This window comes from Mauremys mutica, chromosome 2 (assembly GCF_020497125.1).
Source record: "Mauremys mutica isolate MM-2020 ecotype Southern chromosome 2, ASM2049712v1, whole genome shotgun sequence".
NCBI classification, from domain to species: Eukaryota; Metazoa; Chordata; order Testudines; family Geoemydidae; genus Mauremys; species Mauremys mutica.
The window spans coordinates 235,503,283-235,575,371 of record NC_059073.1 but is presented as its reverse complement, the minus strand read 5'-3'; the positions used below and the strand labels follow the sequence as shown (position 1 = coordinate 235,575,371).

Below are 72,089 nucleotides of genomic sequence, written 5' to 3'. Positions count from 1 at the left end.
CTGGATGTGTTGTCCATGGCCACTGTCTTATGGATTTTAAGGCCAGAAAGGACCCTTAGATCACCTAGTCTGACCTCCTTTATATCACAGGCCATAGAATTTCACCCTGCATTGAGCCCAATAACTTGCATTTGACTAAAGCACATCTTCCAGAAAGGCATCCAGTCCTGATCTGAAGACATCATGAGATGGAGAATCCATCACTTCCCTTCATTGTTTATTTGAATAGTTAGTCACCCTCACTGTTAAAAAATGGTGCCTTATTTCTAATTTGAATTTGTCTGACTTTCTTGCTGTTGGCCTCTCCCTCCTAAGTTAAAGGGCCCTTTGCTACCTGGTATTTTCATTTTAAGGCTTGTTTTATTTTTCCCCCCAGCCCTCTAATCATTTTTATTGCTCTTCTCTGCACCCTCTCCAATTACTCAGAGTTCTTTAAAAAAGGTTATTGGCCAGCATTACCCAATTTGAGGGCTGTACTGGCCACTCCAGGGGGGATAGAGCTTGTAACTGTTTTCTGCTACCACATCCTCTCTCAGGTGACTGGAAGCTTTGACCAGGGTTTATATCAGTGGAAACTGTCCTAGCATCTAGGTTGAATATGGCTTTATGTCTTAAAATGTTCTTTAGGACTCCATTTGAGGGAGAAGGGAGAGAACATTTCCTTTGTTAAAATAACAAATTTTCTTTACTTCCCTTAAATTAAAGGGACATAGGTTAGGTCAAAGGACAAGGAGAGTTCCACTTGTTAGACTTTTCACATTCTAACATGAAAGTTCTACTGTGAATAACAAACAGATGCTGTAATAATAAATTATTCTTCTAAGCACCTTTAATTCCAAAATTCCTTTACAAGCATTTCTGAAGCCTCACAACACTTCTGTGAGGTAGGGTTAGTATGATATTCATTTCAAGAGCGATTACATGAAAGTACCTGGGATTAAGCCTCCAATCCCTCACTCATTGACTCAATGGGAGTTTAGATATTGAATTTAAAGGGAGCATAATTACCCAAGTGACTTTCCCAAGGTCATGCAATAAATTAGTGGGAGCATGGAGAAAAGGTACCATATATAATGTATACATTTCCTCTACAACCTTCAGCCCCCTAATGCATTTGATTTGCAATATAAAAATTAAGAAAGTCAGTTTTTGTCGGTGACAAGTGTAAATTATAGTCTAAACGGCCTGAAATTTTGCCTGAAACTTTCACAAAGCAAAGTCCCACACCATCCAGGGTTCTCATAAGCAGAAGATCTAAGCTTAAAATAAAATACTAAAACATTAGGTTCCCAAATACAAAGTATTTTAAAACAACTCATTTATTTCTGGTAAAGATTATAATAATTACAGACTATCAAGGTGGAAGGGTGAAATTGAAATGAATACTTGAATGGATAAAACACGTTGGGATATATTCAGCTATTGAAATGCCTGTGTAATTCCCTTTATAGTAGTTACACACATACAGTACAGCAAAATGAACCTCTTAGTATTATATATATCTTTTAATTAGTAGAGTTGGTGTCACATTTGAGTAAATAACTTAAACTAGTAGTACAAAGATATAGGGACAAATTCTGTCCTATTGGAGCGATGGCTCCAGAACAGGGGCATGTTAAGGGTCCAATCCAACTCCCACCAAAATCAATATGAGTCATTTTACTTTGTTAATACTATAGCTAAAGTAATACTCTTGTGCAACTGTATTCTGTTCAGCAAATAGCACCTCTCTATTCAACCCCCTTCCCATTTTTGCAGATGATTCTTGGGTTCATATATACCATTGCTAGAGGGCATACACACACCTGGAGACCTCATCCTAGAATGCACCTTTCTGATTTCTGATTTAGGCAGCTTGTGGCGTGGTTTCTCCATGGGTTTTTGGGAGAGCCAGAATTAGGACAGGAAACACACACCCTGCACTCTCAGCCCTGCCCAATCACAAGTCTTCTGATATATACATAGACATGGATACCAAAATTGGGCAAGTACTAGAAGTATAATAGAATAGATAACATATATAATGGACACAGACAACACTTAACAACATAAATTAAAGTGAACAAACAGAGAAATTAGTATACAAGTGGGAAAATGAAATGTAGATGAAAGAGTTTAACCTCTGGCAAAAAGCAAATGGCAGCTGAATAAATTAAGCCTGACAAAATATGAATACAGTATGCTACAATATAATACACATGCAAAAATGGACAATCAGGGGCTGATTCTCATTCACACGGAGGTGACCTTACACTACTCGGTCCGTGTAAAGGTGACTTAAATTGGCCATATATGTAATTTGAGGCCACTTAAAGGCTGCCTTACATTGCAAGGGTGCTGTAAAGGGGCCTTCTAATAAAAGAGAATGAGGCCCTTAGGCCTGGTCTACACTAGGAGTTTATGTCGAATTTAGCAGCGTTAATTCGATTTAACCGTGCACCCGTCCACACCAGCAAGCTAATTAGTTCGACCTAGAGGGCTCTTTAGTTCGAATTCGGTACTCCACCCCGACGAGGGGAGTAGCGCTAAATTCGACATGGCTATGTCGAGTTAGCCTATGTGTGGATGGAAATCGACCTTAGTAGCTCCGGGAGCTATACCACAGTGCACCACTGTGTTGACGCTCTGGACAGCAGTCCGAGCTCAGATGTTCTGATCAGCCATACAGGAAAAGCCCTGGGAAAATTTGAGTTCCTTTTCCTGTCTGGCCATTTTGAATCTCAGTTCCTGGTTGGACATCGGGGCGAGCTCAGCAGCACCGGCAGCGATGCAGAGCTCTCCAGCAGAGGGGTCCATGCAATCTCAGAGTAGAAAGAGGAAGTCTTAGATCTGATCGCTGTGTGGGGCAATGAGTCTGTGCATACGGAGCTGCGCTCCAAAAAACGGAATGCAAAGACCTACGAGAAGGTCTCCAAAGCCATGGCACTCAGAGGATACAGCCGGGATGCAACGCAGTGCCGCGTGAAAATCAAGGACCTGAGACAAGGCTACCAAAAAATCAAAGCGGCAAACCAGCCCCAGACATGCCCCAGACATGCCGCTTCTACGAGGCACTGCATGCCATTCTCGGTGGGTCTGCCACCACTGCCCCACCAGTGACCGTGGACTCTGAGGATGGGATAGTGTCGACGGGCAGTTTCTCGGCGATGTTCACGGATGGGGAAGATGAGGAAGGGTTTGTGGAGGACGAGGCAGGCGACAGCGCTTACAATACTGATTTCCCCGACAGCCAGGATCTCTTCATCACCCTCACAGAGATCCCCTACCAACCCTCCCCGGCCGTTAACCCGGACTCTGAATCAGGGGAAGGATCAGTCAGTAAGTGCTATAAACATGTAAACATTTATTTTTTTAAAAACAGGAATAAAAACTATATGAAAAGAAGGTCAATACATATAGCGATCAAACAGAAATCCTCTTGGGACACTTCCACGAAGCTCTCGTAGAGGTACTCGAAAAGCCTCCGCAGGAGGTTCCTGGGGAGAGGTGCCTTATTGGGTGCTCCGTGGAAGCACACTCTTCCGCGCCAGGCCATCCTGAGGTACAGTGGGAGCATTGCCTCCACCAGCATGGCAGCATAGGGCCCTGGTCTGTGCAGGGATTCACGCAGCATGCGCTCTCTGTCTGTCCTAGTGACCCGCCTCAGGGTGATCTCGCTCGGAGACTGCTGCATCTAATTAGGGGAATTACTGTAATGTTACTATTGTGAATGCTTGACTTTTCCTTTGCATAACAATGACCGTCGATTAACAGCCACTTGGTGGAGGCTGCAGAGGGAAAGCATTCAGGGATCTTTCCCGGGGACAGCCGCGAGGGGCTGGAACAGGGTCAGACTTTATGCTTTCCAGATTGCCTGCAGCAGGAGGGCACTGCTATCCATTAACTGTTAAGCAGCCTAAAGTTTACGGCTTACCAGGCCTGGCTGCTACACGGATTCTGCTGTCCTGCCCCGCTTGTCCGATCTCCAGTGCAAGACCCCAGGCAATGAAAGCGAATGCCAAAAATTCGAACTTGTCCTGAGAGCACATGAGATAGGTGCCCTGTATGGTCTTGTTCACAGAAACTGAGTAGACTGTGTTCAGTGTTCGCAAACATGTATCTTTGCAAGGAAATCACTTCCTTTTTCCCATCACACAGCTGCGGCTCTTTCCCGAACTGCCCCGGCATCCCCCTCAAAGAGGCTGGCGCAGATTAGGCAGGCGAAAGAAAAAGACTCGGGACAAGATGTTCGCTGAACTGATGGCCTGCTCCAGAGCCGAGGCGGCCCAGCAGAGCCAGTGGAGGGAGACCCTCTCTCAGCAGCAGCGCTCACACAGCGAACGGGAGGACAGGTGGCGGCAGGAAGACCAGCAGGCGACTCAAACGCTGCTTGGACTAATGAGGGAGCAAACGGACACGCTCCGGCGCCTTGTGGATGTTCTGCAGGCCAGGCAGCAGCAGAGAGCCCCCTGAACTGTATCTGCAACCGCCCTCCCCCGCCACAAAGTCCTGTCCCCCCCTCACCCAAAATCACAAGAAGGAGAGGCGCTAGGGGCCGTGAAAACTGTCACTCCACCCCAGCAGAGCGCTCATGTACCAAACAGCTCTCATTCCCTAAAGTATGAGAATTGCTTCCCTTCCTGGCTCACCCGATCCAAAATCCCAGTTTCATCCCCCAACTGTGTAGTTGAGTATTAAAAATAGTTTGCTGTTCATTACTGTTTCCGTCATGTTTCTTTGCAGAAGACTTTGTGTGAAGGGGAGATAGGGGTTTGTTAATTGCATAGGACAGCCACCATTACCAGGGTACAGACATGGGGGCAGGATCAACAGCAGGTCACACACAGAGTGCAGTCACTAGGCACCCGGGTCACTCTGCGAGGTGTCTGCTGCCACAGGTCAGTCTGGGAGGTGTATGCTGCCCCAGGGTCCGAGCGCCTGGCATCCACAAATGGCAAGGCAGGCTGCCCTTACCATGCCCTTCAACCCTAGCCATGAACCTCTCCAATGCCCTGAGCCCCAGCCACAGCCATCATCCCCCCACACCTACTCACCCTTCCCACACACCCCTCACCCCTTCCTGCAAACCCACCCCTTCCTGCACACCCTCCGGTAACCGTCCTCCCCCCAGAGACCGCTGTAGGAGCAGGAGCCTGTCAGTCCTCGAGTGTAGAAGCGGTCTGTACATCACTGCACACCGTACCCACCACAGTCTGCGTCCCTGTTTGAACTCTTTAACGCGAATTCGTTAGTAAAGAAAACTTTGCTAATTAAAAATGTTCCAATAACTTTATTTTTAAACGTCTGTTGGAAAGGGGGAAACATGGTGAACGGGGTATGTAACCGCTGAAAAAAGTCAATAGTAACTGAAACAGGGGCAGGTTCAGCTTCTCTGTAAAGAGACTGGACAGTCATAGGTTACCCTGCTCTCTGAGGAACCTAGCTTTCAAAGCCTCCCGGATGCACAGTGCTTCCCGCTGGGCTCTTCTAATCGCACGGGTGTCTGGCTGAGCGTAATCAGCAGCCAGGCGATTTGCCTCAACCTCCCATCCCGCCATAAAGGTCTCCCCCTTGCTCTCACAGAGATTGTGGAGCACACAGCAAGCTGCAATAACAATGGGGATATTGGTTTCGCTGAGATCCGAGCGAGTCAGTAAGCTCCTCCATCTCCCCTTGAGACGTCCGAAAGCACACTCCACCACCATTCTGCACTTGCTCAGCCGGTAGTTGAAGAGCTCCTTGTCACTGTCCAGGGCGCCTGTATAGGGCTTCATGAGCCAGGGCATTAGCGGGTAGGCTGGGTCCCCAAGGATCACTGTAGGCATCTCCACATCCCCAACAGTTATTTTTTGTTCCGGGAAGAAACTACCTTCCTGCAGGTGTCTAAACAGACCAGAGTTCCTGAAAACACGTGCGTCATGAACCTTGCCCGGCCACCCGACGTAGATGTTGGTAAAACGTCCCCATGGTCCACCAGTGCTTGCAGCACCATTGAAAAGTAGCCCTTTCGGTTAATATACTGGCTGGCCTGGTGGGCCGGTCCCAGGATAGGGATGTGAGTGCCATCTATAGCCCCACCGCAGTTTGGGAATCCCATCGCGGCGAAGCCATCTATGACGACCTGGACGTTTCCCAGGGTCACTACCTTTGAGAGCAGTAGGTCAACGATTGCGTGGGCTACTTGCATCGCAGCAACCCCCACGGTAGATTTGCCCACGCCAAAGTGGTTCGCTACTGACCGGTAGCTGTCTGGCGTTGCAAGTTTCCAGAGGGCTATGGCCACTCGCTTCTGCACACTCAGGGCTGCTCGCATCCGGGTGTCCTGGCGCTTCAGGGCAGGGGCCAGCAAGTCACACAGTTCAAGGAAAGTGCCCTTACGCATCCTGAAGTTTCGCAGCCACTGTGATTCATCCCAGACCTGCAGCACTATGCGGTCCCACCAGTCCGTGCTTGTTTCCCGGGCCCAGAATCGCCGTCCCATAGCATGAACGTGACCCATTGCCACCATGATCTCCGCGGCGCGGGATCCTGTGCTTTGTGAGAGGTCTGTGCCACTCTCACACTTCATGTCCTCACCGCGCTGCCGGAGCCTCCTCGCCCGATTTCTCAGCAGCTGACTGTGGAAGAGGTGGATGATAAGGTGCGAGGAGTTGACAACGGCCATAAGTGCAGCGATGATCGCAGCGGGCTCCATGCTCGCAGTGCTGTGGCGTCTGCGCTGTCACTGACCAGAAAAGTGCGCTAACAGATTTCCCGCCGGCGCTTTCAGGGAGGGAGGGCGGGAGTGACGGTTGAATGACGACAGTTACCCAAAACCACCTTCGACACATTTTTCCCCCAGCAGGCATTGGGGGCTCTACCCAGCATTCCAATGGGAAGCGGGGACTGTGGGAACTGTGGGATAGCTGCCCAGAATGCACCACTTCCAATGTCGACGCTTGCCCCGTTAGTGTGGACTCACAAAGTCGAATTAGTGTCCTTAGTGTGGATACACAAATTCGACTTCATAAGGTCGAATCCACAAATTCGACCTAAGTTAAATCGAACAACTCTTGTAGTGTAGACATACCCTTAGTTTATAATGAGGGTGAGTTGAGGAGGAGGTGTTTGGATCCAGTTCCAGAACAGACTTTAGGCTAGGATTTGAGGTTTAGGTTTGAGACTGAACAAAGTACATTTTGAGTCTGGCTAAGCAGGCCCAAAAGCTTGCAAGAAGTTGTGAGATTTCAGAAAATAATAATGAAAAAAACCTTATGAGATTTCTGTCATCTTAGGCCCATTCCTGAGCTGAGCTGGTGAAGTATAGCTCCATTCAGACTGGTACAGGAAAACAGTTCCTTCTGTCTTGGGATCTCTCCTGTAAATAAAACTGGAGAGTCAGGTTCAGATGCAGTTATCTGAATCTCAACACTCCATAAATTGGCAGCAGTGTGGAATAAAGATTCCTGCCTGGGTCCGTTTTTAGTTTATGTTGAGCATGGTAAAATCAAAGAACAAAATAAATGTAAGAAGTAACTGAACGTATACAGATGTGCAATTCACATGTATATAAAACCTCACCTACCTAAATAGATACTTGTATGGGTGAAATTCTGGCACCCTTGTAGTCACTGAGAGTTTCTTTACACACACACACACTCTCTCTCTCTCTCTCTCTGTGGTTTGAGCATTGGCCTGCTAAACCCAGGGTTATGAGTTCAGTTCTTGAGGGGGGCACTTAGGGATCTGGGCAAAATAAGTACTTGGTCCTGCTAGTGAAGGCAGGGGGCTGGACTCAATGATCCTTCAGGGTCCCTTCCAGTTCTATGAGATAGGTATATCTCCATATATTACGCAGCAGAACTGTCACTGATTATTTTTATATATATAAAAATTTAAGATATGCCAAAAACCTGAATTTCTACACACACAAAAAAATAAGAGCCCCAACCCAGATGGCTGTCTTCCATAACGATTCAGATATTCAGGCATTATACAATGTTATTTTAATAGTACAATCGGCATGTAAATTCCCAGTAATGGCATGTACTTTTTCTTCTTTATTTTGATGTTTTTTGTTGGGTATTCTTCTCATTTGGGTATGGCAGATCTTTTCTTGTGTGTAAACTTGCACTGTCTTACCTCTGTGTAATTAACTCATTTTTTAAAAAAAACCTCCCTTCTATCAGTTTAGAAAGTCCCAAATTTTCTATGAATTTAAATGGGAGCTGAATTTTTTAAGTTCTACTGTGTGCTATGATATTGGCAAGATAGCAGCTTTCTATTTGATTGCACCTTATTTATATCATACCTGAGACAGTTGTAATGATTGGCTGTTCAGTTATAATTAGATATGGTGATTAGCATTGGGTCTTTCCCTCAGTAAGGATATATTGCCTTTTAAAGGACAGAACCCACTTTTCGTACAACTTTTCTATGATGTCCCTGGAGACATACAGTAGATAACAGTCTGGCTGAGAATTCCCCTGGCATGAGGGAGTGATCCTCTCTGGCATAAAATGATGTAGCTGGCTCATATGAAAATTGACCCCCAAAGGACAGTGTAGTAGACAGGAAGGAATGTATTGGGGCAGGTCGGAGGGGGTATTCATAGGGATCTTAACCAGCTGGTATAAGTTAGAGCAGACTCTACTTTACCTTAACTAATGCTAGAGAGGTGCGGCTAGCAAAAATAAATCATGAGAAATCAGAGAGCTACTGCTTGCTTCCTGACACCCCCACCTCTGCACTTTGCAGAAGGGAATATGGGCCATTATTTTCATGTCACCTGACTCATGAGATGTCATGCCGTTTTGCAGCTTTATTGCAGGGTAAGTCAGGAACCTTACAGCTGCTGCTGCTATGGTTGAATAATGAATTTGAGTCTTACTTACTCACTTTAGACAACTGGCCAAAATATATTTTTTAAAAGTGTAAAAATCCCACTCCTTTCAGAGAATTAAGATTTTTGATTGTACTCTGTGTGTGTGTATAAATTCCAAAATATTAGCTGTGTGGAGGGTCTAAGGTGTGTGTGTGTGTGTGTATATATATATATATATATATATATATATATATATATATATAAAATAGAGAAAAGATTAATTTTTGGTTTAGGTGTGTGTGAGAGAGAGGATTAATTCAGGTTTGGATAGAGAATCATTCTTGAGAAACTTCCTCTTTGCTCTAAGTATGGTGCTTTAAGAGTTGCTGCTAAATCTCCAAGGAAACCATTGCTATTTGTGACTCTGTTTAGTGGTAGAAAACTAATTTTTACCTCCTTTTCCAAGACTGACAAGTCATGACAGCTCCCAGAAGAAGTCTGCAAATTGATTATTAATAAAGCCTTGTAGTATTTTTAGTTATCTTTCTCATATATTTATATTGAATTACTGAGCTGCTCTATAGTATAGAAGTGGAAAAAACAACTGATATCTAAAAAACTGGCCAAAAAATAAATGTAATTGCAAAACAGTAAAAAAAATATATATATATTGAAAAAATAAACACCCTATCTCAGAAACTATTATTTTTTCAGTAGCCATAAAAATATGAATTTGTTCATATATGTATATTTGTTACATATGTGTGTAATTATATAAAACTCAGAAAGTTGAGAGTGGATCCAGAGTCCACTAAATTGTCCCTGTCAGGCAGAACACTATCCTCTGTGCCAACCTTGGGTAAATGAAAATCTTTACCCATTCTTAAATCGGATGATAACAAAATCTCAACTTTCTGAGGATTTTTTTTAACCAGGCCTCACAATAGACCAGCGGTTCTCAATGGGGTCACCAGGGCTGGTGTTAGACTTGCTGGGGCCCAAGGCCGAAGCTTGAGCCCCACCACCCGGGGCCCAAGGCCGAAGCTTGAGCCCCACCACCCAGGGCCAAAGCTGAAGCTCAAGGGCTTCAGCCCTGGATGACGGGGCTCAAGTTATTGGCTTTGGCCCCCACCTAGGAGGTGGGGCATGGTCTCTGCCCCCCCTCCCCCATCCAGGCAGGGTGAAGCTCAGGTGGGCTCAGGCTTCAGTCCATTCTCCTGGGGTCATATAGTAGTAGTTGTTGTCAGAAGGGGGTCGCAGTGCAATGAACTTTGAGAACCCCTGCAATAGGCCAAAATACATGCTCTTGCAGTCTCACAGCACTTTCTCTTACCTTTTCCCTCTGTCTTCTGCTTCACTGCTCCACCTTGCAAGCAGCAAAGTGAAGCTGAGAAAATCTCTCAAGTGGGGTTTAAAGGCACGACATGTCATCGTTTGCACACGTGGAGTGTGATCGCTTGGGATGGGGGTTGAAAAAGGCGGGAGAGAAGAGCAGTGATGAAATTAGGAAGCAGGGCTCTGTAGGGTAAGTGGTATCAAGTAAACTGTGCAATCAGCCCTGGGCAGGGTGGTAAATACGGAGCAGGAGGAAGAAATATTACCTCTATTTTTTTTAACCACTTCAGCCTCTTTATGGTTGTAAGGAAATCGATATACCCTACCTTAGACTCATTACATAAGAGTGAACTTTGACCAAGTGACATCATTCCCCATGGAAAAAGTTTCTTGAAACCACAAAATAACCTACAGCTCTGGTTACTACTTTGAAGAAAAACTGCCTCAGCTGCAATCTTTTCAAATGAGTATTCCTTTCTTTTAGCCGATTTTTTCCTTTGATTCAGTTACAGACCCCTCTTTGGTTTACATAATGGAGAATACTAAAACTAAAGTACCTTAAGTCTTGTCCAACTATGCAGCAAATGTAATGTGATACTCACTCATGACTCACTTTGCATTTTCACTATTAAAGTGTGGAAGTCTGAAGCATGCTTCCAAGCTTGATCAGATGTGGGTAATTATATTCCATAAATTACTTTCAAATGTAATAATTCTTATTAAAGCTTCCCATTTATTTAACTAATTTAATTTACATATCTTTATCAATGACAGATTAATTTAAATAGTGAGCTCAAGTTTATTCATTCTGTAAATTCACCCAAAAGGCTTCATAATTTTAAATAGATCTCAATATATATGTGAACTTTTAAACATAGCAGGCCTGATATGCATGTCACAGTGGTGTAAATAAGGAATAGCTCTGTTGAAGTCAGTTGAGTTTTACAGTGGTGAAATATTGACATGAGAGCAGAGTAAGGCTCAGTGGATAAAGTTTTAAATATTTTAGGTTTCCAACAGTATTCCTATTTCTATTTCCAGTGGTGCTTCCTAGGCATCAAAGCATAATTGCAAGATTTCCATCTGCCCCATTTTTTGGCCGATCATTCTTCTCATTGCCTCAGACTGTACAGCCCACTCCTTGCACTGTACAACTGACATACATTTATCTTACTGCTTTCCAATGGGCACTTCAGAAAAAGCTGCAAGTTGTTTTGGAACCTAACGAGAGTGAGGTGGTGGTAGTGGGAGTTTGCCCAATCATTCACTTTATTTGGAAACGACCAAATGCTTTATGTCCATTGTGAGCCAAATTGAGATTTGACCCTGTGGTGAGGGTGCAGAGAGCTCCCTTCAGCCAAATGCCAGAGATGGGTCATGTAACTGCAGTCTTTGAAATCCCCTGAGAATCAAGACTTCTCCTGCTAGCCATGCCAGAGAGGTCAAGGAGGAGGAGGAAGGCGGTGGTCCTCTGCCCTTCTTCTGCACCAGAGTTGGCCAGGCTCCATGGTGAGTACATGATGCAACCTTCAAAAATTAGGCCAATGGCTGAGCTCCCTGGGAACCCCGGGAGGTGTTACATGCAGCAGAAGCCCAGTGCCTCTCAAGCTGGACCATTATGCCACTGCCTCAACCCAGGGGTAGGCCTTCAAGGCTCTGTTGAGCCATGGACACAGTGTATTTATGCTCGCAGCACAAAACTCCACTGGTGTCAGTGGGATCAGGAGAGTTCACTCAGAGTTTACTATATTATACAGTCATAATGTCACTAGTTAATTTGGCTATTGAAGGCTTGATCCAGTAGCCCTTACTCATGTGAGGAGCCCGATTCAACCAAATTCATCCCTCGGGTAATTCCATTTACTTCAGTGGAATTACACCTTGCTTGAATTTGCACCCTTGAATTCAATTCACATGAGTAGGGCTGCAGGAGTGGGCACTAATAAATACACCATTTATAAAGAGAGCTATTTTCACCACAAAAGGGATCAAAACCTGTTAGCTTCAGTAATTCAGTTCTCTCTCTCTCTTTTATGTGTATTTCTTTATATGCCCATCAGTGTAGAATTTAGGTGCAATTGGCTGTTGCTTGTAATGAAGAAGCAATGCATCCAGTCATGTATCTATTCTTTCTTCTTTGAATACTGACAAATACGAAAGATGTGCATATGTGTCTCAACATCATGACAATAAGGGAATTATGAGGTCACAGATTGCTGGTGTGTGTGGGGGAGTTGTATTTATTTTCATGGAAAACTATGATTTTTCCATCATTTTCTAGAAGCCAAGAAACCAAGAAAATAGTCTGGTCATTTCCTACGGAATCTGGAAAATTAGATCAGTGCAGTATGTCTGTGGGCGAACCACTTTTTCTGTCATTCCTGGCAGAACAGACTAGTTTATTGTAACCTGATACTTAAACTAATATTACAGTAGACATGGGTTTCTTGGGCTCATTAATTCATGCTGGTTTTCCTCATTTGGAACAAATATTTAGGCATGGTCTATAAAAAAATGTTTGTACTGGATTAACTATTTCAGTTAGGGGTGAGATCTTTCTACTGAAGTAGTTAAATTGGTGTGGTCCTCTTAGTGAAGTTATGCTGATTTAGTTATAGTAGCATAGTTTACACCCCTTCCCAAATGGGAATGGCTATATAAGCCCTGCTTGCTTGGAGTGGCACTATGTCCCCCTCTAGTGGTGGCTAGGCCAGCTAGAGATTGATGAGCCTACTACAGCCTTGGCTAGGAAACACATGTTTTTTGGCTTATGCAGTAGAAGCTCATGCATTTAGTTCAAGAGATCCAAGGTTTGATCCCTGCTGCCAATGCCTCTGTGTACATTGGCATTGCAATCAGTGGCCCATATGGTGAATTCAGGCAGTTCAGCTAGGAAGTCTCTGAAGCTTGGGCTGGGCTTCCCTGCCCAGGCGGAATATGTAATCCCCGCTTTCTCAGAGTGGCACTCTGTCCCCCTCTAGTGTTGGCTAGGCCACCTAGAGATTGATGAGACTACTACAACAGTGGTTAAGAGAGACATGTCTGTTTAGCTCAGGCAGTAGAGGCTCATGCATTAAGCTCAAGAGGTCCCAAGTTTGTCTCCTGCTGCCAACCCCTGTGTGGGTTAGTGTCCCGGGTATAAGGCATCTTTATACTGATAGAGCTGTGTCCATGCAAGGAGAGGTTTAACTACACTAGTATAGATACTAGTATAACTACACTAGTATAGATAAAGCAGTTCAGCTTGTGTCTGTAGACAAGCCCTTAGAGATATACAAACTTGTTTGTGACACTTTTAAATATTTGCACTGGTTTATTTTCAGGCATATCAGTGGTTGTTCTATGTTCATTAGCTAAGTTGGAAGCCTTTGATACCCATTCTTTGGTAGCTATGTCCATCCTTAAAAACAATCCACTTTATTAAAAAGAATCATGGATGACCATGAAGTATTCCTGGCTGTTCTTAATCCATATGCTCTAAAACTAATATATTCACATAGAGATTCACACTACTCTCCAGGGCCTTTATTGTGCATTGTCTTGCAGGTGGACCTGTTCTGGTGCAGTATCAGGGCTCTGGAGACAATGCCATATTAATTAACTTTTTTTCTTCTTCAGAATTTGAAATTGAGATACTGAAGATAAAAACTCAGGGTGAAACCCTGGCTCCATTGACTTCAACGTTTAACTTGAAGTGATTACCCTAAAAGATAAGGTACAAAAAGCTTCTATATTAAAGATAGAAATAGGGTAAATGTTCACTTTCTCTCTGCTTTTATTATGGCTTCTTAAACTCTACATGATTACTCAAAACCAGAACTACAGCACAATTCCAAATCAATAGCTAATACTAAACTGCTCCATTTCTGACCCACATTCTTCCAACCTGTCAGATTGCCCCTTTCTACACAGATTTCCTACCTTGCTTACTTGTCCCTGAGTTGAATCATTGGCTGGCACACAATCAGCAAAGTTATTCCAGAATGTAGAGTATCACCCCTAATTTGTAGCTTGTAAAAATGTCCTGCTTGTTGTGATTTAAACCATTGTTGTTTTGTAGATCAATTGCTAGTATTAGAAGAATATTATTCAGAGATATTGTAAGTGCAGCCACATCGATCTTGATACTTCTGCTCATGTGGGTACCCCTCAGAGAGGCTGCTTTTTGCTTTTTACTTACATACCCACTTATCTCTCTGTGCCTTGAGTTGCCTTGCTGACTCAGTGGATAGATATGGTTAACAGGTATTTCAGGGCTTGCACATCTCTCTCAGTGTGATCACTAGACTTTAGTGTACGGCATTTAAAATCTACTTGTTTTTGCATGTCTGACATACCAAAAGGAAAAAAAAATCAACCATCAACTGCATACGCATCCAACATATTTTTGCCACTATTTCCCCCATGTCTCATTCAGATCTAGCCATCAAGACCCACAAGTCAGCAAGCTTGTAAAGTGATTAAACTCATTTTCTTCATTTGTTGTGGCGCCAGCTTGCTAAGGTTCTTTATAAAAACTAGCTCAGTCATGCGGCAGGTTGAACTAGAGATTCCAGATGCAGATCATTACTCTCCCATAAATTATCTCAGCCTTACTCTAGTCAGAGTTCGAATCAGAAGATGACAGAAAAGATTTCTTTCCTTTATTTTCCCACTTGCATTTAACATTACTCCAGCTTGTAGAATGGAGAACAATGCATTCGATTTTATGATTTTATTAATATACGTGTTCAGTACAACCAGAGTTTTAAAAAAGTTCTCTCCACTTCTAAAGCAAACTTACCCCCACAAGGGGAGTTTATGCCCCTGGAATTTCTCAAGCAGAGAAAGGCCCAAAACACTGAAAGAGAGGCAGTGGTGGGGGTCACCATGTTGCAGAGCAACTTTCACTTCATTGAGACTTGAGCATGTGCTTAAGTGCTTTGCTGAATAGGGGCCAGATTACAAGGGAGTTGGACTCCACTATTTTCAGTTGTTTGTTTTCTTTTAATATGAACCTTTAAAACTGAATTTGGATTGTTTAAAAATTTGGAAAATTAAATTTGGGCTTTAAAGCATAAACTATAAAAAACAGTTATTTTAGAAGGCATTAGTTAATTGTTAAGACCTTACTGCTTATTAGAGCAGTTGAAACTAATCTCTTTGAACTAGGCTTTTCCGAAGGTAATAAAATGAGTGTCTTTGATGTCAGTGAGTCATAGTGAGTGTTTGAAGTGCATTAGTTACAGGTAAGATCAACCGGTTGTCTTTGTATGGTGACTGATAGTGATTAAGTGTATGGAAGGAGCCAGGTCCTTGTGTTTTGTACTGGGAAGGTATAAATGCAAAACTAGCTGGTGGGAGTAGGGCGACTAGATGTCCCGATTTTATAGGGATAGCCCTGATTTTTGGGTCTTTTTCTTATACAGGGTCCTATGACCTCCCTGCCTCCAAACCAGATTTTTCACATTTTCTGTCTGGCCACCCTAGGTGGGAGACTCATTCTTGAGTGCAAAGAAGCTCCAAAGTGAACACAGGTGAATTTGGCACTGAGTGGAGTAGGTTGTTTAGGAATTAGTTGTTAGTAAAGAAAATGTATTAAATAAAATACATTAATAAAATGGTTGGTCTTCTAACTTAAAGATAAAACGTATAGGTATGTTCACACTCCAACAAAAGACCCATGCTTGCATGTCTATTCTGCAATTTTTAGCCCCACAGCCAGAGCCCCTCAAGCTCAAGTCAATTGACCTGGGTGCAGAGATGGTGCCGCAGGTGTTTTATTGCAGTGTAGACATATCCACTATGTCTAGTATAAATAAAATCCCAGTATCACCAATGGAGGTGGAAAACCAGCAACAGAATATTCAGCATGAGGGCTGCTCAGCTCACTGAAGAGAGTCCTGAATATATGCTTACTTGCCTTCCTAGTGAAAGAGTGGCATACACACACACCTGGTGCAAGCTGTTCATGGTCCTCAGAGCCCACGCACAGAATCTTGAGGCTAGAGTTGCTGAATTGAGAGAGAAGAGATAGATGGAATTATTCAGCGTATAGGGGCATTGTGAGGGGCCTATAGGGACACCTCAATACTGGTTGTCTTGATCCTCCAGTTAAGAATGCCAGTTTTATGACCCACTTACAAAAGAGAAATAAAGGAGACTTATCATTAATTGAAGAAACAGACGAAGGTATTAAGGTGAATGGAAAATAAGTGAATAACATTCACTGTGCAGATGTCACAGTGCTGTTGGCTTATTCAGAAGATCTGATGAAGTTAGTGGAGATTATATATGAATATGGCAAAGAAAATGATCTAGAGTTGAATGTGGACCAGACAAAAACTAGGGTGGTATGCAAGGACCCTGGGAAAACATACAAACCCAGTAAACAACACAGCTATATAGCAAGTGAGAAATTATTGCTGTTTAGGACAGATCATTACAGAAGACGAAAGATTGGATATTGATGTCAGCACCAGAATAGCAGAAGTGAAAAAAAAGATTCTGGAAGAATAATCATCTGATGAGAGAGGAAACAAATCTGAAGACTAAATTCCAACTCTTAAAAACTTAAATTTGGTCTGTATCAAATTATGGTTGTGAAACATGGGAACCAAACAATCAATAATAAAGAAACTACTATCCTTTGAATTATGGTGGTTTAGAAGAATTCTGAAAATATCATGGCTAGACCATTTAATCAACAAAAGAGTATTAGAGATAGTTGGAACTCAGGTCTTATGAAAAGAAAGATTCAATTTGCCGGGCACATTGTAAGTGGTTCAGTGGGTAATGCACATTTACAGGCCCTGGATAGCAGAAGAACGCAAGGCAGAGAAAAAAGATCTTGGATGGACAATGAGGTATCCTGGTTGAATCAAAAGGCCTATTCAGCCACAAAGAGACTAACAGAGGACCATACAGAATGGGCTACCATGACTGCAAACCTCCAGTAATAGAGATACCGAAAAAGAAGGAGAAGAAGATCATTCCTCACACATATGGAGATCTTAGCAGTAGATGAGAATGCCATTGTTAGACAGACAGGGTGAGGTACTAGGGGATTCAGTCATTAGAAATATTGATAACTGGCTCTGTTATGTCTGTGGGAACCATTTAGTGACTTCCCTACCAACTGCAAACATGATGGATCTCACAAAACAGCCAAACAGACTTCAGTGAGTATGAGGAGAATCCTATGGTGGTGTGTTGCATATCAGTGCCAGTGACACAGAGAAGTGTAGGAGAGTGATCCAGAAAACTACATTCAGCTTATTAGGAGAAAAGGCTTAGAGTCTGGGCCTCTGTTAGCTGATTGAACAGGTGTTGCGGAGCACTCCAGTTGGACAAAGACATGTGCAAGGGATGTCAGTAACAGAAAATGTACCTCTGAATCAGTAGTAAAAGAATTCACTGACCACACTTTTGCCCCTCCTCCCTGAGCTTCTCTTTACCCCTCTCTGCGGTGTCAAAGACAGTCATCACAGAGCAGAGTTTCATGAGACTTGAGATGCAGAGTCCTGCACAGTCTGTCTGTGGGCTGCTCTCAGGTACAAGACAAAAGTATGGCAGTTCTGCTGCATTTAGAGCTTTCCATATTTGTATGAAGAACAGGAGTACTTGTGGCACCTTAGAGACTAACGTGCCACAAGTACTCCTGTTCTTTTTGTGGATACAGACTAACATGGCTGCTACTCTGAAACCTGTCATTTGTATGGTGGGCCAAGCATTTAACCTTCTCAGCAGTTGCATACGCCCTACACTTGTCCCTTATTAATACAGTTTGTTGAATGTATTCTTCAAATATTGCCTTTTTTCAACAAATATTTTTTCTAAATAAGTGTTTCTGATACTCAACCAGCTCTGCTTGTTGGTGCTAGGTAAACCTCAAAAGTTCAGATAAGCTCTAAATAGCTAAGATGATTTTCTGCAGCTCATCTGAACCTCTTTGGTTTCCAATATCGGGCTAGCAACGCTGTAAAAATGTGCTCTCCCCTGAGACTTCTGGTAGTTCCTGTTTTCAGTCCCAGACACAAAGTGGAAAAATAACTAATAAATAAAACAAAATGAAATAACTAATAAATAAAACAAAATTAAACACTTCTTTAAACTTTGAAAAAAAGGTAGTTGGGTCCAACTGAAGACATTCCTCTTATGTGATGGAGGGCTTTGATATGTACAGCAGATCAACATCATATTTTGTTGGTTTTCGGTGAGCTATGCTGAAATCCTTTTGGAGGGTATAGACTATGATATTACAAGCCATAATCATGTGATAAATGAATTTGGAGCCACCCTTTTCATTAAAATGTGTTCTCAGAACTTGTGCTGAGCCACTTCTACCCATGCTTTTAAACTAATAGTTAAATATTTTCTTCAAAAATAAATGCAAGGTTATTTGACATACAGTAGAAAAAATTTGAAGTAACATGATATGAGGAACCATGATCTCAAGAATGGCTAAGAGGAGAGATAATAGACCAGTGAAATAATAGTTTCTGTTTCACTACGGGCAGGTCTATACTATGGGGCTAAGTCAACCTAAGTTACGCAACTCCAGCCACATGAATAATGTAGCTGGAGTTGACGTACCTTAGGTTGACTTATTGTGGAGTCTATACCATGTTGGGTTGATGGGAGAAACTCTTCTGTTGACTTACCTTGTGCTTCTCATTCTGGTGGCATACCAGAGTCGACAGGAGAGTGATCAGCGGTTTATTTGGCGGGTCTTCACTAGACCCACTAACTCAACCCCCGGTGGATCAATTGCCATACGTCGATCCCCCGGTAAGTGGAGACAAGCCCTTAGTAGCTTTTCCAAGAGAACAAGGAAGCAGACTATTTTAAGAATCAAAATGGCTGGAGGCACAGTATGTGATCTGAGAAAGGTGGTTGGTCTAGGAAGAAAGACTGAGTCCTGGTTCCATTTATAAAAACAACAAATTGAAAGCAAGAGTTTCGTGGACTGCCAAGTGCAGTAATGTGCAAGGAGAGATTTGATGGCCTTCACTGTTTTGTCAGGAGATACTCCTCTTTATTGTCAGACTTGTTGCCCAGAGAGAAAAAAGCACCCTAAGAATATAGTTCCAAATATAGTTTAGTCTGGTTTGTGTCTGTGGGGATGAAGGATTATACAAAGAAAATTGCATGAGTTTTCATGGTTGACTGAAATTTGAATCAATGAATTGAAAGTGAAAGTCTTTATGTTTCAGCTAGGCAAACCAGAGGGAGATGTTTCTGCTGTGTGCTGGAGAAGTGAGGTGAACTTCCCTTCATGCAACCCAACATTAGTCATGTATTTCTAAGAATAACATGTATTGCTGTCATTTCAGCATAAGATTAGCCAAGTGTACTAGAGACAGGCAGACACACCTGGCAGACAATTTCACTGAACAGGACATTCTGTAGTTACTAAAAGTGTTTATTACGCTAAATTATTGTTTCTCACTTCATTTCACATAATCATAACTTCTGTGGCATCTCTGTCTGTGACCTTCAGTTTAGATCAGAGGACACCGCTGAAACCAAACATGTTATTTACTTGAGTTTCTCCCCTTCCAATTAAATGAAAGATTTTTCTTTCTTCAGTTTCTCTTTTTTCCTTTTTCTTGCTTTGCTTTGCTTTAAAGTCCCTTTCCAAATGTACCTGTACGTTACCATTAAATCTTTAGTGATACCCTGACAAATAATTGTGTGGGGGAAATACTGTGGCAGTGTTATCTTCTTGCAAAGGCAACATGGTCGATATTTTTAATTTTGGCTTTTTTTGTTAGAAAAACAAGCATCAGGTAGATATTACAGCATTAGGAATACAGGTAAAAAAACACAACAGAATTGTCAGTCAAAAGTGACTCATGATGACTTCATTATTTGAAATTTGGATGTCTTTGTCCCCAGGGACGCACTAATTATTAGCATTATTATTTTTACCTCTAATTGAATTTTCTTTCATATCAACTTTTCATGTTCTTACCTTTCCCCTGAAACCATTCTTATCCTTCAGTTTTTTTCTTTTCTACACAGCAGAGTGTATTGTGGCCAAGCTGCCTCCTGGAATGGCATATATTTCATTAGCTCAGTTTTACATTCTAGATTAAGATCTGCACTCTTTGTCTGGCAACTTGAAGAGATGGATGCTTTGCAGTATTTTCCAGGTGCTAGAGGAATCAGTAATAAAAGTCAATCCTGAGGCCTAGATTCATTGCCATAGCAAATATATGCAAGGCAGCCAAGTTATACTTAACTCCCATTTCTCTGTACCATTAAGCCATAACCAGACCTTGACTTTATAGTATATACAGAGCTTTAAATGCTGGGTTCCTATACACTTAACACCAATGTAACAGTAGTGGGGTCATAGGCAGGTGACTGATGCTATCACACACTTCTGATGTAGATGATTTATTATGAAGAGAGAGAGGTCTTTGCATGGACTAGAACTGGAAATTTCAGTTGACTTCCTCAGCAGGTGCTCGGCCACTGAGCTAAAGAAGCATCTCTGTTGATTGAAGCCCCAGAGTGTCTGTTGTGCTTTTCACAAATTTCCTTATGGAACACAAAGTACAACACAGTGCTGGAAATTTGGATCTCAAATAAAAAAATATTGCCATCAATATTCTCTGCATTAGGTAGCTGCTATTAACATCAGGCTTACATACTGTAATTTTACTTCCTAAACTACACAAACATTGCTTAAATGTATGGATTTATTATCACATTTGGCATATATTATTTATAGCATAAGAAAGGTGAAACATCTTGCAGCATGCATGTAAAGATTAGGATTTATTGTCCAGGAATCCTTGAACAATTTTATCAAAAGCCCATTTCTATGTGGTGTTTTTCTGCAATAAATCATACAGCAGAAATCTATCTGTGGACACTGGTAGGAGATAAATGAGAGTAGAGGAAAGAGGGTCATCACGGATTTTTTTTCTGTATCATGACCTGTCATTGGCAGAAATCCATTTATTATGGTTCACAGATTATTTTTTTTACCTACTCACTGGGTTTTCCATTCTAAGGAGTGTTATCTAAAATAAAATGAAAACTTGGCAAAATGTAAGCTTTCAGAAACCATGAAAACAGAGATAACTTAAAGACTGTGAGGTACAAAGAGATATTACTTTTTTTCCCTCTTCTACATATCTACCAATTGTTTGGAAGGTTTTAGTTGGGGGAACCATAAACCCTTATATGAACATAGGGTAACAGAACACAACTTAACTTATCTGGGAGGACAGGATGCCAACAGAAAGATGGGGTGCCAATTCCATGGTATGCCCTTTCCTTCACTCTAGTCCCATAGAGCTGCTTTCCTGCCTCCTTAGGCAGCATGTAGCCAGATGGATATCTGTGCCTAAATTACTACTGATTGAGCCAGCTCTGAACCTCTGAGGGGGATTTTGTGCAGGTAGGGGGCACTTGCCCAATATCAGCATTGCTTCTATAGCTGCCATGCTGCTGGAGGTGGGGGAGAGAGACCAGAAAAAAAATGTGTGGAGAGAACTCTGCAGTTTGGATCAAGTTTTTAAAATATAGGCTATATCTGTATGCAAAATCTCTTGTGCAAATTGAGTGCCATGGGGATTTGCATGCTTAAATTATGTTATTTGCACAAGTAAGTGACAATGCACTGAAATTGTATGAACAAATTGTGCACACTCAAAGGGAGGGCAGGTTAGGTTCTTTGGAAAATTTGGCCCTTTCACAAAATCCTTGACTGAATAAAGAGCTGAAGATGGGGGAGAGTGTATGCTGGTTCTCATTCCTCTGATAGGCATACATTTTAGACCTGGTCCACAAGTATTTTCCTTTTCATAGATTAGATAAAGAATACATGCAAAAACTGATATGTGCTGGGTTTACACTGTCACCATGTGAAATACATGAAATACATTCACTAAATGGCTATTCATCTGGGCTGGCTACTGTTTTTTCTGCTTCTGGTATCAAGAGAAGGATTGTCTAAGGCTGATAAGAACTGTTATGTAAGATTATGTCACCACTGGGAAGAACTAGCTGTAAGCAAACCACCAAAATAGGATCTTTCCTTTCTAATGTGCGACTGTCAATTCTGCCCTAACGTGAATGAGATACAGTCCTTGTACAAAACAGGATTCATTGCCAGATGCATCCTTTGAGACTCTCTTTCTAATACTGCCCTGTATAAATAAATAACCTGCATGGCACTAATGAAGCTTTTCCTTCTTCTATTTTATTTTATTTATTTTTTTATTAAAAGGATCATTACAATAATTTGCCAAATGATTAGAATTAAAAGATGAATTCTTTGAAAGTGAAGAAGCAGCTAAAAAAAAATCACAGGTGAAATCCTTTCCCCCAATTGTAATTTTGGTGCAGATTTGCAAAGGTATTTAGAAGTTCCTAATTCCCATTCAGTGACACCTAGATATGTTTGGGAATCTGAGCCTCTGTCATTGACTTCAGTGGGGCCAGGATTTCACCCCACATTTCTGTCTGAAAATATTTCACTTCTTGCTGCAGTAACAGATGGGATTACTAGAACTGAAAGAGATTACTGACAGAGCAAAACAGGTCTTAGTCTTTTATGTTTGTTTATATTGAACATTTGCAGTACTTTTATATAGCAATAGTAAGTGTCACTGTTTCTTTTGTATAATCAGTTACATCCTGATCCACCCAGTAAGAGTCCTGTGCCCCTGCTGAGCCATACTGATTTCAGCGGGATCTGGCACATCAGCAGAGTTTCACCTATGTGGATCCAGTTGCAGGACTGTGGTCTAAGTCCATTTTCCTGGTGTTTTGTGTGGGTCTTACACTCTGCTACTGGGGAGAGAGATGCATTAAAAATAGGAAAATGTGATTGTAAAAACATGAACTGGCAGGCACTACTATTGAACAAGAATCTACTTTTAACTTTTGTCTTAATTGACTCGATTTTGAATTGTCTGTGTGTGCCTTTAACATGCAAAACATTTTCAGATATATTCTAAAATGACCATATATTAGCTAATCTTGTTACCTCTTAATACCTTAAAACAGACTGAGAACACTCCAGAAGTGTCTGTTTTTCAGCTTTGCAGTACCCGTGGTCCAGCGTGTGCAACCAGTGTCGAGCTGCAAAACAGTACGTTTCAAACATGAGTACAAACTGTCTGCAACTCTTCTCGGAAATTTACTCTTATAAAATACTTTTACTATTACCATATCATACATGGTTTCTACAACTTGTAAATTGCTGGACTTGTTATATTCATTAGTCTTGTGAATTGAATTAAATTTGCATTTCATGTGACGTCACAAATATATCTTCCAAATTCTGCTCCACATTAACAAACTTACAAAAAAAAAAATTCAGACCTAAAATTACTAGTAAAATTACTTTATTTGGTTGGCTTACTTTTAAATTAGTCTGAAAGATTTTAATACTTTGGATTATAGGAACCACAAATGAAATTGACTATTGGCTGCTGAATCAATAAATATTTCACTGTGTTAACCCAATTTTTAACTTTACAATGAACTCAACTAAGCAACTATAACAGGAACTGTAGCGAGTCGGTGTGGTTCCCCTCCGGCCCAGCAGAGGGAGCTCCTTGCCAGACGCCCAAGTGGGCTGAGACACCACTTCCTGTCCCCGCCCCCCGGAAGTCAAGGGGCGGGACAGGAAGTATAAAAGGAAGACGCCAGAGCTCAGTCAGGAGCCAGCAGCCGCCGGGAGCAGACGTGCCGGCGGGAGCTCCTGACCGGGAGCCTTCTAGGAACCAAGGCAGCTGCCCAGACTGGCCTCCGCTTCCCCGCGCCCACTACGAGGAGGAGGAGCCGCCCGAGCCGCCCCGTGACAGGTACTGGGACCACCCGCCGGACCGCCCCTGCGCCCCCCCCGAAGAGGAGCCGCCGGGGCTTCCCCGGCCCTGCTTCCCGGAGGAACCGCCGGAGCAGGCCTGGCCGGACTTTCCGGAGGCACTACCAGACCTCCCCCCAAGCCCAGACCCGGAGGAGCCGAGGACCTTTGGCTGGCCCGAACCGAATACAAGTGTGCAGGTAGGCCCCGAGGGGGATATGGAGTGTAGCCCGGGGATAGCCGACCCCTGTCAGGCTACGGACACTGAGGTCCCCATGTCAGTGTGTTGCGGTCAGGACCCCACTGACCAGCGGCCGTGAGAGCCGCTACTAGGGCCCCGGGCTGGAACACAGTGGAGTGGGCGGGCCTGTGTTCCCCCTGCCACCCCACTCGCGGGTGGCAGTTTCCCCCTCACCTCCGCGCTCAGGCACGGAAGCCTGAGCCTATATTGACTTTGCTGTTGCTCAGCCCCTGCTCCAGAGGCCTGAGCCTATATTGACTTTGCTGTTGCTCAGCCCCTGCTCCAGAGGTCTGAGCCTATATTGACTTTGCTGTTGCTCAGCCCCTGCTCCAGAGGCCTGAGCCTATATTGACTTTGCTGTTGCTCAGCCCCTGCTCCAGAGGCCTGAGCCTATATTGACTTTGCTGTTGCTCAGCCCCTGCTCCAGAGGCCTGAGCCTATATTGACTTTGCTGTTGCTCAGCCCCTGCTCCAGAGGTCTGAGCCTATATTGACTTTGCTGTTGCTCAGCCCCTGCTCCAGAGGTCTGAGCCTATATTGACTTTGCTGTTGCTCAGCCCCTGCTCCAGAGGCCTGAGCCTATATTGACTTTGCTGTTGCTCAGCCCCTGCTCCAGAGGTCTGAGCCTATATTGACTTTGCTGTTGCTCAGCCCCTGCTCCAGAGGTCTGAGCCTATATTGACTTTGCTGTTGCTCAGCCCCTGCTCCAGAGGCCTGAGCCTATATTGACTTTGCTGTTGCTCAGCCCCTGCTCCAGAGGCCTGAGCCTATATTGACTTTGCTGTTGCTCAGCCCCTGCTCCAGAGGTCTGAGCCTATATTGACTTTGCTGTTGCTCAGCCCCTGCTCCAGAGGTCTGAGCCTATATTGACTTTGCTGTTGCTCAGCCCCTGCTCCAGAGGCCTGAGCCTATATTGACTTTGCTGTTGCTCAGCCCCTGCTCCAGAGGCCTGAGCCTATATTGACTTTGCTGTTGCTCAGCCCCTGCTCCAGAGGCCTGAGCCTATATTGACTTTGCTGCGGCTCAGCCCCTGCTCCAGAGGCCTGAGCCTATATTGATTTTGCTGTTGCTCAGCCCCTGCTCCAGAGGTCTGAGCCCAAGGACTGCTGTCCGGCTGCCCGCCCTAACTGAGGGCCGGGGCGTATACTTAGTGACTGTGTGCCTTGTGCGGCCCCTGCCTGAGGGTCTGGACCTGGACTCATATTGAGACTGATTGCCGTTATCCAGCCCCCCTGCTCCAGAGGGACTGGACTTATATTGAGACTGATTGCCGTTATCCAGCCCCCCGGCTCCAGAGGGACTGGACTCATATTGAGACTTTTTGCTGTTATCCAGCCCCCCTGCTCCAGAGGGTCTGGACTTCCCACGTAGAGGGGACAAGGAGCGAGTCGGTGTGGCTCCCCTCCGGCCCAGCAGGAGGGTTGAGCCCCGACGCGCCAGCTTACAGGAACACAAAGAGGAATATTATAAATATCAATCAGTACCATGTATATAATAAAACCATTTCTATAAAACAGTAGTATTTAACATATTAAATTAGGAGAAAACCTTTCCTGAAAAACAGTAAAATTCAGACATGAGAACAAACTGGGAACTTCTCTAGGACTATTTTCAATTGAACTTCTGATCTTAAATCTACATTTTTCCTCTTCACTGTGAAATGAAAGCAAGAGGCAGTTTACACTGCTGCGGTCCAGCCTCTCTTGGGGAAAGGTGGGTTGTGTCTTTCTTGTTAGTATTTGTTGGTTGAAACCTTTAATTATAACTGATTGAATCTCCTTCTTCAAGATTAGGGGCCCACCTAGTAGTAGATACCCAGACAGTCTCTAGAGATCAAACACAGATTAATGTGGGTGACATTTCTAAGAGACCTTGCACTTCTACCTATTATGAAAATCTAAAATCATTCCAATTACAATAAAGTGTTTACTTGAGGCAAATCCAATCTGGAGGTTGGACGGGCCCAGGTACAGCAGAATTGGTATTGTTCAATTGTGTAGGAAGGGCAGTCCACAGTGTAGTTATGGACCCTCAGCCTCCCAGGAAAACAGTATACCCGGGGCTCTCCAGGTGCCTCAGCAATGATGGATTTGAAGGCAGGGAGGAGCAGGAGTCAGTGAAAGGGGGGTGTAGCAGGGTGGATTCCCTGCTCCGGGGTTTTTAAGGGGTTTAAAAGCAGCTTGGCAGGGCTTGAGGGCTGCTACTCTCAAGCTGGGCTGATTGGGGAAGTAGCTGCAGCTGGGCCACACCCCAATCAGGCCACAGCTGGCCCCTATAAAAGGCTATGAGCCAGGACAGTCTCTCTCTGGCTATAGAGAGAGATGGGCCTAGCTGCTGGGAAATAGAGACCAGGTACCTGAGTGAAGCAGGGCTGGGGACAGGCTAAGGAGCTGGGGAGCTCCAGCCTGGAAAGCCCCAGGCTGCGGCCTAGCAGTGGGCCAAAGGTACTGGGGGTTGCAGAGGGCAGCCCAGGGGTAGGACAAAGCAGCAGGTCCAAACCCTCCTTGCCAGGGATGAGTTGGCTGAGACTGCAGTCTGCCCCAGAGTGTGGGGCTAGACAATGACTGGCAGTAGCCAAAAACTGAGGCAAGGTAGGGATAGAGGGTGAGGGTTCCCTAAGGAGGGGAGACCCAGAGAGACGGGGGGTTACTGCTAGGGGGCAGCACCCCATGTAAAAGGGCACCGGGTCCAGGGAGGGATACGGGGGCCTACGAACAGGTGGATCACCACCCTGCAGAGGGTGCTCCAGGGCTGGACTGAGCTAAATTCGCAGAGCAACCAGCAGGAGACGCCGCAGGGGTGAGTCGACCCATTTACAGGGGGTTTGCTTCTGAGTTGCACCAACCATTGTTCCTAAGGAACTGGTGCACAGGAGGAGTGGGGGCTATTTCATAGCTCTCAGGTGGCTCCACTGCTGCTCCATTGGCCTGCGAGATGATGGAGGAGAGGTTTCTGAAGATAACACCTGTGGCAAGTCTGGCTTCATGGCCATGAAGGTGAGGATTTAGGCCTTACTGATTACTTATTTTTCTGACGTTTGGTGTTAAATCTCTAAGAATCCTGTGGCACCTTATAGACTAACAGACGTTTTGCAGCATGAGCTTTCGTGGGTGAATACCCACTTCTTGCATCTGAAGAAGTGGGTATTCACCCACGAAAGCTCATGCTGCAAAACGTCTGTTAGTCTATAAGGTGCCACAGGATTCTTTGCTGCTTCTACAGAACCAGACTAACACGGCTACCCCTCTGATACTTGAAATCTCTAAGAGTATCTCTGCTTTAGATTTGTAAGAGGTGCTAAGGTGCAGGGAAGCTTCAGTAGCTAAGTATTATCTGCTTTCGGCATTTAATGCAAATATATTATCTTCCATGGCTGCAGTCAAAGACATTCCATTGCCTCCTTTACTCCATAGCTGCACAGGAAAATCATGATTCTTAAAGGGAAATATCATCTGCCTAGTGCTCCCTCTCAGGATTGGAACCTCAGTTCTTCTCAACCTGCTTTACCAAAAGAGGGGCCAGTTACCCTGCTCAGCTTCCATGTAAGGAGCCTTATACTCCCCTCAGCCTTTGTGTCAAACAGGTACTGAGACCATGAAAGTTCCACACATGCAGGTGACTATGGCCACTGAATTCCAGGGCCCTGTCTAGACTAGGGGAAAAGTGTTTTTTTGTTTGTTTGTTTTTTTTAAAAGAGTGTTTGGTTAAACCATGTCAGCAGTTTAAAAATGTGTTAGGATCTAGAAAATCTGTCTACAGTTCTGTGGATGGGCGTCTATATAATAAAAAACATCAGACATCTGTCACCCTTATTTGCAGTGTCTAGAGAGAGAAACCCAGGACAAAATTGGCCTGGAGAGTGAGCTGTACTCTCATTTTATAGGCATTCCTGCCAGGTATAGGTTAAGGCACGTTGGCTATGGGTACGTCTACACTACGGGATTATTCCGAATTTACATAAACCGGTTTAGCAAAACAGATTGTATAAAATCGAGTGCGCGTGGCCACACTAAACACATTAAATCGGTGGTGTGCGTCCAAGGTCCGAGGCTAGTGTCGATTTCTGGAGCATTGCACTGTGGGTAGCTATTCTGTAGCTATCCCATAGTTCCCGCAGCCTCCCCCGCCCCTTGGAATTTCCGGGTTGAGATCCCAGTGCCTGATGGGGCAAAAATCATTGTCGCGGATGGTTCTGGGTAAATGTCGTCAGTCACTCCTTCCTCTGGGAAAGCAACGGCAGACAAGCATTTTGCGCCTTTTTTCCCTGGATTGCCCTGGCAGATGCCATAGCATGACAATCATGGAGCCTGTTTTGCCTTTTGTGACTGTCACCCTATGTGTACTAGATGCCGCTCACAGAGGCGATTCAGCAGCGCTACACAGCAGCATGCTTTTGCTTTTGCATGACAGCAGAGATGGTTACCAGCCATACTGTACCATCTACCATACCATAAATCGGTAATAAGATGATCATGGTTACCAGTCCTTTTGCACTGCACCATTTGCTGCTGTCATAAGTGCCCCTGGCTGAGATCAGCCAGGGGCGCAAAAGCCAAAATTGGGAATGACTCCCTGAGTCAATCCCTCCTTTTTGGTATCTAAAAATAGAATCAGTCCTGCCTAGAATATGGGCAAGTGTACTAGAGAATCACTGTATCATAGAACCAGAGAGCACAGCTGCTCTGTGTCAGATCCAGCAGAAATTATGAGCTGTATGCTAGTCACAGGGGGTGCTCCTGCAACAACCCCACCTGTTGATTCCATTCTTCCCCCAGTCTTCCTGGGCTACCATAGCATTGTCCCCCCACTTGTGTGATGAGGTAATAAAGAATGCAGGAATAAGACACAGTGACTTGTTAGTGAGAAATGAGTGGAAGGCAGCCTCCAGCTGCTATGATAGTCCAGACAGGACATTAAGCAGTGTGGAGGAGAGGAGCCCTACCAGGAAAAATTACCATCTACCAGGAAAAATTAGGGCCAGGTGCCCTTGATCGACCTCACGGATGCTAGTCGGCATGGTTACCAGTCCTTTTGCACTGCCCCATGTGCCAATAGGCTGATGATGACAATGGATATCAGTCTTATTGCACCATCAGCCACCCATGGCGGGGGGGGAGCAAGGATGTTGGTGTTGAGTGCTGCAGCATCGTGTCTATCTGCAGCATTCAGTAAAGATAGGGTGACATGTAAAAGAGTCAAGAGAGGATTGTTTTCCCTTTCACTTCTGGGGGTGGGTGGGGGGGTGCGTAAATTGCCTAGCTATGCCCTGACCCACCGCGGACACTGTTTTTGACCCTAGAAGCATTTGAAGCTCAGCCAAGAATGCAAATGCTTTTCAGAGACTGCAAGAACTGTGGGATAGCTTGAGTCCTCCAGTCCATTAGCATCCATTTGATTCTTTGGCTTTCCATTACGCTTGTCACGCAGCAGTGCGCTGAGTCCCTGCTATGGCGTCTGTCTGGAGATTTTTTAAAAATGATTTTGAATTTCGTCTTCTGTAACGGAGCGCTGATAGAACAGATTTGCCTGCCCTTACTGCGATCACATCCGCATGGTCCATGCTGGAGCTCTTTCTTTATTTTGATTTTTAACTGCCTCGCCACCCGTGCTGATCGGAGCTCCATGCTGGGCAAACAGGAAATATTCAAAAGTTCGCGGGGCTTTTCCTGTCTACCTGGCCACTGCATCCGAGTTCAGATTGCTGTCCAGAGCGGTCAGTGGTGCACTGTGGGATACCACCCGGAGGCCAATACCGTCGATCTGTGGCCACACTAACCCTAATCCGGTATGGTAATACCGATACTAGCACTACTCCTGTCGTTAGGGAGGAGTACAGAAACCGGTTTAAAGAGCCCTTTATATTGATATAAAGGGCCTCTTAGTGTGGACGGGTGTGGCGTTAAATCGGTTTTACGCTCCTTAAACCGGTTTAAACGCGTAGTGTAGACCAGGCTTATGAAGTGTAAGGAAGCTTGCATTGCCACAGCCTGTTTGTGGATACATAAGATCACAGGTTCCAGAATTGATCAGTCTTGCACCTTTCATGCAGCACTGTATTCAGGTAAAAAAATTTTAGAGACTGCACACAATTTGATAATTTACTGACATCCATTCCTGAAGACACTACGGGAGAGCTATTTATGTCAGGCATTAGCCTCTCTGATAGGAAGATATGAATGTCTGCCTTTGGTTGACCTCAGCCATGGACCCAATAAGCTGTGCAGCTCAATAAAGGAGCCATACAAGCCTAGAAGAATTTGCAAAATAAGAAACAAGAAACCCAAATCTGCCACATACACACAGAGACCCTTCCTCTGAGTCATTATGGATAGTTCTCTGAAAACATCCACTCAATGTGCAGCGACAGTCAAAAAAGTGAACAGAATGTTGGGAATCATTAAGAAAGGGATAGATAATAAGACAGAAAATATCTTATTGCCTTTATATAAATCCGTGGTATATCCACATCTTGAATACTGCATGCAGATGTGGTCACCCCATCTCAAAAAAGATATATTGGAATTGGAAAAGGTTCAGCAAACGGCAACAAAAATTATTAGGGGTATGGAATAGTTTCCGTAGGAGGAGAGATTAATAAGACTGGGACTTTTCAGCTTGGAAAAGAAACGACTAAGGGGGGATATGATTGAGGTCTATAAAATCAAGACTGATTTGGAGAAAATAAATAAGGAAATGTTATTTACTCCTTTTCATAACAGAAGAAATAGTGGTCACCTAATGAAATTAATAGGCAGCAGGTTTAAAACAAACAAAAGGAAGCATTTTTTTACACAGCGCACAATCAACCTGTGGAACTCCTTGCCAGAGGATATTGTGAAGGCCAAGACTATAACAGCGTTCAAAAAGAACTAGATAAGTTCATGGAGGATAGGTCCATCAGTGGCTATTAGCCAGGATGGTCAGGGATGGTGTCCTTCGCCTCTGTTTGCCGGAAGCTGGGAATGGCTGACAAGGGATGGATCACTTGATGATTACCTGTTCTGTTCATGCCCTCTGGGGCACCTGGCATTGGCCACTGATGGAAGACAAGATACTGGGCTAGATGGACCTTTGATCTGACCCAGTATGGCCATTCTTATGTTCTTTGCCTCACTTTGTCTTTAAAAAAAATCAAACAAACCTGAGTACCACCAAACCAACCACTGAGTTTGTTCTCCTCCTCCCTCTCTCTCAGCAAAGTCACACAAGGGAATTCCCAGTGGTGAGCTGGAGCCCTTTCGCACTCGTTCGCGTGAACTGGTTATTAAAGGAGTGGGCAGACTCCGGCCTGCGGGCCACATCTGGCCCGTGGGACTGTCCTGTCTGGCCCACCTGAGCTCCCCTCCCCCGCCTTCCCTCCTCTGGCAGAGCCTCAGTGTGCTGCACCGCTGGCACCAGCGCTCTGGACCGCTCCTGGGCAGCTCTGCAGCTCCTGCTGCTTTGAGTAACGGGGTGGGGCTGCGAGCTCCAGCGGGCCACGCAGCATCCATACATGCTGCTCTGAGCAGCATGTTAAGGGTGCCGGGCCGGGGCTGGGAGAGAGGGGTTGGATAAGGGGCAGGGAGTGGTTGGAGGCAGCAGAGGTTCTGGGGGGACAGTCAGGGGACAGGGAATGGGGGGGTTGGGTAGGCATGGGAGTCCCGGGGGTCTGTTGGGGTGGTGGTGGATGGGGTTGGGGCAGTCAGGGGACAGGGAGTAGGGAGAGTTGGGTAGGGGGTGGGGTCCTGGAAGGCAGTTAGGGTGGGGGGTCTCAGGAGCGGGTGGTCAGGGGACAAGGAGCTGGGGGGGTTGATGGGTTGCGGGTTCTGAGGGGGGCAGTTGGGGGCAGGACGTGGGTGGGGGTCGGATGAGAGGGGATAGGCTGTTTTGGGAGGCACATGGGGCTTGTACTCTCTGGGCAGTTCCCTACCGGTTCTTCAGCGGCACTTTGGCAGTGGGTCCTTCACTCACTCCGGGTCTTCGGTGGCACTGAAGGACCTGCTGCCGACAATGCACCGAAGACCCGGAGCGAGTGAAGGACCCACCGCCGAAGTGTCGCCGAAGGACTGGTAGGGAACTAGTTCCTAAGATTTTGGCAGATCATCACTGGGAATTTCCACTTGCTTTCTCTAAAGAAGTCAACTTGCCTTCAAGCCACTAAGGACATAGGATAGCCAGCCTTCTGGGATTTTGTGAATAAAGTGTGTACTCACCCCCCCCAAAGGTGATTATCAATAATCTAAACTACAAGAAATTCATTTAAGGGCCTTAGGGGGGGTTGGAAATTTAATTTTAAATGTGCAAAATCTAAGGGATTTAAATTATTTTCCTGTTTTTAAGTGTTTTGTCCTTGAAGGTCATAGGAAGTACCTGACTGGTGGAAATCAAAGAAGACAGGGCTATATTATAGCCCACAGCTGGAGCATAAGTTAAACATGACTATGGCAAGCTTGAGTTAGAGCACACTGGCCATTCTTCACAGCTACTTTCTCAATAGCTGTGAAGAATTCTCCTTGCAAAGTTCCGCAGAGATTTCCATCATCTCCATTTCCCCACATCACACCCAGAAGAGTCCCTATGTTTATGTTTATCACGGATTGGAGAATTAACTCAGAGTAATTTAAGAGAGAGATATTTTAAACATCTCTCCCTTAAATTTCTAAAATATCCCTTCATACACAATAAAACATTTTGTAGGGGCAGCATAGATCCCTTTGTAACAAAAAGTGAAGGGATTCTTTTGAAAAAACGCTGTTGGGGATGGTCATTTTAATCCATGAACTTTTGAAGAAATAAAGTGATAACTTTGATATTGACATAGGACTTTATCCTGAATTGGAGAGTGCTAAAAAGAAGAACCTCTAACCTTCCCTGCTGAAGTACCCACAACAATATTCACAATAGCCGTACCAAAGCAGGGTCATGGCCAGGATTTCTAGTATTTGAAATAATCTTGTCAAGGCTTTTACTGTTGTTGTGTAAAGGGCTGGCATGACTAGTCACCTTCAGTATATATTTTGAAACTTCGTACCAATCAGGCCCAGAGAAAACATGGTGTATCATGTTTCTATCACTTAAAGATCTAATTGGGATATTGTTCTGTACATGCTGTTAGACACTGTAGTGACAGGAAGAATCTTAGCCAACATTGGCAGTGAGCCAATACATACCTTCCGTGAACAAAGTGCAGGATAATTAAAATGTAAGCGCTGAAGGAGCACTGCGGAGAGAACACAAAAATAGCCATCAGTGGAGTGCTAGGAAATATATTTCTTAGGAATATCGGAGGATTGTTGTTGCATTCATTTGTTCCCCATATGCCTTTCATGTAAGGGGATTTTTCTTTTCTGCTCTTATGCTTTGGAGGAGTTTTTTATCTTATATTCTCTGAGTGTAGAAAAAGATTAAAGACAAAGAGAGCTATAGGAAGCATATTATAAAGGGCAGTTTCCTGTGTAATTGTTTTGAACAATACATAATATGGAAAAACAGATTCTGTATATAAGTAGATATTAAGACTGGTCAAATACTGGAAAAATATTAATATACAGCAAATACTAGGCCTTTAGCTCAATCTAAGAGTATGCAAGCCTTTAAGTCGTCATACATTCACCAAGCTTCAAAACACATCTGTATGACTAGGTTGATCTGTGTTGAACCTCAAATAGCAAAATCAGATACTCTGTGACAAATCAATAGGGTGCTATTGGGTGCTCATCTCCCTCTTTTGACATTGGTCAGATATTTATGAATATGATATACATTTGCTAATATCAGGATTGGTTCATGATTGCTCAACAGATATTGATATATAGATATGGGGAATTATGAGTTAGAATCAAAGAGTAGGTGAACCTACAGAGATTATTTTCATTCTTAGTTTCTATTCCGGCTGCCTATTGAACTGTGCACATTCCTTTCATGCAGATCGGCTGAAATGTTCTTGTGTAGCAGGTGTGGCAAGAGTATTTTTTAAGAGCAAAATACTTGGCTTTTAATGGATTGCAATATGACCCTGTCAATCCTTGTTTATTTTTCTAATATAGATATTTTGTTTCATTTACAAAGATTTGATTTGCTGTGTTGTTTTTAAAGCTTTTTTTTTTTTTTAGTATGCTGTTAAGTACTTAGAACACTTTAGTATTCTGTTGCTGGTATGCAGAGGATTTACATGTCATCTCACCAATTGCACAAATGGGATTGATGCATATAAATTCCTGGCATGTGTAGTAAATAGAATCCTTAGAAATCCTTTCCCCTTTACAATGAGAGTGACAGAATTTTTACTAACATTTGTGTCCTTCGAAAAGGTAACTTTAAAATGGATTTTCATTGTTACAGTTCCTTTACAGCATGTGCATTGCAGATGATTAGCAGATGTGGTCCTTATTTTCTTTTCTAATTTTTGAAAAACAATTCTTTATTCTAGAGGAAGAAAAGGTTAAACAGCAGGTGCCAGCTTTTTATCATTTTCTTTTTATGGAGTAAGCCATAGGGATATTATAATGGTACAGCACATACATGGCTGTCCAAGGTCAAAAGAAGAGTCATAATAGACATATTTTATGTATACATGTGGAGAGTGCTGTCCCACGAAGCTCTAATCCTCTCTAATAAACTATTTTATTCTTTTTCAATGGCAAAACTTTGTGTTTCATGGGATTTTTTCAATCTGGTTTGAATGTTAAATTCAAGCTCACACTGATAGCAAAAAAATAATGAAGTTCTTAATAGGGTCACTTAATGATATTGTTAGGATTTGTAATGTAGGAGCTGCCAGCAAAGCATAAAGAATGAGTTGTTTTCCTTCTGCTGCAGCCTCAGCTGATTTACACCCACTTTGTGTTTGATGTTGGACAGGATAATTTCATCAGTCTCCAACCCTTGTGATCATGTCCCAAAATGACTAGTCAGGTGAAGCCCTGGCAGAAGATTGCTTGTCACCTGTAGGAAGTAGCTGTCTGCCATGAGTAGTCTTTACTCATAAATGTAATCATCTGTTAGTTATTCATTGAGCTATACTTCATGGTGGGGATGTAGTGATGAGGATAATGTACAAACAGCTCACTAGGAAAATGCTTTGAAACAACAGATGTGTCCATTAGAAACATTGATTTTTACATTGGGACAGCATCTTAAGCAGAGAGAACTTCCTTCCAAGTTCATTTCTGAAGGTTACTTAGGAAAACCCATTTAAAAAAAAAGGGGATTCAGAGCAGCGTATGACCTTCGGTTTAAAATAATGATTTTTTTTAAAGTTTAACACCAATACTATTGCAGTGCTGTAAAGGAATCACAGCAAGATACAAATATATCTTTTGTATATTATTGTTTGAAAGAACCTGTATGATCATATAGCCAAATCACTATGAGGCAAATCCTGTAGTCCTTACTCAGGCTAAATTCTCATTGAAGTCAAGCAGATTATTTCTATCTTCAATACAGTGGTGCATTTTCTTCACCTTTCCACACATGTTATCTGGCATGAAATAACTTCCCCTTTATCTGATTTTCTATTGAACCAAGCCTGGGATATGCCTTCTTGCTTTATCAAAAATAAAAGTCCCCTTCTGAAGAATAATAGCCTGTAAGAATTCTGTAAAAGTACCATAAAATTGCCAAAAATGAAAGTGATTCTGTTATTAGTCTGGTACGGCTGTAAATGATAAATTAAAAAGGCAACATGAAGAGACTGAAAAGTAGTGACAGCTAAAATGAGTACATTTTCCCCTTTCTCAGTGTGAGATCACAGTGCAGGAATATGTGAACTTAGAATCCCTTTGTGAAATCTGTGCTCGTTTTAGCTGTCACTACTGTAGGTGATGAGCACTCGCAACCTGTTGTTTCTTTTTTCTGCTTATAAGAAGTCAAGGAAAAAATTCTAGTGACCATGGAATAAATACACATGTAGATATAATCACATAGATAATTTTCAGTATTATTACTGATTATGTATTTTAGGAGAGAATTATCTAAACTTTATGATATGTTATATTAAAAATACAATGCAGCCAAACATTTAATTTCCTATATGAATAATTATTCATAAATTCAGAAAATATCTTGTGCCAATTCCTTAACTATTCTAAGTTCGGTAAGGTCAAAGAATAATTTTTCCTTCTCAGATCTATTCACTAAGCCCTGCTTCAATACTCTTTTCCTAACAATAAATATCAGACATGGACTAAAGCTGCAGAATTTGGATCCAGAGTTCAAATACCCTAAAGTTCAGGAGTATTTGGATCCAGACTTCTGGTTTGGTGTATTATAAAGATAGAGGTCATTTACAAATTTTGCATCTAGATCTGAGTTCAAATATTGAGTGCATCCAAATCCAGGGATGTTTGGATCTTTCATTTAAGTTCAGACCCAACTCCGAAGATGATAAAGAGGGGATGGGGGAGAGCCATACAACAGCAATCTAGTTGTCTGCCTATAGCCACAATTTTCAAATTTAGTTTAATTAAGTCAGGTAAGTAAGTCCATATTTACACATCTTTTTGTAAAAGATGAGATACTCAGTGATGCATGTGCAGGGGGATAATGAATTTTCATTTTTATGGATTCCAGTGATTTTGTTCTCTATGTTCCTGTAGTGAGGCGGCCTGGCTCCCGGCCGCACCTGAGAGGGCCGAGCCAGAACAGCCGCCGCCGCAGTGGGCGGAGCCACTGCCGCCTGTCCTCACCCCCCGGAAGTCAAGGGGCGGGACAGGTAGTATAAAGGCCTGGCCCCAGCGCTCAGTTGCTGCCCGGCGGCCGGAGAGGACAGACGCTACTGACCGAGATCCTGCTGGACCGAGCCTTCCCCAAGCCCGGTACCCTGAGCAGGACTGGCCGAGCCTTCCCCGAGCCCAGTACCCCGAGGAGCTGCCCGAGCGTCCCCCTTACCCGAGTCCTGAGGAGCAGCCCGACCTAGTCAGCCCTCAGCATGCCGAGGAGCCCATGGTGTGGGACCCCACTGCGGACCCCAGAGATGAGCAGGTACCCATGGAGGGGGAGATGGGAAGTAGCCCGGGGGTAGCTGACCCCAGTCTGGCTACCGCAGATTTCGAGCCGATGTCGGTGTGTTGCGGTCAGGACCCCACCGACACAGCAGCAGACTAACTGCCGCTGTTAGGGCCCCGGGCTGGGACACAGTGGAGTGGGTGGGCCTGTGTCCCCCCTGCCACCCCACTCACGGGTGGCAGTCTCCCCCTCACACCAGCACTCAGGCATAGAAGTCTGGACTCACCTGTTGGGCGTTTGCTCAGCTCCTGCCTAAGGACCTGAGCCCCTGAACTATTGTTGTTGCTCAGCTCCTGCCTGAGGACCTGAGCCCCTGGACTATTGTTGTTGTTGCTCAGCTCCTGCCTGAGGACCTGAGCCCCTGGACTACTGTTGTTGTTGCTGCTCAGCTCCTGCCTGAGGACCTGAGCCCCTGGACTACTGTTGTTGTTGCTCAACCCCTGCCTGAGGGCCTGAGCCCAGAACTGCTGTCTGTTGCCCCGCCCTGACTAAGGGCTCGGGCATAAATTACTGCTGGTTTTGCTCAGCCCCTGCCTGAGGATCTGAGCCCTTAGACTATTGTTCGCTGCCCCGCCCTGATCTAGGGCTTGGACCTTTGGAGACTGAACTGCTGGTTTAGGCCGTGGTGTGAGGCGGCCTGGCTTCCGGCCGTACCTGAGAGGGCCGAGCCCCAACACTGGACGTCTACAGTTCCCCACTTGCATCTTTGGCTTGATTACTTTGGTTACCATGTTTTCCATTTCTTTTTGCAGGGAAGTCACTTTGGCTTCTGAATCCTCAATTTTTGTTTGGATATCATCTTTCATTTCTTTGTTGCCATTTAAAATTTGCTTGAAGCACGGTCGGCTCCAGGCACCAGCCGACCAAGCACGTGCTTGGGGCGGCACCTTGTAAGGGGCAGCCAATCTTCGGGTGGTGGGATGGTGCTCGGGTTTGGGGTTTTTTTTGGTTCGATAGGGCGGCACTCGAGGGTTTTTTTGGGGTTTTTGGGGTTTTTTTGGTTTGGCCAGGCGGCGCTCAGGGGTTGTTTGTTTCGGCGGGGCAGTGCGGCGCTCAGGGGTGGGAGGGCTGTTTCGGCAAGGCGGTGTGGTGCTTGGGGGTTGGAGGGTTGTTTCGGCGGGGTGGTGCAGCACTCAGGGGTGGGGTGGTTGTTTCAGCGGGGTGGTGCGGCGCTCGGGGGGTGGGGGGGTTGTTTCAGCGGGGTGGTGTGGCGCTCGGAGGGTGTTTTGGCGGGGCGGGGCAGGGCGGCGCTCGGGGGGGTGTTTCAGCAGAGCAGCGCTTTTTTAAAATATTTTTTTGCTTGGGGTGGCAAAAAAGTTAGAGCCGGCCCTGGCTTGAAGAATCTTCATCGGAGGTAGGTGACAGCCAGATCATCTACAGGAATGTGTGTCCAGGAGTGGTCCAGGAAAAAACTGGCCTAAGCCCAGCTGGGTATTTCTCTGTTGGGGAAGAGCAAGGAATAGAGCCCCAGTGTCATTGCAGCTGCTGCTCCGTTCCCTTCTCTGCTTCTGCCTGGGATATTTTCAGTTGGAATTGAGAACAATGTCAAAAGGAAAAAACTTAACATTTTCCTCATTCTTTTAACTTAAAAAGTGCCCTTCCCCCAAAAAACATTTTTTTTTAATTGTTAACAGAAAATTGTTGCCAGGCTGAGAGTTTTGTATGACTGTGTTCAGCCCAGGAGCCAACTTTTTACAGCCAAATTAAAAAAAGAAAATCCCTCAGAGAAAGGAGGTTCATAATGGACATACTGATGACTGACTCCATCCTGACTATTAGAGTGCGAGCGGGCAGCACTGTAATAAAGGTGTTTCCTTTAATAAGGCTTTTCCGTGTATAATGAATGAAGAAAGAGCCTTTGGCAATTGAAACGGCTCTTTGTGGCATCCAGTGCCATTTGTCTCTATAAACACACATAGAAACTATAGTAATTGGCGTCAAGAATATTCTATATTCACCCCTGGAAGGCATTGCTTGACACAAGCCAAATCTTGTAGTTCATTGAATAGTCTTCTGCAAAGATGTTTGTAATGTAAGTTACTTCTTTACTACCCTTTCTGAAAATTATACTAACACTCCATCCCTGTGCCTATGTATTGCGCACGCAGCTAGAGCTAGTCTGTTACTATTACCCCGTTGTCTCTTCTCTACCATTTGTTTGGTTTACCCACCCGTTACATCTTGTTTTAAACGAGGATTGTAAGCATTTTGAGGAGGACACTGTCTTTTACTAAATATCTCAATAGCTTTATACAGTGCTACTGTATTGTAAATAATGATTGTCCTTCTGCTGCAAACTTTCAGGGGTTTGCAACGTTTTAAACATTCACTCTTGCTCTTTCAGTGAATATTTACTGCATGATGAGGTCTTTTGCTTTCAAACTGACTCTCTGCACACTTACTGCTAAAAGCATGCTAGTGAATGGGAGCAATCCTTTCTTCAGGGAAGTCCATGGCAATAGAGTGACACACTGGTCCTGAGGAGATGCTGAGCCAAATTCTGACGGCCTTACTCAATTTTCACTCTGATTGTAGTCGAGGAGCATGAGCTGGGGGCTAAGCATCTGGGTGGAAAATGGGTGGTCCAGAATGTTATTCCTACCTCTCCTCCTGAGAAGGCATGTTACCGCCCCTAAGAAGTAAGCAAATATCATTACCCCCCATTTACAGATGGGAAAATAAGGCTCAGAGAAGATAAGTACTATCCTGAGGGGCACTCAGAAAGTAAATGTCAGAACCAAAACTGTGAAGAATCTTGGTCTTAGTTTCCCTCTCTGTAAAATAGGCACACTGATTTTTTACCATAAGCAATATTTTTAAAATGTACAGACTGTCAGGTGTCTATTGCATATGTAGGAAGGAGGGATGTACTGAAGTAGTATGAGGGTCCATTCTCCAGGTTAGAAAACTGAGGCTTAGAGAGGTTAAATTACTTGTCTAGGAGGCACTGTAATCTGTTGGATTAGCCACCAGTTTACTGAGAGCAGACCTGAGAAGAACCAGGATTAAAATTGACACCAACTAGCTGTGTGGCTTTGAGAACATCACTTCTCCTTTCTGAGCTTCATTTCCTCCTTCTGTAAAATGCTATTTGCCTATTTCCTAAGGACTCTGTGAGGCTTAGCTAAATTATACTTGTAAGAGCAAGGTAGTATTCAGGTGAGTAGGAGGCTGGGATTAGAAATCAGAATTCTGTTCTTAACTCACTAAACCATGTAGTTTTGGGGGAGATTCTCCTTTCTCTCACTATATTTTTGTAACCTTCCTAAACCTTCCCCTCCTCCCCCTCAAAAAACCACTTCTTCCTGGCTGAAAATTCCCCAATGCAAGTTTCCATGAGTAAGTGACTTCTTAGCTTTTTGTGTATGAAAAATGTTTTTTCTTTAAAAAATGTGTTTGCAAGAGTCTACATTTCCAGGGTGAAAAATACGGTAAAGCAAACTGATGAAAAAAACTAACGCGAAAACATATTCACCAGTTTATCTCAACCCAGTTAGGTTTCAATTAAAAGAGAGCTAAACAGGGTGGAGGAGACTTCCAACTTTTAAACCATTTTCTAGACAGCAGTGTTCATAGGCCACCTCACAGCGCATTGCTTCTTCAGAGAGTCAATGTGTTTTGTCAGGGATTTATTTTTTAATTATAAAAAAACATACCTTAAAGACCAACCATTCTTGCTGCTTTGCTGACTGTTACTGTCTTTCTTGGTAGTGACAATCTGTCTCCTGACCGCTGGCGTGGCTCTGTGGCTGTAATACATTGCCCTTTGCCTTGCCTTTGATAGGGGAACTGCTCCCGTCATGAAGACGGCATTAAACCACAGCCACTCTGGTGGTGATAGGCAGGCATTGCCTGAAGTGACCCCAACAGAGAAACAGCAGTAGCTCTACCTGAAGTCAAACTTGTAAAAGTCTTTTATTTCTCTCTGTAGCTTTTCCTTTGGTTTCTCAGCCCTTCCCCTCTTTCTGGATCTCTTTTCTATCTTACTCTCTTCTTTCTCTTGTTCCATTTTTGTTTTCCTGTCCCGCTGACACCATGTGGCCCCTGGACGTATGTAGACATGCAGCAATATCCATTTTCGAGGTTGTATTTGTTTATGTTAGTAAGAGGTTTTTTCTGCTACTTCAACAGTCTTAGCATAGGCTTGTCAGCAGCAGTGGGCGCAAAGGGATAATGCCCCCACCTTGGCCTGGAATTGGCAACCAATCGATTATGATTTGCTGGGTTTTGTGATATTATTCCACATGTATGGGGGGAGTTTTCTAGCAGAATAATCCACTTTTCTCAAGATGTTCACATACTTCATCCTGATAGAAAGATTGATAAATTAAATAATGGTCTATTTGTTGTTGCTTTGGCTATTATAGACACTCAGATAAAACAATGATTGGAGCCAATACCAAACCCAAAGATAGCTAGATATATGGACATCATAGCAGAAATTAACTGGGACAAATCTCATTTAATAAAACTCTTAACTCATTTACAGACAATATCTCAAACATTCATCTCCATGAAACATATGTGGCATGGATGACACTTTTCATTACAAAAAGATCCTGCATTACCAGGCAATTACTGTCTGTTCCCTACCTGCAAGCCCAAGTGTAGGCATTCATGCAGAAGAATTCCGCAGAGCTAAGGGGATAATGGTTTTCATTCCCAAGCACTGGAGCAGCAGTATAGCCACCAGTGCAGCCTCAGGACTCCAGTAGCTCCCACGTTCCTTGTCTACCATCCCCAATTTTGCAGAGGGGAAACAAAACGAGAGGCTTCACATCACCACAGTTCCACTGGCCCTGCCCTCACTTCTCTCAGGTCCCAAGCTACTGCTTTGTGAGTGTTGAACATGAAACTGGGCTCTCCAGCATGCTAAAGTGTCCAGCCCCAGTAGAGGCTCCCAGCATCTTGCTCCCTTCTTACAAGGGAGCAACATTTGCCCCATTCTTACAAGGATTCTATCACACCCTATTTACAGTCATATTCAACATACAAGTTCTTGGGCTAAGAGCACATTTTATAACAAAGTGTAAAAAGATGGCTTTTAGTCATTTTCAGATGATGCCAGTGTGAAAAGAACTAACTGTAGCTGATTTGTTTTGAATGCTTTTTTGCTGATAAAACCAAGCAATTTCAGATTAAAAAGAAAAATTAGCCTCTTAGGTCATACCATGATACCAGTTTTGGCATTTTGAAAAAACTCAAAACAGTTGTGATATTGATCTTTGTAACATGGTTATTTTAGGTATGTGATAACTTTTTAAGGATTTTCACCATACTTTTCTAAAGATATTTACTGTTCATTTAAAAAAAATGTTTTAAGATGTATTCATATGATAGACCAGATCAGCTATACTACAATCAAGTAATTCTGGTGTACTGCATAATAATAATTTCCATTGTAAAGCCCCTCCCGACTCTATCATCTTCATCAAACACACAGTCTACTAAAGACCATTGTGCTAGCCAGAGTGACCACTGTTGATGGCATTGCATAAGGCATCCTGTGAATCCACAAATCTCTAGGGTACCCTTGAAGGCGGTGCAATGTCGGGTCACAGCGTGCACCCACTTAGTTTGAAAACACTGTGTGCTGGTGTGGTTTTGTCCATTCTGACGACATGGCCGAAGAACATGCGATGCTGCCTTTTGAATATAATGAGTGATTGAAGGAAAGCCAAATCTCTGTCAAACCACGTTTATGTTCAGGATTTTGCACCGACAGCGCATTTGGAATGCCTCTAGCTTCCCAACTCCTCTGCTGATTTTCATAGGGTGCCCCATAATGTTCTTTTAAGAAAAATAGCAATACAATAAAAATGTTAAATAAAAGAGACACTCTTAAAATTCAAAACAAAACTAATGTGCATTTTATTGATGTAAAAATAGCACCTTCTTACTTGATAGATCTGTTCCCCTTGTGTTCAGACTCATATGTGCTTGTTTTCATGGTACAAAGTATTTTACTGCTTTTTACTCTATTGGTACCTCATATCATAACAAAAAATTAATTATAATCTCATATTTCCTTCACAAATACATTCCCTGCTTAACCTGTACATGTGTCAGCCTTGAATATCTGCTAATGTTGCTTAGGTTGTAATCAAGATTTTGCATCACACTGTGAAGGAGAGTCATGTGTGGTATGCCCTGGTCTTCCTTATTCATCAGAAGCAGAAGGAAGTTCCTTGTGAAGCTGTGGAGTCTATTACTGTGAGAGGCAATGTGTGGGCACAAGGGTATGGTTGTGAGGGGTACTTCCTTGTTTTTGAGGGTTTGCATTGGTGGGAATGTCATACTTAACCAGCTTCAATTCCTTTAAAGCCAGGTTTTTGTTTGTAGAATGTAAATGGAGTTTGCACAGGAATAGGCTGTGGGGTAGAGGTAGAAGGAACCAGATTCCAGGCAGCAGAGCACTTGTAAGCTGCTCTGCAGCCATTAATGCAGACATGGGTTGCAGTAGCTTCCACAGCCATTGTGCCGCTTTGTAACCTCGGGTTTTCAAAGTTGGCTATGCCTCATTGTAGTTTCCCTGGCAATGTCAGCACCCTTTACCAGTCTGACACCTGCTCTACAACCTCCTCCCTCTCAACCTTCCAGACATGGCTCTTGGTAGCCACAGCTCTGTGGCCACAGGGAAGGAGGACCGAACTTGCAATGTGGCCCCCCTGTCCCAGGCCAGCTGAGTGGGACTGTGTTGGTTCTGCTGCCTTTTGGGTCCTATGAGCCTGTGAAAGGAGTGGGGCTTGTTCAAGTCAGCAGAACCTTCCATGACTGCCTAGTCCAGGAAAAGACTTAAGGAGCCTTTGTGGTGACTTCAAAGACTCTTTAATCACTGCTCAGAGGAATGGATATTTTGTAATGGAAAATGCATCATATTTCAAAGCCTGTAGAGGTCAGAGGTGGCCTCTGGCCAAGCAAGAGGAGGAAGATGATAGGGATGACACCACTCCACAAGCAGTCAAGTTTACACTCAGAACTCTTCTGAAGTACAACATGTGAGTTAACAAACCTCCCCCATGACTGATCAGTGGGATGTGATCCATCACCCCACAGACAGTGGTCTGGATACTATAGCTTGCTGTTAACCTCAATTGAATGAGGGAAACATTTTATTCTATATATGCCCAGTTAATATTTTGCTGCTTTAGTGTTCACTTTACTTTAAATGGGAGAGACATGTGGTGTAAGTCAGTAATGCAGCAGAATTGGATCAACCAAAACATTTTGTGAATTCTTGTTAATTCCATGGAATTGTTCTCCCTACCCCCAATAAAAACAAAACAAAAAAATTCTGAATAATTTTTTTCCATGTGACAAACATTTTCAGTCTGTTTTCAGAACTGCCAGCAAACTGAAAAATCAGTTATTTCCACAGCTCTAGCCAGCAGTCTCTTTCATGACTGTGTAATCCAGGCCAGCAGCAAGAGGCCTAGGAAACTCTGTGTGGGGAAGGCCTAGGCTGTGTTTAGTAACCTGGGAACTAGAAAGTCAGGGAGAACTACAGAAACTAGTCACTGTCGAGCAGCCCCTAAAATGAACCCTATTTATATTAATTATAGCCAAGTTTTGTCTCCAAGGAATAATACAGGCCCATGTGCTTAGTATTCATTCACAATAATTGCCCAAATAGCACCCCTCTGGTACTGAATTAAACTGTTATCAGTCTGTATAGAGTAATAAATAGTATGGGAATATGTATAATCATGTCTACAAAATGTAAACAAACATAAAATACATGATAGTGTGGTATGAAGGTTTTATTGACAAGAATTTGGGTTGTCTGCATTACTCATGAGTGGCAAAGTCATACATGTCATCCAAAATTGGTACTAATAAAATGTTTATACCATACCCCACCATCATGTATTCTGTATGTGTCATGTATTTTACAAACAAACTACTTCAGAAGTGTTTGAGAAAGTTTTAAAAATTTGTACTGGTTCTATTTTTATATCTTTCTGCCCATAATACCAGGTACTTGAGTACCATGAGTCCATCTGGATAGACTTTGAAAGACAAATAAAAGTTACTAATAAAATTACCTAAAATAGCTTTTTCAGATTTAAAAATGTGATCTGTAAAGATCTGATATCTTGTAATCTAACCAAATGCTCCTAAATCCCACTCTTAGCTCTCTAAAATCATTCTAGTCCTGAGCATGAGAAATAATGGAACTGAAACCTGTTCTTCTGGTCAAAGATATGCATGATGCACATATCAACCATCCTAAATTTCAGATCAGTGTAATATGGAGAGGCATGGAGGAGAAGTTTCATATTTATGGGACACGGGGAGAAAAAGTTCTCTGTGAGGTTGCTGGGTTGTTTTAAAGGCAAATGCTTCAAAGTGCTCATAGGTTTAGATGCTAGTAGTCCCAACAGAGGTGTATTAGTAACCAAAATGTATTTGAGGCTGACAAAGGTGAACTGTAAGTGCAGATTATCACATGGTTCTGCAGTTTTTCACATGGATATTTCCAGCATGTGTGGTCTGAAATCAACAAGATGATGTTTAATAAAGGCAAGTGCAAATTACTAATCATAAAACTTTATGATTTATTGCCTCATGCAACCCAAAATTAGGAAAAACGAAATGCACAAATGCAAAATGGGGAAAAAACTGGCTAATAAGTAGTACTGCAGAAAAGGACCTGGGGGTTATTGTGCATCACAAATTAAATATGACCCAACAATATGATGCAGTTGTGAAAGGCAAATATCACTACATGTTAGGAAAACTTTCTAACTGTAAGGGTAATTAAGTACTGGAATAGGTTACCAAGACAGGTTGTGGAATCCTGATTATTGGAGGCTGTTAAGAACAGGTAAGACAAACACATGTCAGGGATGGTCTAGGTATACGTGGTTCTGCCTCAGTTGAGGGAGATGGACTAGATGACCTCTCAAGCCCTTATAACCCCTACATTTCTATGATGAGTGTGTGTGTGTGTGTGTGTGTGTGTGTGTGAGAGAGAGAGAGAGAATTTTGATCTATACAGGCACATTACTGTCAGTTTGACAAGTCACCGGCAATGGCATATTTTAGGAGAAGCCTTATATTTTACTCGTAACTGGAGGTTAGGCTTTCATTCCCAGGGTCAACAATTAGCTAGTCTTAGCTAAAAATTTCTGTCCACAATTGTCTCACTACATTTAAACTACAAAAAAAATCTAATTTTTAGGTAAGGGGCAGAGGAAGAAAATTATTTAAAGTAAGGAGAAGGCCACCTAATTCCACTAACACCTAGTTTGAAATTATTCTGCATTTGAATGTAGCAGCTTTACTACCCACCTCCACATGAAAAAGTGGGTAAGAATACTCAACAGTCATCTGGATCAATGGTAAATGGAGATGGCAGTTCAGTTGACCTGCCCTGTGTCATGGCCTCCATTGCAAGTGGTCAGAGTCATCACATTCAGGAGATATCTACCCTGCAATAAAACACCCCTGGCTGGCTTGGGTCAGCTGACTCAGGCTCGTGGGGTTCTGGCTGTGAGGCTATAAAATTGCAGTGCAGATTTTCGGGCTCGGGGTGGAGGCTGGGCTCTGATCAAAGGGGAGAGGGTCCTAGGGCCTGGGCTCCAGCCCAAGCCTGAACATCTACACCACAGTTATGTAGCTCTGCAGCCCGAGCCCCCTGACCCAACGTCAGCTGCCATGGGACAGCCAAGGGTGTTTTATTGCAGTGTAGACACACCCTCAGTTGTCACTACAGGGTGCCTGCAAACATAAGAGAAAAGCAGTGCTTTGTAACTACCACCTGCAAATTTCACATTGTTGGCAGGTGTTTTGCAATGGAGTACTAGAAAAGGATAATTGCTGGAGACAGAGTTGGCAAGAACAGCATATGGAAGACACATTCGATTGCACATGAGTATGATAGGTGAACTATAAAAAAAACCCTGCCGTTAAATGTTGAACAGCTGAAAACTCTAGATCATCCATTTTGTTTGCTGTGGAATGGACAAAGGGGCTTGTAATGTGAGTAGTTCATAGGCATTGCGTTGTTTGCATAACAGTTATTCTAGACCCTTCTGTAAGCAGTAGTACAAACTTTTAGGATAATAATGGTGAACACTGACACAGCTGCAGTGAAGACAGCGAAATCAGCTAATCGTTTACTTTATTTGTAATATTAATTTTATATTTTACCCTTAAGTAGAATGTGACATAAATGCTAAATTAAGCATTTATAAAAATAGTTGATATCAATGTTTTACATATCAGCTTGCACTTACATGTGACATCTGTCTAAAGGCTTTGGTTGCATGGGGTGAGGATCACTTATGGTTCTGATACTTGTCAATTGGAATATCTGTAATAATTAACAGCATGTGTAATTTTACTGCAAACCTACGTTAGAAAAAAAATGCAAAGAGGGAAGGAAGTAAAGATTAATTTTATCCCCTGCCAAATAGCTTTATGATTTATTGCCTTATGCAACCCAAAATTAGAGCCTGAGATTTTCCTTGTTCATAGTTTTCAGACTTAAGAGGGTCTGTCTACATTAGAAAAAAAGGCTGTAGCCAAGATCTTCCTCACTCCCCAGTCATTCACAGAGAAGGGGTTCCATCTGCACCCGATAGATCTACTCCCTCTCGTGTGAAAGTAGTGATCAGGTACTGCTGTGGCATTGTTCTCCCACCCCTTTCTTGGCTGGGACTCCCACAGAGAGTCTTCCATGGATACAGGAACCAAGTGAGGGGAGTAGGTGGAAAACGGATGGAAAGGAGCCAAGATCAAGGAGTAGGTTAGGTCTATGTTCAGTGAGGAGGAACCTGCATTGTCCCCACACACAGATATACAACTTGACCCAGGGAAATGTCCAGGAAAAAGTAATCCCTAGGTTGGGGAACCAAGCTGAGTCCCTCGGGGGCATATATAGCCAGTGAAAGCCATGTAGATACAGCTACATGTTGATCCTTCCCATAGTTATTTCCAGAGGTGGGGTCAATTCAGTCCTGTGTTGGTAGGTCTGCTCTAAAGATGGTATAAACATGGTTTGAACTACCATGGTTGAAACACAGTTTCCCTATCCAGTGTTTCTGTGTACTGCCCCTTACAACCAAGGACTGCTGTCTGCACGAAGTGGCAGCCATTCCGCATTCACTGCAGTTCAGACTGATATGGAGGAGATATTTGGTCTGTTATAGAACATCTTTGCTCACCCTTGAGGAGGAGTTCTTTTTAATCTAAAATAAAAGTGATTCAGTCTGACTATCCATTTACACTTTGTATATGGAGAAATACAACACAAATTGTAGGACTTTGTTTACACAGTCCTAACAATTACATAGTTCTGCACATTTTTACAGTTGTTTACAAAAAATGAATATCAACAAAACCCCCTCTTTTTGTCTAGTGGTTTGAGTCATTCCTGATAACATAGGTTATGTCTACACTACTGCTTATGTCGGCAAAACTTTTGTTGCTCATAGGTGTGAATAAACCACTCCCCTGAGTGACAGAAGCTACACCGACAGACGCATTGGTGTGGACAGCAGAATGTCGTCAGGAAACCTTCTCCCACTGACATAGTTTCTGCTGCCAATGTATGTTTGCCAGTCTTCCCTCCATTTTGATGTAAAGACTCAAAAGAAAGGTTAGCCCAAGTGGGGCCTTCACTCCTGACTGCTTTCCTGATTAGCTTATCTTAACATCCAACTTGCTTGATTTTCTAGGCAATAAAATATCTCTAAGACCAAGAGAAAACTGAAACAAAACAAAACAAAAATCACACTTTGAAATCCTCCCTCTTGGCAGCCCTCCCTTTTTCATTTTGGCAGACACTGAGAATTGCTGGCAGAACTGGTGGGGGTAGGCTAAAAGACAAATGGTTCATCGTGAATCCTTTAACTAAGCTGATATTTCAACACAAAGGATGCCAGCATTTTTCTTTGGCGTATGCTTTGTAGAATGTACATGACAGCCACATTGGCATTCTTAATATATTGGCATTACCTGGCTTATTTTTTATCTCTCTATCACTCACACAAGTGAGTTTCATGAAAATATCACATAATAGAAGTCCATCATTTTTTAGTGTTTATTTTTAGGTGCAAAAATAAGACTAATTAATAAAGCCAGTAAATTTGAGCAAAAAGAAAACACACACACACACACTTGCATGCTGATGAGCCAGTCAAGATGAAGGTGTGGTTAACAAACTTTATCTGGAGTTACCATGATACGCTCTTCTTGAGGAGAAGATTTTACAGTCACCAGGGGGAGACAGAATGTGAGGATTTATTGGTAATATAAAAATAACTGCTCTGTAATTGAAGAATGGAGAACACATTTTCAGGACTGATGACCAAGAATGCCTTGGCCAAGATTTCAAAGGTGAATTTATCAGGGTTTATCCATGTGTGACCGAATGCAACCTTGTATTCACACCCTACACACCATTGTAATAATTTTTGTACAAAATATGCCTTGTGAGGTATCATATGAAAACGAATACACCGCTACCTCAATATAACACCACCCAATATAACACGAATTTGGATATAACATGGTAAAGCAGTGCTCTGGGGGGGGGCTGCGCACTCCGGTGGATCAAAGCAAGTTCAATATAACGCGGTTTCACCTATAACGCGGTAAGATTTTTGGGTTCCCAAGGACTGCGTTATATCAAGGTAGGGTGTACCTTGCTGGTCAATATCATGCTGAAATGTGTGTAGCAACATTACATGTAAAGTTATGAAGATAAGCTGAAATCATGACTGAAGTGCGTTTACTGGACAAGTTGGGGAGTGGGTAAACCTGTTTCTCAAAGACAGAGGACAAGCTGACACCTCTAGCCAGGTCTCATCAAAGCTGATGGAAAATCAGCTATCAAGTGACCATTCTTTGGCAAGGAAGGGAAGCAGGAACAAACAGATCTGCATCTTAGCAAACAACAGCATGGAATCTCTTTCATCACCAGACTCCTTGTCTCCATCCTCACAGTGGGAATTAACTTTTTCTAGGGGTCACCTTCAGAAAAATGCATTTCAAAGTGTGACTAAACTGTAAAAGTAAAGAAAAACCACCCCAAATTCTCTCCTGTATCTGTCTCTAGTCTCTCTCTCCTTCACCTCATAAGACAAAAGTAACGGACTTTGGGAGCAGATCTTGGCCTGAGAATTTGGTCAGCAATGTTACTGGAAACATGTGGTAAAGGACTTCACCTTGAGTCTAGTTTAAGTTTTAGTATAGGAAGCATTTTGTATTTATTTCTCTTGCAATCGTTTCTGACTTTAATGCCTTATACTTGTACTGACTTAAAACCTATCTCCTTGTAGTTAAATAAACTTGTTTTATTCTTTAATCAAAACTAATCCAGTGTTGTGAACTGTTTGGGTAACTCCATTTAGGGTTGCAATATTACATATTGATCCCCTGAGAGGGGCAATGGACCTAATATATCTGAACTATTCAGGACAGGGCTGGACAGTGCAGAACACCTGTTTTGAGGAAAAATATAGGACTGGGAGTGTGTTGAGGTCACTCTGCAAGTAGTAGCTAAGGGTGGTAGAAGTCAGAGTGTGACTAATGTGTGGCTGGCAGGCTGCAACTATGCAGACACTCAAGTGTTACCTGCATGCTGGCAGGCCCAGATAGGAGCTACAGCAGCAAAGCATTGTGAGGCACCCAAGTTTGCAGGGCAGGAGTGACAAAGCCCCTCATGGGTCTGGATTGCAACCCAGAATGACACCATGGGAATTCCAGGTATAGTTATAAATAAACATTTGACCACAGCACATCTAATCACTACAAACATCAACCAATATAAAACAAAGGTAATGTAATAAGGTGTATATAGTAAAAAATCATTTTGTTCTTGATCAGAATGGTTAGTTGTTTTCCCCCAACTAAGAAAAGTTAAAAATTGTAGGAACAAAACTATAAACTCTAACTTTCCAAATATTGATATTTACTTCAGGTTTGCTATGTTAGTGAGATTTGCAAAAAGTGACAAAGCAATGACAGGTTTTTCTACTTGAAATAAAATTGACTGTAGTGTTAGAATTTATTATTAGTAATAAAAGACTGGATTGTAAGAACCTAAGAAGTCAATATGGAAAAAGCCCAACAAGCTCTACACAGAATGAATAACAAACCATATATTTTTCAAGCTGTGACAGGGTACTGCATAAGAATACTTTAGGATGGATGCAAACAATGTGCTGGGGAGAGTGACAATAAAACAGGGATGGCAGCATAAAAAGAGAATGATGAACGCATTAATACAGGTAAAAGTGTTAGATAAAAGATCACAGGGAATGGCAGAAAATTCAGTCTAAACAGATCCTGAATAATCTAAAAGGAAACAAGTGCTAGGTAATGTGGTGACACCAGATGTTCTTCCTCAAGGACATTGTCAGAATATTTCAGTGTACATATATAGAGATTAATATTTGTCTATAGATAATACATTTATAGATACTTATTCTCTCTCTCTCTCTAATATATATTTGGTTTTGAAATCTCCATGATAAATTTCTACAATCATGTGATAAACTGTATTTAGGGAAGTTTGCACCTTTGCCTGCCTCATCTGCACTACCCTCGCTAATCCTTTGCAATGGGACTTCTTCTGGCGATACAGAACATCTAAGCTATTTCTAACAGCTGTCATATTTGTTCAAATCTGCTATAAAAATAGCTCCTTTTTTCCTTCCCATGTACTCCTCCAAATGTGGAATTTCCCCTTCAGTTTATCCTGCTTCCAAGATCCAGTCATGGATTAGTGTTTTTTTTAAGATCCAGTTCCGTTTACCTCTTAATCCACCAGGGACACTGACAAGAATTGAAGGGTCCGTTATTAGAACAAAAACTGATAATATGGTAACAAGATGCTTTATAAAAAAGAAAATTTCAATAGATGGAAGAAAGATGTTATTCTTCTATACAAGAAAAAAAAGAAAAGCAACCAAAACTTATTAAATCCTTAATTTTTAGTCCAGAAAAATTGTAATAGTGCTGGATTTCAGATTAAAGGATTCTTGACCAGAATTCTTCACACAAATCAACGTTCTTTAACAATTGAACCAACACAGAAAACAAAGAACCTAATCTGTGTGTTTATATTGACAATGAGAGTGCCTCTGTGATGCTACAACATAACTAAAAATTAAATTATATTGTGAGGCCTACATCATGATATTTTTGTTATGTTCTGTAACCTATTAATTTCTGGAATAACATATTGATTGTTGATTGTTTTATATTAGATTACAGTGTCCTTGGTTAAGGGTTTGGCCTGTTGAACAACTACAGTACCAGGATTAGCAGAGTGAGAATCACCATTAGGATTATCATTATAATGGAGCACACAAAGAACAATGACCACAACTGATGTGCTTAGTTCTCAACTGTCCTTTTATTAAGAATCTTACTAAAGAGATAAACAATCTCACAAACAAATACAACAGCAGAGAACGAGTGAGCAAAGTGTTTAGCCCTATGACTAGCATCACGCACATCTCCTGCTGGGGGACCTTGGAGTGTCAGTCATTATCTTCCTTCTCCTCATCTTCATCATTATTACCATCATCACCAGTGGTTGCTATCCTACCGTCTTCCCATAGGTTCCCCCATCACACAGGTCAGGCAACCCCTTTTATTCTGAGTTATCATTGTGCCTGCTAAGGCTCATACATATGCAGAAGGATTCCAATCCTTTTTTCCTTATTCATACTTCTGCACCCCAATAATTTAGGGGTGCCCTGTTTCTCATTTTCTATCCCCTTGGTTCCCAATATTCTCATGAACATCTATGTCAATGAGTTACTGTAGCAATTTGAGGTTATTACGGAATCCCAGGCATCTTGAGGTATTAACTGTACACTGTGGCATATTTTCTAGACTTTGCTGCATAGTTTTCAGGACATCAGACATAACACAGCGGTTCCCAAACTTTTTGCCAGCACAACCCCATTTTAATAAATTATTTCCTCCCAAGACCTAAGACAGCATGGGCCATTTTGAAGAGCAAAATGGCATCCTCCACTCAGTGTGACCTCGCATGCACCATACATGCAAGATCACACCACAAGAGGGACGCCATTTTGCTATACAAAATGTTGTCCTCCGCACAGCATGACCTTGTACGTATGCATCATGACCTTGTTTTCAATGGCAGTTAGGTACCTAAATAATGTTGAGGATCTGAGCCTTAATGATTTCAGCGGGCTTTAGATCAGGCACTTTGATGCTAATACTTCAAAATTATTTTATTTTACTAGTAGTAAGCACTCTCATGCTTCATCTCTCATGGTTGCCCAGTCACTTCTCTTTTTTAAAAAAAAAATCCTTTTTTTCTTTATTTTTATATATATATTATTCAATATTTGAGATCTAGGGACGCCTGAGTGCCCTTCCCAAAATGTGTGTCATATATCCTAAGCCACTGAAAGGGTGAAGGAAAATGATACTGTTGATTCAGACCTTTTCTAATATAAAGGGACTGAAAGATGTGTCGATAGTCTTCAAGCCAGGTTCTGGCCTGCAAGTCAAAGGAGGTTTTGCACCCATTACATCAAGTCCAAGTCTGGTCCTTCAACTTTAATTTACAGGGGAAAATTCAACAAGTAGCAAATAACCAAAGGGTGATCCCTTTTGTTGGTCTGTAAAACTTGGACCACTTGCTTGGAGTGTCTATACAATAATTTTATAATAAAACATGTGTTTGTAAATATTCCTGGTCCTTTAAATTCCACCTATCCTACAAAGTGTGCCATTAAAGAACATTCACTTCCTATTTTTAAAAAAAAAACTAAAGATGCAGGATTGGTGGAATTTAGCACTATGCTGAGGCAGTGGTACAATATTGCCTCAAAGGGAAGACAGCCGCCTGAGTCACCAGTAGATGAAACTTATGCTTATCCTTACAACTGCAGCTGTTTTACACAACGTAACTTGTGTTGAAGTGACCCGTCGGAGAGATTTTCAAATTCTGGCAAACAAGTTCCTACAAAACACCTTGTGCTTTTTGTGTTCACCCACAAGGCTTGGGATGAGAATAGGGAGCCTGAAAGATTCCAATCTTTCTATATATATATACAAGAATTTTAGTTTTAGCTGAGAAGGAGAACAGTTGAGGTGGAAGACTTTCAAATGACAATATTTCTCAGAGATTTTTTTTCTAGTGCCTTATTGCGTGCTCCTGACTTGAGAGACCTATTAAATAAAGAGCGTGCACTAGCCTTTCAAAACTCTCACCATTCTATAAATAACCCACATGACATGTACAGGATGTTTAAACAGCATGACAGGGTTTTTATGGAAGAATTTTCTCTGCAATAAAAGTAAAGTCAAAACATCCCAGGGATGGCAGCTATTTTCAAGCAGTCATAGGAATATGAGAGCATATCAGGTGGCAAATTCTTCATGATCAAGAGTGAATATAAACAATGAATTTTATGAGGCCAAAGCCATCCCAGCAAGATCCAAATGTGGCTTGAATGGAGTTAACCAAGAAGTGACTGCTCAACGTTTAGTAAAAGCTTCAGCTAAGTGAACAGTGAAAAAACAAACCGTTCCAGCAGTAAAGATATCTGCCATCAACATTTTCTAGAGTTTGCCATCTGGGTCCTGCAGCCATCAATCAAGCCTTTTGTGTGATTCCAGCTGTTGACTTCTCTCCTTCAGAGTAGAAAGACATGAGAAAATAAAACAGAAGAATTAGAACAGCAGCTGGAAGCTTTAGTTAGTCAGCAGGAAAATCTCTTCCAGACATTAACTGGCTTATGATTATTTTTGATGGTATGAAAAATTCAAGATGTCCACATTTGTCAAAAAGTTTTGCCCAGTTCTACTCATAACCTGCTTTTACAGAGAAGTTGCATACTCTGAACCCCCCATGATTTTAGTGAAACTTGTGGATTCCCATCACCTTTTAAAATCTGGCTATTGTTCTTTAACAGAAAATCTCAGGTTTATTATAAAATATTCTAGGTGCATCTAATTACAAAGAAGAGAAAATCACATAAATGTATGTGAAATATAATAAAAAGAATAACAAAAACAACATGCAACGAAAGGAATTAAAAGGTAAATTATGACCGGATGCTTAACTATAGGGGGAGAGAAACACAAGCCAAAATAGGGAACAAACGGGTTAAAGAATATTTATATAATTTAGATATGTTCAAGTCAGTAAGGTCTGATGAAATTCGCCCTAGGCTACATATGGAACTAGCTGAAGCAATCTTGGAACCATTAGCGATTATCTTTTAGAACTCATGGAGAACAGGTGAGGTCCCAGAAGACTGGAGAACTGCAGACATAGTACCTATCTTTATAATGCGGAACAAAGAGGACCCAGGAATTATAGGCCAGTCAACCTAACTTTGATACCTGGTAATATACTAGAACAAATTATTAAACAATCAATTTGCAAGCACCTGCAGGATAATAGGGTTATAAGTAATATCCAACATGGATTTGTCAAGAACAAATTATTGGAAACCAACCTAATTTACTTCTTTGACAGGGTTACTGGCCTAGTGGATACAGGGGAAGCTGTAGATGTGATCTAGATTGATTTTAGTGAGGTTTTTTACACAGTCCTACATGACATTCACATAAGCAAACTAGGGAAATGCAGTTTAGATGAAATTATTATATTAGAGATCATTATTATTATAAGATGGGTGCACAACTGGTTGAAAGACTATTCTCAAATATTAGTTATCGATGGTTCCGTATAAAACTGGGAGGAAGTATCGAGTCGATAATGGAGTGGAAAGCATGCTTATAAAATTTGTGGATGACACTAAGCTGGATGACACTAACCCTTGACAAATTGATCAGAAATCAACAATATAAAATTCAATAAAGACAGGGGAAAAGTACTTCACTTAGAAAGGAAAAATCAAATGCACAACTACAAAATGGGAAATAACTGTCCTGCTGGAAGGGATCTGGGGTTATAAAGCATCACAAATTGAATATGAGTCAATTTGCACAATCTGCACAACTGATGCTGTTGTGACAAAGGCTAATATCATGCTGGGGGTGTATTAACAGGAGCAGGGCCGGCTCTAGACCCCAGCGCGCCAAGCGCGTGCTTGGGGTGGCATTTTGCCGGGAGGGCGGCAGGCGGCTCCGGCGGACCTTTCGCAGTCATGCCTGTGGGAGGTCCACCGGAGCCACGGGACCAGCGGACCCGGTGGACTTCCCGCAGGAATGACTGCGGAGGGTCCGCTGGTCCCACAGCTCTGGTGGACCTCCCGCAGGCGTGCCTGCGGATGCTCCACCGGAGCCTCGTGACCAGTGGACCATCCGCAGGCACGTCTGCAAGAGGTCCCCCAGAGCCGTGGGACCGGCGTGCTTGGGGCGGCCAAATTCCTAAAGCCGCCCCTGAACAGGAGACACAGGAAGTAGTTGTCCTGCTGTACTCAGCACTGGTGAGGCCTCAGCTGCAGTACACTTCTGGGTACCACACTTTAAGAAAGACGTGGACATATTGGAAAGAGTCCAGAGGAGAGCAACAAAAATGATAAAAGGTTTAGAAGACCTGACATGTAAGGAAAGGTTGAAAAAACTGGGCATGGTTAATCTTGAGAAAAGAGGACTGAATGGGGACCTGATAAGTCGTCCAATATGTTAAAGGCTATTATTATAAAGAAGATGGTGATCAATTGTTCTCCACGTCCACTGAAGGTAGGACAAGAAGTAACAGGTTTAATCTGAGACAAGGGAGATTTAGGTTACATATTAGGAAAAACTTTCAAACTATAAGGATAGTTAAGCACTGGAATAGGATTCCAAGGGAGGTTGTGGAATCCCTGTCACTGGAAGTTTTTAAGAAAAGGTTGGACAAAGACCTGTCTGTGATGGTGCAATATACTTGATCCTGCCTCAGCACAGGAGCTGGACTAGATGAGTGCTCGGGGTCCCTTCTAGTCCTACATTAGTATGATTCTATTATTAAGAAGAAGGAAGCAGACATATTAGATTATAAACTCTTTGGGGTAGGGACTTTTTTCTTCTGTGTTTGTACAGTGCCTTGCACAATAGGGTCTATGACCTGGACTCTAGGTGCTACCATATTAATATGGTATTGATAATCTTGGCACCTTGGTGATTCAAAGTACGGATGAACAAAAATCATTTTCGGCTTTAGAAATAATAGGAAAATGTCAGTGTTGATTAAGGGTAAAATATTCATTTTCGGTTAACTTACGTTTTTCAATAAGTATCAAATGAATTAACATTTTTAAAAGGAATAGAAGTTATATGTCTGCACCTTTGAAATGTATTGCCAGTGCTTTCCAATGAGAGAGCTGATCACTCAGTCCTGGGGCCAAACTTGGCCCCAGCTGGTGGTTATTACTACAGCTCCCACAGTGATAATCAGCCGATTAGTTGAATAAAGATAATGACAGTCACATGTATTTATAAAAATCATTTAAAATATTCCTTTTAATGTTCTGTCTATACAGTATATAGTACATAGTGGTACAAATACATACATGACATCTGCATGCACACAGTATTATTTACTGAATATTAGTTTTATCCTGAATTATAGCTAAGCACAGGAAAATTCCTTTAAAATACTATTTTCTGGGATTAATTTAATTAAATACGAACTTTTTATATATCCCCTACAAGTCAAAATAAGTAACGAAAAACCTTGATATTTGTCAGTGAATCTTAGAAATGTTATAATGAGTAGATAAGAACTATTTGTAAGTAGCATGTTAATTGCTTGTATGCAAAGGGCTGTTGTTGAAGAGGTTTGAAAAGTGCTTGAAAACAGTTTGTTTGCTTTCACTCTTAAGCAGGCTAAGCATTCCCACTTGCAGTCTTATTTACATTATTAATTTACTTAGCAAACATTTTTAATAGTGCAAACAGAAGGAGTGGAAGCCTTGTTTGGAGAGCTCTTGTGAAGAGTGCTGTTTGCTCTAGCTCAGGCAGATGAGCAGACACAATCAGACTGAAATGTGAGTTTTTCAGGCATATAATAGACCCTTGGCTTCTCAAAGCCTCTTATCTGATTGCAAAAAAAATTATCAAAGGTAAACTTCACAGCTCATGGAATTAAAAGACAAATGAGATGTCATAATTATCAAAGTGGCTAATTTAGAAAATTAAGCTATTCACATAGGTGACATAATTGCTTGTCACAATCACTCTTTTTCTCATTAGCCGCCTTCTCCTCAGCACCTACATACAGTGGAGGATTCTTTAGCCTTGGAAATGAGAGCATGTACTGTAATCTCTTAATAGTATTGATGTAGCCCCTGAAATTAATGCACAAATATATTTATCAGGTTTATTGATTTAACAGGTTTAATCAAGTCTCATATTTCACAATTTGGTATTTGGAATTCTTTGTATTTTATCAGATCTCTTTTTTAGCATCTTTTAAAATTAAACAATTTAAAATTAATTAGTTAATTATGAAGGAAGGCTTTTATCAAGCCAGCATGCAGTATGTTAATTGTTTTTTGGCAGCAATATGGTTTTAGCATACAATCAGGCTTTAATATATAATTTTTGTGGTTTGTATCTAGAAAATTAGATTGTCCTCCTAAATTATGAATGCATATATATATATATATATATATTCATTATAAATAGAAATAAAATAGCATCTCTTTATATTAATGATTCATTTTATTTTTAAATTTCAGCAAATTTAAAATATCATCCTAAATAATACTCTGTATAAGAAAATCATTTGGAGGAAGTAGTTAGACTTCCCTGATAATCACATTGTTTATGAGTCAGCAAGAACAGAAATTATTAAGGACAATTTCTAAGAAAGAAAATGAGACTGGTTTGCTATGTGTGTTTCGAGGCATGACATTGTAAATGGGCAAGGTTAAAGATTTTGGATTAAAAACATGACTGTGAGATTGATTAGGGTCCTACAGTCTTGTAAAGTTGGTAGAACATAGCTGACATGACTTATAGTTTGCTGAATTCTGAGAGATTACATTGATGTCATTCATTTGAAGAGATAGTTCATCCTGGATGCATATAGTGAAGCTGTCATCTGTACATTTCACAAATATTCATGTGGCTAACATGTTTTGATTAGACTAACGCTGAACGACACCATTGAATGGGTCATGTGTCTAAAGAGCTATGTCATGTTAAAGTCAAAGCCTGTAGTTAAAAATAAAAAGCAAAACCTACAAAACAAAACAAGGCCACCTATCAAAACCAAGACTCATTTAAAGGTTTCTGTGAACCTTCCATCTCCATGTCTGAGGTATATAAACATATGCAGTAACTTGTATTTTGCACCAAACCTAATAAAATTAATTAGGCCTCTGACAATACAAAACAAAAACAACATTCCCTCAGATTGATTATTTGTTCTGAGCTGACTCCTGCGCAGTTCTGCACGGATATGCTAGTAGGGAAATAGGATTTATGGAACTTCCTCCGCACAAACAGTAACTGGGCAGAATTCCAACCTAGCGTTCATGAGAGTGATAGGGAAAAACTATCTTCTCAACAGGGTACCACAGCCTCAAGGCTTCACAGTCTTAGGCAAATTGTAATAGGCTTCAGAACACTTTCTTTTTTTTTTAACTTGGTATATGAGGCTAACAAATATTTAATGTCAGATTTTGGTCTTTCTTATCTATTGAGTAACTCTTTCCTGTTGCATATGGTTTTATACCCTATTTGTTCTTCATGTATTATGTATAGTACTTGCTTTAATACAACTTATCCTGGTGACTACCCGACACACCATGAGCTCCCTGTCTAAATCTCTTTCATCTTTAGATAGTTTGGGGGGTGAGGGGAGGCTTGCAAAGAAGTCTAAATCTGTTATCAAGTGTCTGAAAGCAGGTGCTGATTTCCAACTCCTGAAGTGGTATAAAATGCCCATTGTCCTGACTGTAGGCCAAAGGTGAAACCAGCTTGGGAGTTGGTGCTTGTACATTCCATCAGAGGAGTAATGACGGTAGTTTAGTATAAAGAACATGTATGGTACGTGCACTGATTGTTGGTGATGAACAGATTCCTTGGTCATAAACTTCTAAGGAAGTTTAACTGAATGGCATATTCCTTGGTCATAAACTTCTAAGGAAGTTTAACTGAATGGCATATTAGGACCTACAATGTTAAGATCTATAGTTAAGGAAAGATGTCATTGCTAACTAACTCTTTAACTGGAATATTTATAATAATTTTTTCCTGTCAGACCTAAAAGCAAATTATCAGTGCATTCAAAGCAGGTAGGGGTGCTGAATGGAACTGGAAAGAGGTCCCTCTGGAGAGGTCCAAAGCAACCTTCTTTATAGCTTAGTCCAATTTCCAGCCAAATAGGTCAGCCTTCAGTGAGGTGCAGAAACTTATCCCTTGGCCTTGTGCATATGAGAAGGACCTATCAACATGGGTAAATATTGTACTCCAGGTCTTTTGTTTGGACATTTCCTCCAGATTAATCAACAGTGCTTTAAAGCACATTTGAATTGATTAGATCTGGGATTGGCCCTGTAATAAAAGGAGTCTTTCCAGTGGCCCATTTTGGAAACCCCCCAAACAGTGATCAAATATGTTTATGATGCCGTCTGATTTCCTACACACAGATATAATAAGCTCTTCACTCTTGAAAGTTTCTTCTATAGCTGTCATTGCTGACCTGCAGCATCACATTCTCTTATACGCAGGATCAAAGACATCATCAGTGTGGGAGTTAGTCAATACAGAGCATGCACTACTTAAAGATATTGCTTGCAACCATCCTTTTTGTTTTTAAAAGGGTCACATGTTGGAGACAATTGTCTTATTACTTAAATGGAAACCTCCTAACTGTGATTGTATGTACTTTGACATGTCCCTGGTTTTTGTTTTGCTTAGAAAGAATAACAAGGAAGCTTCAGTAGCACCCCAAATGTAACCTGAAATCAAAGAAATATGTACACAAAGGTTGTTAATTGTCTTTACCAATGTTTACATAAGGGAGATATTTTTTTCATTGCTCCATCTCAACATCGTACTGTAGGAGGCCAGAAACCACAATGAGTTAAGCAGTAGCCTATGCTGGAAGAGGCGGGTGTTTTGATTTGGGTCTCTAGAAATTTAGTTCTTTGCTTATTGTAAAACACTTCAGTTTTGAAGGAAAAAATTTACATTTCTCCTATTTAGATGCTTTTTCCCCTGTCTCTCTTTGCGAATCTCAAATCAAAACAGAAAAAAGTTGTCTCCAAATAGAAGTTGTTAAAATATTATCAAATCCGATTCAAATACAAACTTTTAATACCAGTAGGTTTTTGTTGTCATTTTTAAAGGATCATCTTCTACATAGAACCTTTTCATAAAGAAAAAAATAGTTTTGATTGTCAGAAAATACTTCGACTGGAGATATTATAGCAGTTTCGATTTTTGTATAACCTGGCAATTTAAAATATGTTTTGTCACAACTATGAAAGCAAAGCATTTTAAAGAATTAGATATGCAATTAAAACAATCAAATATGCCATTTTGCAGTGAATGTATGCCATTCTCTAACATATTAGGACAATGGTGTCTTAGTTCACCAGATACCATTTTATTCCAAAGGTAGCCCTGCAGAATGAGCTTATATATTGTCTTTTGCACCTGCTGATGCAGGAAACAGTCTTTAAAATGGGAAACCAGTCTCTGTGTTTGTAACTGGCATTTTAACATAAAACTCCTGTATATTTTCATATTATAAAATAAACATATGCACTTTTACTTGTGCACATCATAGTTTTAGTTGAAAGAAAAGAAGGAAAATATGGTGTGAAAAAGACTAAATCATGATTTCCCCCCCTCAAAAAAACCCAACCCTGAATACAAAGAGAGTGAAAGATGAAAAATACAGGGCCCGATTCTAGACCCTAGGGAAAGTGGCTAAACTTTGTAGCTTGTGGAGTCTGTGGCTAGTTTGGTTCCTCACTAAAGTTAGGGCTGTTCTAACTTTCTCCTTTTTGCCTATGGCCCCAAAGGGACATTCTGCTAGCCCAAAATAGCCAGAATATAGAGATGCTCCAATCCCATGCTCTTTCCTTTGCCACACCTCTTCTGTGATGTGTGATAAGGGCATGGATAGAATCACAATGATGGCTCCATTGCACCCAGGGATTCCCCCTACAGAGAGCCCATCGTGTTAGGAATTCACACTAGATCAAATTGACCAAGCATTTGTGTTTGATCAACAACACAAAACTCGCAGCAATAGCTTTTGCTACTTACCAAAATAGGTTACTTTTCAAAATGATCTACAAATATACACTTTATAAACAACAATAATATTCTATTGTATCAAGCCATTCATCTGAGGGGCACAGATGCTTTACAAACCATATGGGCAGATCCTCAGCTGATGTAAATTGTTATAGCTCCAGTAACTTCAGTAGAGCTATGACCATTTACACTAGCCAATAATCTGCTCCTTAATCGTCACAACCCCCCTGAATTAGATGATTTTATTATTTATTTACTATTTATTTATTCATGTAGTATTTTTATTGTCTCCATTTCACAGATGGGAAAACTGAGACACGGAGAGTTTAAGTAATGTGACCACTGTCAGAGCTCATAACAGATCCCAGGACCCACAAGAGAGCTATGTGAACTTTCTGTACAGAAAACAGGTCGAATTTGCTAGATTTCAGTTTTTCATTATCTAGTCAAAACTCAGTTCAGGATTGCTAATTGTTTCCTGAGATTTGCATACCTTTTAGTGAGCTCATCCCAAGTTCAGAGTGAAGCTTGATCCAACTTCCCACAAACTTAGACCTGCTGTTCAAGATCAGGCCTTCTCTTCCCTCAAGTAAGCATCACAACTAGAACAGGGCAGGCCACTGTTTCCCCTTCCCACAACAATTTTTGAGATTTTGGATATTTTCCCATCTGGCATTGGGACAAAACGTCAAAATCTTGAGAATTTTTGCAAACTGCAAATTCTAACAAATGTTTAGTTTGGGTCAATCAAAATGTTTCATTTTGATAATTTCAAAACATTTTTGTTTTGATTTCAACCATTTTTTAAATTATAATTAGCTTACATTTTGAAATAAAAAGTCACTCCTAGCCAGAAAATCTAAATTTCTGTTTCGAGAGTATTGCAATGACATGTTTTGACAGTTTCAAAAAAAATTTCAACTTTTTTTTTGAGTTGAGGAATGCATCTGAACTTACCCTTTACCGTGAAACATTTCATTTTTGATAAATCTGCATTTTTTGGTGAAAAAACATTTTGTAGAAAAATTCCCAAGCAGCTCAACTTCATAGAATCATAGACTTTAAGGTCAGAAGGGACCATTATGATCATCTAGTCTGACCTCCTGCACAACGCAGGCCACAGAATCTCACCCACCCACTCCTGTATCAAATCTATGTCTGAGCCATTGAAGTCCTCAAATCATGGTTTAAAGACTTCAAGGTGCAGAGAATCTTCCATGGTCAATATAAATAAATCTTTCCGGGTACAGAAGTTAAGCTGGCCTTCTATAAAGTGTACATGCCTCTGCTTCCAACTGTGCATAAAACTAAGACATTTGTTCAGCTACTGACATACAAACTTCTATAAACATCAGTTGATAGCTGAATGGATGACTTGCATCTCAGTTTTATTTGACAATGTTCCAGTTAGATCGGCACAGGACTAAACCCTCTTTTCAACACACAGTATTTTGCTCTTGCAAGCAAATTTGGCTATTGGCCATCTCTCCTGTTATTGATGATGAGTCTGTGAACTGCATATACAAATGATTTAATTGCATATATAAATGATTTAATTGCATATTAGCTCTATCTAATGCGGATGTACCCAATCATATAATTATTCAAAAGATAATGATTTTTGTATCCATTTATCAAAGAAGTTGCATATTTAGTTCACATTTTAGGGAGATCTTTAGTAAGCAAGTTCTATAGCAACTTACATGGAAACATACTGCACCTTTTGCTAGTATGCTTTCTTTTCTACTTAACTCTCCTTTACTGAATAAAGTACATGGATGAGTTTTAATGAAGTGGGCGTTCTTAAATATCAACAAGCAAAAGCTAGTTTTTATCACTCTCTAAAAAGCACTAAACAGTGGGCTATTATTGTCAGCATTCAGTGGGCTATTATTCTCAGCATGGTTCACAGTCATGCTGGAAGGGCATAACGAGTGGGGTCCTGCAGGGATCAGTTCTGGTTCTGGGTTCTGTTCAATATCTTCATCAATGATTTAGATAATGGCATACAGAGTACACTTACAAAGTTTGTGGACAATACTAAGCTGGGAGGGGTTGCAAGTGCCTTGGAGGATAGGATTAAAATTCAAAATGATCTGGACAAAGTGGAGAAATGGTCTGAAGTAAATAGGATGAAATTCAATAAGGACAAATGCAAAGTACTCCATTTAGGAAGGATCAGTTGCACACATACAAAATGGGAAATGACTGCCCAAGAAGTACCATGGAAAGGGATCTGGGGGTCATAGTGAATCACAAGTTAAATATGAGTCAACAGAGTAACATCGTTGCAAAAAAAGCAAACATCCTTCTGGGATGTATTAGCAGGAGTGTTGTAAGCAAAACATGAGAAGTAATTCTTCTGCTGTACTCTGTGCTGATTAGGCCTCAATTGGAGTATTGTGTCCAGTTCTGGGCACCACATTTCAGGAAGGATGTGGACAAATTCGAGAAAGTCCAGAGAAGAGCAACAAAAATGATTAAAGGTCTAGAAAACAGGACCTATGAGGGAAGATTGAAAAAGTTGGGTCTGTTTAGTCTGAAAAAGAGAAGACTGAGAGGGGACATGATAACAGTTTTCAAGAATATAAAAGGTTGTTACAAGGAGGAGGAAGAACTCCTCCTAACCTCTGAGGATAGGACAAGAAGCAGTGGACTTAAATTGCAGCAAGGGAGGTTTAGGTTGGACATTAGGAAAAACTTACTAACTGTCAAGGTGGTTAAGCACTGGAATAAATTGCCTAGAGAGGCTGTGGAATCTCCATCATTGGAGATTTTTAAGAGCAGGTTTGACAAACTCCTGTCAGGAATAGTCTAGATAATACTTAGTCCTGCCACCAGTGCAGGGGATTGGACTAGATGACCTCTCGAGGTCCCTTCCATTTCTATGATTCTACGATTCATCTGTTCTAAAAAGCTTCAGTCGTCCAGTTTGGAAGAGGAAACAATACATATGTGATCAATAGCACATTGCCAATAGGAAGTGAACAGTTCGCAAATACTTCAGAGTTAAAATTGTCCATATAAACTATTTGGCAAATACTGCAAGTAACAAATATAGGTACCGAAATCTGAACTGATTCATGTACAATTCACAACTAGTCAAGAGGACTAACACATAATCCAAATAATTCAACCACCTCCAGTCAAGAGTAACCCCATTTTATGGCCATTCTACTGAACCTTTTCCATCTGCATCTTCCTTTTTATTTCATTTTAAAATATTGAAACATTACACAGGAGCAGGGAAGGGTCCCAGTAGGATTCTCCCTCTGTTAAAAAATTAGGGACAGGGGAATGTGCATTTCTAAAGATGTAAAGAAGGAAGAATGGGGGGAAATGAGTTAGTCAGGGCAGCCAGAGGACATCACAACTTTCAGACTATCTGGTATGAATTATACTTTTGTAGGCCTGAGACCCCCAACAACTTGTTGCTTCTATAGCTACAGTGATTTTATCTACTTACCTTTAGTAGCTATCTAAGGCATAGATATGTCTTGGTTTGCTGACAGGAGGGCTTAGAGCTGTGTGTGAAGCTAGTTTGGTGTTAGTAGAGATCAATGTAAAATCAAGCTATTGACAGAATTTTACCATGGCTAAATACTACTTTACATAGTGGGACCAGGAATAGCCATTGTGGATCAGATCAGGGTGTGTCTAATCCAGGATCCTGTCTCCCACAGTGACCAGAATCAGATACTTCAGAAGAAAGTGCAAGAAACCTTGTGGCACACAGTTATGAAATAGTATTTGATCATTCAGCTAAAGATTGTATGGTCGTGAAGGCACTTTTTACTTGCCTGTAAAGAGCTATGAACACCTCTGGCACTATACAATAAATCATAATTATAATCTCCAAGTGCTTTACCAAAGTTCATCAGTCAAGCCTTACAACAACCTTGTAAGGTAGGCAATTTTCTCCCTTTTACAGATGGGTAAACGGAGGCCAAGAGGGATTAAGTGACACCCCAGCTCCATGCTCTAATTACTCCAATGATCCTTCCCTACAGGTGAGACAAGAACATGCAAATAGCACTTTGTGCCCTTGTGAAACTCATTTTTCCCTTAGCTCATTGCTGCCTTCTTATCCTATTTGATAAAAAGGCTCAAAATCTTGACAAAGTTAAACTACACAAGATTTGTACCTGCTGAGATGAGTACATAGACCAAGGGCAGTTTTTGCCAGGCTGATGGTGGAACTTGGGATGGCTAATCATCCTGGAGAAACTCAATGCCAACATTTTCTTTCCAAATAAAAAGAACCTGGCACTACTCTTTGTAGTTTGGGAACCCATTTCTTATGGAAAGAAAACTCCACGGGGTTGCACTGGGTGCAAGTCTGAGCAACATTTGCCCTTTAGTTATCTTATGGGAGATTCTTGGATAATACTAACATCCTAAATATTTACAATTAAAAGGGAAGCAATGCAAGTCTGACCTGGGTTCAGTTTGGTGTTCCACTCCAAACAGACAAGTTAACCTACCTGTGCTGAAAGACCTGCTAGGATTTGCTACTGTTGGGTGAACCTGGGCCAGGTTTATGAGTCAGTGTCAAAATCATGCAAAACTAGTTGTTTTTCACAATTTAACATGAAACAAGAGTTTTCCTTTGTGATCTTGGGGTCAATTAAAACTAAAACTCTGAAAAGGGGGGGATGTGAACCATCCCAATCAAAGGAAATGTGGGCACAAACCTGGTGAAGTGAAGCCTGTGAATTCAAATCAATACTAAGCAACACTTCATTTTAAGCATCACCTATTGATGAATTGTGCAGTTATTTATTAATATACAGAATTTCCAAGCATGTTCTAAATAGTATTCAGGACTATTTACGTTTTACAAATCATTTACATTTGTCTAGAGCATAGTACTACATACTTTGGGGATAGGAAAACCTAAAATAGATTAGACAGAAGAATTATAACCCTTTAAAAACACTGTAAATTCATTTCATGTATGTTATGAAGCCTTTTGTTTTATTGTTATCTGTCTCACAGAGCTGTTGTGAAAATCAGCTAGTTGTTTGCAAAGCATTTTAAAGATAAGTGAAGAGCATGATGTTGCCGCTGGTACAAAGGGAATGTAGAAAAGGAATGTTGTGACTAGTAGGAAAAGGAAGAAGAAACTGAAATAAATAAAATGACTTTTAGATAGCCAGTTTTTGGTCTGGTTGAGTTTGCAAATGGAATTGGAGTTCTTAATTATTCTTGAAAATCTGGGAATCTTTCTGAAAATAATTATGATGGGATTAATATGAATTAACTAAGCAAAAGAACCCCACATCATAATCTCCGTTCATTCCATTAACACGTCGCCAAAATATGTGGCTGATCATTGTTTCAGTGTCAAATGGATTGAGCTTTGGCCTTAAAATACAAGAGCAATGTGGGATAGCTCAGGTTGATAATTTTATGGGGTTTGATTGGTTGGCTGTTCATTTTTAAGGAATATGTGCATCTTTAATGTCTTGCTGAAAACCTTGATGACAAATATCGACACTGTGCTGTGCTTTAATACTGTCAGATTTTTAATTTCAGAAAGTGTAAACGTTGCCAAGTTTTGAAGGTCTGAACCAAGGATACTGACATAATTTTCAAAGGCATGGGTAATACCTCAGCACCTCCCCTCGACATAAAACCCAGGGGTTTGACACAAGCAAACCTCTCCATAATCCACTTCATGCATAACAATTCTGTCAGCCATCCTCACTGATTATTCGAGAATCCGCATGCTGAATTGTGGTTTGCATATGAAGTTCAGATGATGTTATTTATTGCTGATACTGTTTCAACTGTATTTAGTTCCACTGACATGGAAAACACTGCAGCCAATTGTCCTTATTACAGTCCCTGTGTATTTCTTCCCAGTGCATTTGCACAGGGGGAAGATGTGAGCGTGGAGTGTACTTGACTGCCAGGCTGAATGGCTCTGTAATGTAGCTTCAGCATGGCATAAATTAAGCTGTCATTTTTTTGGCAGCAAGTGCAGAGAGGCGATTTTCCTGTACTGTAACATTTGAAACAACAATTTTCTGGCTCCAGTTGTAACTGACAGTTCTGTGTGATACATGCTCGACATTTGTGCTTCAGGGGCTGCAGCTGGAAAAAACCTTCAGGGCAAGGTATAGTCTTTATTAGCAAATTGAGCTTGCAGTTGCATAACATGAACATTTCCTAACTCTTTCCAAGGAGGCTGTCACTCATATACCATGAAAAATTATATTTAAAATTTACTAGGTGTCATCAAGATATTTAACTGTGTTTCTTATATGCAAAACATTATTTTTTATAATGACTGGTAAATATATTCATTGGGAAGATTGTTTACCCAGAGAGAGCTGGCCACTAGAGTTTGATAGGCATGTGTCTCAAGATGATGGTTTGAGGACTGGCCAGATTAAAAAATGATCTTGGAATTCATGGCCAGGTTCAGGCTGGTGAAGAAGTAGGACATTGATGAGGTGGCAACAGTACTGGCAAACTGCCCTTTCTTGGAGTGTCATTAATGAATGGCTGTGAACATCTTCGAAGGAAACCTCACCTGTTTGTCTGCCTAGATGTAAGCAGCAGACTAGTTCATCTCAAAGAAGGTGAGAGGAAATTAATTAAGGAATTACCTGTGGTAACTTATCAATTTTGCAGACATCCCCTATTTCAGAATCTGAGTAAATGACTCCACTGACATTTAAGAAACCCTGGGACAAATTCTGTCCCCACTTATGCTGGTGAAGTCAATGGAGTTATGCCAGATTTACACTTGTGCAACTGAGAGCAGAAATTGGCTCAAAGTCTCTAATGTTACAAAGTGATTTTCTTACCATCGCTAAAAGATTGCTTAAATGTGCCCACTTTACCTTCAGATATTTTGACATTTGCATATACAGTACCTTTATTACTTCCAAGCTGACTTACTTCAATACGTTTCTAATTGGTCCCCTGGCAACCTCTATTAGCATTCACTTCATTCGAAGTACTACTGCCAGTCAGTCATTGTTGCCCATTCTAAATGTTCAGGTCATAATATGCTCATTCTGAAGTCATTCCTTTGGTGTCTAATTCCTTCTGGTATTGACTTTCAGATCCTGCTGTTAACTTTGAGACCCTGTTGAATATGGGCTTCTGATCTATGCATATTTTTATATTCCCCACTTGCACTTTTGTGTCTTGGAATTCCTGGCTGACTTTGTCAATGCCTCCTAAAAGATTTGGATGCCCAGTTCCCATAAAAAATAATGGGAATTGAGCTTCCAATTGCTGTTTTGTAAAATCTCAGCTGCAGTGGTTTTGTTGAATCAAAGGCTCTACAGTTTTGGGGTTTTTTTTCCAGTTGATGAGCTCAGTTTCTGAAACTGCTGCTTCTGAAGAACAGGAATGAACTACCCCAATTTCTCAAGCAAGATCTGAATACATTGCTGCCTTGGAAAGTTTGTCATTGTTTATATTCTCACCTAGCTCTGTGTTGAGTATTAGGCATGTTTTTATGAATTAGCTCCTAACTTTTATTATAGCAGCACTCAGTCTCATCGATATAATTAAGGGTCTGTCAATGCTTCTATTACACACCTCTAGTTTAAGAAGCTTAAAACTCAGCCATAAAAATCTCTTTTGATTAAAACGTGGCAAATATGATCTCAGTCCGGAGTATGGGGTTGTTGGGTTTTTTTCAGGGGTTGGGGGTGGATTCTTCATTTTGTTATCTTTGAGTGTTTAAAATAAAATAACTGAAATTCAGGAGGTGGTTTATAGCACTCATAATAATAACTGATCATTTTTAAAGTGATATCTGCCCAACTCCCACCCACCCCCGAAAGCACTCAGGACTTGAGGTGTTGCATAAACAGTCAAAATACAATACAATTACAAACATAAATAAAGAGAGAGAATAAGAATTTCTGAAAACCAAATGGCTGAGTATTTAGATCATAATGTGGACTAATATTATCCAGATTTGCACAAAATAATAAAATTGAAATCTGTATGAAAGTAGCATTATTTGGGGATGAATTTTCAGTGTGACATCTTGGTGGTTTACAATACCCGTACAAGCAAAACCAGATAAAAACATCTTGACCAAGTAGGCAGAGCTCTAAATCCTCTAGCATAGTGTTTCTCAACCTTTTTGATACCAAGGGCTCGCTTGCTGCCTTCCAAAACTGTGTCAAGCAGATCTCAGGGACTGACGCCAGTCCATGGACCAGTCATTAAGAAACAATTCCCTAGCTGTATGGAGTCTCAGAGTTAGAGGACCTCTCTGGAAAATGGGGAGGACTGGTTCAGATGGTCCATTAGAAGTTCTGTTAATTTGCTACTGTACTTTACAACCATTAATCAAAAGTCTACTTTCACGTTGATGAAGTGACTTGATGGAAGTCAGCAGAATTACCCCAGATGAGCACTCATCTTAGTTGACTTTGCTTCATTGGCTTTAATGGGAGGGAGACTAGTTGTGCATGTGGTTTATGAAGACTTCTCTCCTTCTCCTACTCATCTTTTCTTCCAGAGGAAGAGATAATAACACAGCAAGGTGGGAAAGTATGAGAATGAAGATGGGGAAAGAGTATCCTATCTAGAGTTTTCAGTCAGGAAAGCACCTATATTCAAAAAAGCACTAAAGCACATTCTCATTGAAGTCAAGAGGACTTAAACACATGCTTAAAGTTAAGCATGTGCTTTCCTGAATCATGGCCCAAATTGGGTTTTTCATTCACGTACAATCCTTCCACCTCAACTCGGCCACGGATGTTTAAATAATATGTTTTAAAATATATTTAAATAATAGTGGGCCTCATGCCCCCAATAGCACATATACTGGCAATTAAAAAACATAGTCTTTTGGAAGATTGGTCAGCTTAACCCCTTCCATTCTATCATTTTCTTGTCATTCACTTGAAGTAGAGGGTAGTATAAGAGAAGGATGTATTTCTACATGATTTCTTCTTTAGCTGGATGGAATTAGATGATGGCATTCCGTAATTTAAGGCTCAGAAACTGGTTGATCCTGCACAGTTTGAGTGTTATGTTCATGCCACTTTCTACATCTTCAAGTTATTCAAATAGACTGAAGCAACACACTATTCATGAATGAAGCATGAGTTCATCTGAAAAAGCACTACAGAAATTGTGTACATACTTAAAAAAAACAGGTGAGAGAATGGTGGTGGCGGAGTTAACTTGTAAATATTTCATTCTACCAATGTAAAATTTGTATTCCAACGCATGACTATAGCCCTGCATAAACAAGAGCAATATGGTATGCAAAGCGATATTTATTCCCATCTTTAAATAACATAGCCTGTCCACCACATTTATTATGTCAAATTAAGCTCCTGGGACAAGAAGTTTTAATATGAATCTATTTAGGTCTTCTGTCTTTCCTAAATGGCTTCAAATCTTAGCAAAAGTGTCTCCACAAGTCTTGTTTGCCCATTCAATTTAACTGATAATTCCATTGTCTTTAATTGATCTTTCCACATAACCACAGATGTATCAAGAATACTGGGTTTCTAGCTGAATTGCTTCGTCTCTGTTATTTTGCTCCATCTGATCAACAATGCTGGGTTTCAGTATTCCCCTGCTTTGTCAATGTTAATGCAATGGCAAATGATAAAGATGCCCTTTGCCAGGAAACACTGATAGCCCTTAATAATAAACAATTTATGCACTTCAGATTGCTGCTATATATGAGCAGGTTTAGTCAACCCCTGAAGAGAACCTGCACCTTCTCATTACCGGGCAGCAGTAGTGAGAAAGCAATTCACCAAG

The 72,089-nt window shown here is 41.6% G+C and overlaps 1 long non-coding RNA gene across 1 annotated transcript; it reads right to left on the bottom strand.

Moving 5' to 3' along the window:
* Window positions 1–23,105: 23,105 nt before the first annotated feature.
* On the bottom strand, window positions 23,106–69,290 carry LOC123362802. Its single transcript, XR_006576577.1, has 4 exons — window positions 69,215–69,290; window positions 54,678–54,785; window positions 33,317–33,366; window positions 23,106–23,200 (listed from the first exon to the last, which is right to left on the bottom strand). It is a non-coding gene; the product is annotated as an uncharacterized LOC123362802 (long non-coding RNA).
* Window positions 69,291–72,089: the final 2,799 nt, after the last annotated feature.